This window comes from Benincasa hispida, chromosome 2, assembly GCF_027475165.1.
Source record: "Benincasa hispida cultivar pf3 chromosome 2, pf3_genome.v1.1, whole genome shotgun sequence".
Classification (NCBI taxonomy): domain Eukaryota; kingdom Viridiplantae; phylum Streptophyta; class Magnoliopsida; order Cucurbitales; family Cucurbitaceae; genus Benincasa; species Benincasa hispida.
This window is the reverse complement of record NC_143479.1, coordinates 57,994,596-58,066,684: the sequence shown is the minus strand read 5'-3', so window position 1 is coordinate 58,066,684 and position 72,089 is coordinate 57,994,596. Positions and strand designations below refer to the sequence as shown.

General features: G+C 34.7%; 3 protein-coding genes across 3 annotated transcripts; 2 read left to right on the top strand and 1 right to left on the bottom strand.

The window, feature by feature from the left end:
* Positions 1–44,830: 44,830 nt before the first annotated feature.
* Positions 44,831–46,736, top strand: LOC120071435 (hydroxyproline-rich glycoprotein family protein). Its single transcript, XM_039023719.2, has 2 exons — positions 44,831–44,969; positions 45,090–46,736. The coding sequence occupies exons 1-2, from the start codon at positions 44,917–44,919 to the stop codon at positions 46,564–46,566; spliced, it is 1,530 nt and encodes a 509-aa protein (XP_038879647.2). The 5' UTR covers positions 44,831–44,916; the 3' UTR covers positions 46,567–46,736.
* Positions 46,737–51,537: 4,801 nt separating this feature from the next.
* Positions 51,538–55,881, top strand: VIP3 (Transducin/WD40 repeat-like superfamily protein). Its single transcript, XM_039023041.2, has 2 exons — positions 51,538–52,080; positions 53,248–55,881. The coding sequence occupies exons 1-2, from the start codon at positions 51,742–51,744 to the stop codon at positions 53,872–53,874; spliced, it is 966 nt and encodes a 321-aa protein (XP_038878969.1). The 5' UTR covers positions 51,538–51,741; the 3' UTR covers positions 53,875–55,881.
* Positions 54,057–55,763, bottom strand: LOC120071043 (threonine synthase, chloroplastic-like). Its single transcript, XM_039023040.2, has one exon. It carries the CDS (start codon positions 55,761–55,763, stop codon positions 54,159–54,161), a length of 1,605 nt encoding a protein of 534 aa, XP_038878968.2. The 3' UTR covers positions 54,057–54,158.
* Positions 55,882–72,089: the final 16,208 nt, after the last annotated feature.

Sequence of the window (72,089 nt, the reverse complement as noted above, 5' to 3'; positions counted from 1 at the left end):
CTAAAAGTGGGTAAAAGTGAATTCCATCTTGTACTCTATGTCCCCAGCTATCTACCCAGTCTTACCCCTGAAATGGGAGGTTTATTGAGTTAGCGTTGTTGAGCCAACCCTCATCTATGCAAATCTAAGGATAATCCTGAATAAACAAGAGTTCATAATTAGTTCAGGATTAAGGTCAAGTTACCTAGGTCATCACTTTTATTTAGTCAGTCTTAAATAGTAAACAACGTTATAAAGTAAGAGTGACTTATTTCGTGATCCGATCTTGCGCAAGCTCATTGCACAAGACACCCCCACTCCTCATGTCATGACATGTACGAATTAGGATCACTTCATTTGTAGCACTTTATAACTACTTGTAACAACTACAGAGTAGGTTGCATCCAATAGTGTTACCAGAATAAGGCACTCAACATTATTCATATACTATAGATCATTTTGACTATTTACTCAAACCTAATCCACTTTTATGTCTCCACATAAAGTTCAAGTACTCATGTAATAGTCATGGATCTTTTAGTTTATTAGATTTATTTCTAAAACAAAATAAGCAATTCATATATTTAATAACAACTTTATTGAATTTACATAATAAGTTTTATTGTTTACAAACCACGAGTTTTAGGACATAAAACCCAAAAATATATAAATTAAAATTAATTTTAATTTTAAAATTAAAGGGAGGGAAATAACTTCCTTCCCCTTAAATCTCTCTTGATTTATTGTGGTGAGTGGAGTGGTTAAGGAGACTTTGATCTTCTTCCCAATTGAGAATGCATAAAAGATCTCACGATAATTTCTCTCTGAGACACCTTTCCCTCTCAAAATCTCTCCCTTTCTTCCAAAAATCTCAGAGCCTACACCTCTTGAGAAATTCTCATCTCAAGAGAATACAGAGGTAATTCTTATGGTGGTGCCCCTTGGTTTTACCGTTCGTGGTTTATTGTTCATGTTCTTTTGGAGAGGGGAGTTCGTGAAGGTTTTGGTATCTACAAGGGTAAGTTTCTTGAAACCCTAATCCTAATTCCTTTTTCCCTCTCTTGCATGTTGTATAATTTTCTATGATAGTGCATAAGGGTTCTTTAAAACTTGTATTCTATAAAAATAATTTTTGGGACCGATCACTGCTTCTGTAGTGGACCTTAGGGTTCCTATAATTGGTATCAAAGCCAGGTTTTGGTCCCAAATTTTATTATTCCAGAATTGATTTTACAGAAATGGTGGCTAACATTTTTTATTTCTTTCATAGATGAATGGATGTTGAATGTGTGCAATTTTTGGATGTTTCGAGATCCGATTTTAGTTTTACTACTTTATTTTTACAAATTTTGATTTGTAAGGGCCTGGTGTTTTGAGCATAATTAAAGTTATAGAGTCTATAATTTGAATGTCTTGAGTCGTTCTTGTTTGTTTCAGTGTTTTTCTAGAGAAAACGAAACCAAAATTGGAGGAAATCGAAGGAATTCTAGGAAAACCAACTCTTGAAGTGGAACCGGCCTACTGAATGAACTACCATCAACAACTCTTATTGATGTAGCAGGCTCTTCAATAACTCTTGTTGAAGTTTCAATAGTTTCACTGGAAAGCTCACGTAACACGACTTTGCTTCGTGGATTGTGCTCCCTTATACGATCCTCCTCCAGGAAAGTAGCATTTGTTGAAATAAACACCCTATTTTTCGTCGGATCATAAAAATAACCCCCCTCATGTACCTTTGAGGTAGCCTACAAAAAGGCATAACCTCGACCGTGGTTCCAACTTCTTGGGATTAGCCTCAAGCACATGTGCAGGGCAACCTCAAATGCGGAAATGACGTAAACTAGCTTTATGCCCATTCCACAACTTCAAAGGTGTTCTTGTAACACTCTAGGAGGGAACACAGTTGAGTATGTACACCGTAATCTCTACTACGAAATCCCAAAACGAGTCCGGTAAGGAAGCGTAACTCATCATCGAATGAACCATGTCTAACAAAGTCCTATCTCTCCTCTCCGCTACACCATTCTACTGAGGTGTACCCGGTGCTGAGAGTTGGGAAACGATTCCATATTCTATCAAATAGTCCTAGAATGCGGAGTCCAAAAACTCTCCACCTCGATCTGATCGAAGTGTTTTAATCCATCTATCCAATGCGTTTTCAACTTCAGCCTTGAACTCTTTGAACTTTTCAAAGGATTTAGACTTCTGTTGTAAAAGATAAACATACCCGTACCTGGAGTAATCATCAGTAAAACTGATAAAATACTCATAGTCACCTCGGGCTTGTACATTCATAGGACCACAAAGGTCAGAATATACTAACTCAAGAGGCTCTTTAGCTCTAAAACCTTTTCCAGTAAAAGGTCGTTTAGTCATCTTACCCTTAAAGCAAGATTCGCACACAGGTAAAGAATTTTCTTCTAACTCACTTAGAAGTCCATTCTTCACCAATCTCTCAATTCTATTGAGATTGATGTGCCCTAAACGTAGATGCCAAAGTTGAGCATTTTCTTTTGGAGAAATTCGTTGACGTTTTGATTGAGTTACAATAATTCTGAACATTTCAGTATTATGAAGGGAATTAATGGCTAACGGCCTTAGCACATATAAATTTGATTCCAAATTTGCTGTGCAAATAAAGACACCATCTTTATGAATAAACGCTTTACTCAAATTAAAAGAAATAGTGTATTTACATTGCAATAAGCACTTTACAGAAATAAGGTTCCTTTTTAGTTCAGGAACAATATATACATCATTTAAATTTAGAAACCTATTTTGTAAAGTTAACTGGATCCCTCCCACTGTCACAGCTGAGACGACGTGCCCGGTGCCTACTCACATTGTCATCTCACCAGCATCTAGCTGTCGCCAAGATCTAATCCCCTAAAAAGAAGAACAAACATGGTTAGTGGTGCCTGAATCAATTATCCAGGCCAAATCATCATTCTCCACTAAATAAGTTTCGAGCACAAGTAAATCATATTTACCTTTATCCGCCTTGGCTTCTTTCTTCTCCTTCAGATACCGAGGACAGTTCCTCTTCCAATGTCCATCTTGATTGCAATGGAAACACTTTCTTTTAGCAACTGGTGGATGCCTCCTCAGGGCGACAGGTGGTGGGTTAGTAGATGCCTTCCCTTTTCCCTTACCACCCTTCTTCTTCTTCCCCTTTGCAGAGTTAGAAGTAGAAGGTGCAGACTTTGTTCCTGAGGTCGAACCTCTATGGAACGTCCTTGAGGATGAAGCAACATTTGCCTCACCCTTCTGCCTCTTCTTGCTTTTCGGTAAAGATTGGTATGTTTGCAACTCGTTGAGAAAAGTTGTAAAGTTATACTTCACTTTGTTAAGAATCACATTACTAACAAAGTGCAGGAAGCTCTCCGACAAAGAATGTAAGATTATGCTAACCTGGCTGCCTTCATCGATGGTAGACCCATTCAACTTTGCCATATTGAAGTGGACCATCATGTTTAGCACATGTTCACGATTAGAGGTGCCTTCTTGCATTTTGGAGTTGGATATATATTTAAGAGCCTCATGCATAAGCTGTTCAGATGGTTGTCCAAACATCCCTTGCAGGGACTCCATGATCTCACGAGATGAGACCATAGGCTCATGCTTCTTGGCCAAGACGTTAGAAAGACTTGCCAAGATATAGGCTTGAGCCTTCTCATTCGCCTTGTCCATCGCTTATATGCCTTCCGAACATTTCGAGCGGCATTTGGAGCTAGAATAGGAGGACAAGCCTCCGTGAGAGCGAACATGAGATCCTCGATGATTAGGATCGTCGTGATCATATGTTTTCATGTTGAAAAATTGTCGCCAGTCAATTTTTTGACGCTTAACAAAGATAAGGTGGTTGTAGCCATTTGAAAAATTTGCTAAAAATACGAACAAATCTTGATTAGTTTTTGCTAAACAACTTTTTAACCAATTATTGCAAAACAGTTTCAAGTACCCTAAGTTATAGACTTCTATTTTGCAATGATGCCCCAGTGAGTCAGGAAAAATGCCACCAGTGGGTGATCAATTTCCCCTTCACTGGGATGAGACATTCTCAACCATTAGGTAGAACCAACTCTTGGAACTGAACCTAACAGCCACAATTTTTATGTCCAGAATCGTTAACATTTAACTATTCCGTGTAAGTGTAACCCCTCATTTTCGGTGCCAGAGTCCCACCCTAATGCGCTTCCCATAGGGAAAAGACAGATTAGAACAAGAGACTAAGTTACCTTATCCTTTTACAGGAGATCAAATAAAGAAACGCGCAAAACTGCAATCCTTTAGGGGGATACTCCCAGGGTGCCTCGAGGCGATGCACAGTAACTTTATTCAACCTAACGAGGGAGACCGAGGGATATGTTGTCGCACTTCCCACTCCCACTTACTATGAACATTCTCTCCATCCACCTTGATATTGACCTACCTAAACACCATCCGTTGGGGGGACATGCCAAAGGTGCCGCGAGGCCGAGGATATATCTCATGGTGTTGACTTTAGGAGAAAAGTGAAAAGTTTAAGTGAAGCATCTTATGCCCCAAGTACCTCCCACTGAATGTTCTACCTAGGGATTCATTAACCTAGACAATTTGGTTACTGATTTTAGTCTAAGTGATCTTTTTAAAGTCTGCTCATAAACAACATTTGTTTATGAAATATAAACAAATTCAAGTAGTCACATTTAAACACTTTAATGGACTATCCTTAACTTGCATGCATGCATCAAATCTATCTAATTCACCTTTCCAGGTAAGTTCCCAGATAGGGGTGTTACATTTCCGTCAACTTAAATACCCCAGCCTAGACAGAACCCGCCTTGATAAAAGGTCCCTTATAGATAGATTTGCTACACCATAACCTTTTATTACCAATTTAATCCTATTAAACTGATTAAAAGATTAAAGTCTTAGGGTTGCTAATCATATTAGAACCGTGATCTTAGGTCTATGTGATCCAAGTTTTAAATATTTTAAAACATGAATTAAACCTAAGTGAGCATGCATGTCTTACTTATTTCTTTTAGTTCTAATTTCTCTTTAACTCTTAAAAAGAAACAACTAAAAAATATTGCGCATAACGAGGCATTTATAACAATTATAAAGTAACCTATGTATCATCCTTCATGCAATGTCTGGTCATTACTATATAACTTTTATATAACGCGTAATAACTAAGCAAACATGCTATCATTCACCCTTATACTATAACAATTATAATATAAAGATGATGCATGTCAATGCTTTTTATACATGCATAAATATAACTCTTATATTAATGATGCATGAGCATGCTCTTACATAATAAAATCATGCTTCTCTAAATTATAACAATTACAATAAAGAGATGATGCATGACCAATGCATAACCTAAGGTGGAATTTACTATATATGCATACCATATGACATATAAGACATATATCACATGTATTAAACAAATAGATTAATGGACCGAGATGAGCCTTTAAATAAAAAAAAAAATCGATATGAAAAACCCTATCTATTACATTTGTTATCGAGCAAATCGATTCACAGGCGAACTGGGTCTTGAACCACTAGGAGGTCTCCATCGTGTGGCAATCTTTAGCAGGTAGACGACCGTTCAGTGCACACTAGAAGATAGGAACTTTAGCAAACGATCGCGTAGACGTCAACGAGGTTGCGAAGCCTGATCGTCCATACGATCGTGTAGCGTGATGCTAGATAAATAATTTACCTTGAGTTACTAAGTGATCGTTTAGTTAGTTATTAAGTGATGAAGCTTGCTGACCTAAACGATCGTCTAGCGCGCTTTAAACAATACGCGAGCATCTAATTTGGAAGACATGAGAAAATAGGATATAAAAACAAAAAAAAAATATAATAAAATTATGAGGAATTTAGATGCGGGAAAACCAAGATAAATGAATTAAGTATGGAATAACACAATGGTTTAAGTATTGTCTATGTGTTGCGAAGGGCATGCGGTGATGGAAACGTTGTACCAAACTATTGTCCTACGCGTGATGCCAAGCGAGAGTGAAGAGAAAATGGGAGAAAGCGACACCAGCGAGATTGGAGAGAGCGACACCAGCGAGAGTAGAGGCAGCGAGAGAATGGGAGAGAGTAAGATTGATTTGAGCGAGAGAATGGGAGAGAGCGATATTGGTTTGAGCGAGAAAATGGGAGAGAGCGAGATTGGTTTGAGCGAGAAAGTAGGAGAGAGCGAAAGTGGAGAGAGCAATATCTGCTAGCGAGAAAGTGGGAGAGAGCGAGAGCCACGAGAGCAGAACCAGCGAAAAAGACAGAGAGAGCGAGAGCCAAGAGAGTGGAGAGAGCGAGATTGAACAGATGGATGCATTTTAAAGGGGCTAGACGCGTTCATTATTAATTTGGATAATTAATTCGAAAATTAAGCGATTGATGTGGCAAAGGGAGATTTCATGCAGGAAGACTTAAGAAAGTAGTGTACGGCTAAGATTACATGCAAATTAAGGTAATTTTGTTTGGTAAACTCAAAATTAGACAACTCAAAGCTCGGTTAGCCCAAGTTAACGTAGGTAGCTTAAGGAGAAGCCATTTGGATGGTGAGTTGTCACACAGAAAGGAGCTGAGAATAGCTATAAATAGGAGGCCCCGGCTGAAAGTTAAACTCATTCCAAAACAAATTCCAGTAGTAAAAATCCTATAGAGAGAGTGAGATTTTAGTGAATAGGCTGTCGTTGGTCTGGAAGGAAGGAAATTCGAAGGAGGTGCTGCTCAAATTCCAATTTGGTCTAAGTAGGGAAGATATTTACGAGTAAGTTGCATTAGGAGGATTTGTTGACGGTGAGTGGTTACTATGTGTTGTTTTGATTTATGTATGTATATGTATATATGAGCCTTGTACGTAGAAGGTAATGTCCAATGTGCATGAGTAGGGATGCATGATTTCTATTGTGATTGTCGTGATATTGCATGTTTTATTGTGATGGAAACTAGAATTATACCCGGGATATGGTTAGTATGCTTGAAAATGGTACTTGGCGAAAAAATATGGTCGACTTCGGTCGACGGGAAATGATAGTCGGTGATGACCGTTGTAGCTCTAAACTTATCCCCTTTGTTATATTTTTGTCTTATTTTTCTTAGATCCCATTTATGCCTAGGCTAGACTCAACTTTCATTTTCAATCCTCTCCCCCAGGTTTTACATAAACCTTTACTCTGATACCAAGCTGTCACACCCCCTCCCAAGCCTTAAACCCCAAGACCGAGAAGGGAGCATGAAGGTAACTAATAGCATCCTAAGACAATATTCATGTTCAATATTTCCCCCCATATTTATTACAAATTTTAATAAGTTTACAACATTCCCCTTATTTATCTATACATATAATTAAATTTTCTTTCTATTCATGGTCTGAGCCGTGCCCCAAGAGTTTACCAAATCCTGAGCTGGTGGTGGTGGGTGGTGGACTCCTCTTTGAACGCTCCACTTTGCTACCTGGGGAAGGGCATCTAAGAAAACGTTTGGAAAATATGAGCTAATAAGCCCAGTGAGTGGTATATTTTCTTATAAACAAAATCTTGGCTTATCAAAAATAAACTTTTGGGGAAAACAGCATGCAATCAACCATTTCAAATTCATTTCCTCAGCCAAGCTGCTGAATCATTTCCTGTTAACGGTCAACTACAACAACACAATAATAATTTTATGGAAACTTTCCCTATGCCCCATTTTCCCACCAATGTGCACATCGACATTTCTTTCCCGCTAGTTATGCTTAGGTAACTTGGCCATATTTTCCCGTCAGTTGTCACTGACTATCATTTTCCGTCGATCGAAGCCGACCATATTTTCCCGCGAAGTACCCTTTTCAAGCATACTAACCATATCCCGGGTATAATTCTAGTTTCCATCACAATATAACATGCAATATCACGACAATCACAACAGAAATCATGCATTCCTACTCATGCACATTTAACATTACCTTCTACATACAAGGCTCATATATACATATACATACATAAATCAAAACAACACATAGTAACCACTCACCATCAACAAATCCTCCTAATGCAACTTACTCGTAAATATCTTCCCTACTCAGACCAAATTGGAATTTGAGTAGCACCTCCTTCGAATTTCCTTCCTTCCAGACCAACGGCAACCTATTCACTAAAATCTCACTCTCTCTATAGGATTTTTACTACTGGAATTTGTTTTGGAATGAGTTTAACTTTCAGCCGGGGCCTCCTATTTATAGCTATTCCCAGCTCATTTCTGTGTGACAACTCACCATCCAAATGGCTTCTCCTTAAGCTACCCACGTTAACTTGGGCTAACCAAGCTTTGAGTTGTCTAATTCTGAGTTTGCCACACAAAATTACCTTAATTTGCATGTAATCTTAGCCGTACACTACTTTCTTAAGTCTTCCTGCATGAAATCTCTCTTTGCCACATCAATCGCTTAATTTTCGAATTAATTATCCAAATTATTAATGAACGCGTCTAGCCCCTTTAAAATGCGTCCGTCTGTTCAATCTCGCTCTTTCCACTCTCGTGCCTCTCGCTCTCCCCGACTTTTTCGCTAGTTCTGTTCTTGTGGCTCTCGCTCTCTCCCACTTTCTCGCTGGCAGATCTCGCTTTCTCCTACTTTCTCGCTCAAACTCTCGCTCTCTCTCATTCTCTCACTCTTCTCCAATCTCGCTCTCTCCCATTCTTTCACTGCCTCCACTCTCGCTGGTGTTGCTCTTTTCAATCTCACTGTTGTCGCTCTCTCCAATCTTGTTGGTGTCACTTTCTCCCGTTTTCTCTTCACTCTTGCTAGGAATCACACGTAGGACAGTTGTTTGGTCCAACGCTTCCATCACTGCATGCCCTTTGCAACACGTAGACAATACTTAAACCATTGCGTTATTCCATACTTAATTCATTTATCTTGGTTTTCCCACGTCTAACTTCTTCATAATTTTATTATATTTTTTTATTTTTATATCCTATTTCCTCATGCCTTCCAAATTAGGGTTAGAGTATTACAAGCAACTTCGTAAACGATTTACCTTACAATGCTAAGCGATGAAGCTTTCTGACCTAAACAATCGTCTAACTCGTGCGCACCTTAAACGATACTCAACGATTGCGTGCCCGATCATCTTCCTGATACGACCAATGCTTGATCGCATACCCCATCGTTCAACCGATGCTTTTGACCACGATCGCTTAGTTCTTCATCTTCACGATGCGATGGACAGCGATCGCATAGAACTTTTCCTGAATTCGAACAACCCTAGATCATCTCCTTCCTCGAAGAGCCGTAAACTTTGCCCAAAACTTCGACGAACGACTCAAGACTTCAAACACTTTAAATACAGGACTCGATTACGATTGTATATGCCCAAAACCGCAGGGGTGTTTACATACAGCCGCAAATGTAAAAGGAATTTAAACAGACCGAGGCAATTCATCCCGTAAACATCCATTAATCCGGCACATCCACAATAGTATTAACACTTAAAAACAGCGTAGAAATGCACCCATCATGAATGTAAACGTTATTTCGTTGCAACAAATGAAATCAAAATATCATAACCTGGCTCTGATACTAATTGAAGGATCTCAAACCGTGAGTTCCATGAGCGGGCTTAGATCGCTCCAATTTCACAGTGACCAAAATATAAACGATATACATTCTTTACTAAGAGTTATGCATATTAAACTCATAAACAGCATGCTCAGAATACGATAAAACGTAGATAAAGAGGTTCATACCAGAGGAAGACGTTCTTCGTTTGTGTGAACCCACAGCAGCGGAAAACTCCACCGATCTACCAGCACTCGACGAGTCTCTCGACAGTTACTGCACGATTCGAACATACACGAACAAGGCTTCAGGGACAACACCACCACCAGGGAAACCCAGATATCCTCGGCGTCAAAAACTCAAAGTGTGGGCTCTGGTGAGTTTGGTAAAGGATGGAGGAAAGGGTATCGTGTAGACGACAAGCGCGCACAAGAAGAACTCTGCTATCGTATAACAGGGACGTTTATCGTTTAGTAAAACTACATGATCGTTTAGGAAAAACTAGACGATTTTTTAGGAAAGTGGTATACGATCGTTTAGAGAACGCGTGTGCTAGACGATCATTTAAACGAAAGAGAATCTATCGTATAGGCTCTCGGCGATCGATCTTTCACGGTTTCTTTTAGGGCGTGGGGTCTCAAAGCACGACTGAATGATTTCTTCAAAAATGAAATTGATTTTCAATCTTTAACCTGTCGATTACCTTAACCTTCGCGGCCCCCACATTCCCATGTTCGTACGTGAAATAATTAGTTAATTATTAAATAATTAATCAATTAATTTATTTAATAAATATAATCATATTATATTTATATCCTATAGTTTGATATCATATATCTACTATAGTATTTTTTTCTCTACTTGATATAAATCATATTTATATCTAATTTCCTCAAAAATAATGTATCTCATACATTTAGCCAATTATATCATATATAATTAACCATTCCAATTATATCATATATAATTGTACTTCCTCTTGTCAATTTGAACATTTCAAATTAACCCAAACACTGGTTCTCGACTTTATCCAAGCTACCCAGGTGACCTAATGGACCTGTGGCTCGAAGCTCCAACGATACGTGAATAGCTGACTAAACTGTTTAGCCACGAGATTCACCATCCATTAACTGTTAGTGATTCCACTAAAGACCAACAATTGAACTCTTCTTACCACAGATATATTTTTGTGTCCATTAGATATAACCAATCATGAGTACGATGACCCTTTACAGATGCACATAAGTACAGCTGGGCCAATTTACCATTTTGACCTTGTAGTTACATCTCACTTCTTAAGTACCATTGATTCCTCTAATGAACAATACAACATAGTCCAACTATCTGTGAACACCTCTCGGGCCAAAAGAAGGTGTGTGGCGCCACATCGTTCAAGCTCCGGAATCAACCCTAAGGGAGCCATCTATATACTTACCCCTACCTCAGGGAAGAAGTGAATTCCATCTTATGTAGTTGAGTTCCCAGCTCCCAAATCAGACGTATCCCTAAAATGGTAGGTTTGAATTGGCGACTTGGCCACTCGCACCCATACAAATCAAAGGACCGCTCTCAATGGCAAGAGTTCCCAACTCACTCAAGATTGAGGTCATGTTACTTATGGTCATCCTAGTAAAGTAAAGTCTCTGTCCTGAATGGTGTTATATAACGAGACATTAGCACTTCGTGGTCAGGTCTTATACAAACTCTTTGTATAGGATGCCCTCGCTCGCATGTCCTCAACACGAATGATCAGAATCAGATCATCTGTGGCAAGTCACAACACTTATGACCATTCCACAAAGCAGGCCGCGTCCGTAGCATTACCAGGATAAGAATTTCCTCCTATATCCATACACTACAGACCATTTTGGTTATCACTCAAGACATGATCCACTTGTATGTCACCACATACATACTTGAGTCACATACAGATAACTAGAGATTTTATGTTTACTGGTTTATGGTAAAGCAAATAAAATTCGTAAATGAACAGAACAACAAGATGTGAAGTAAATATCATATATTAATAATCATAGGTGTTCATATATATACTGTTTACAAACTACAGGACACGAGACTTTAGAGCATCAACCCCAACAACCTTATCCTGATGACATTAAGAATATGACCCACTTTGTAGATGTTACAATTATTCTAAAGTGCTATAAATGATCTGATCTTGGTCATTCATGTAGAGACATGTGAGCAGGGTGTTCTATACAAAGGAGTTTGTATAAGACTAGACCACGAAATGACTAGTCTCATTATATAACACTGTTAATAGTAGAAACTTACATTTCACCAGGATGACCATAGATGACATGACTTAATTCCTGAGTGAGTTGTGAACTCCTGCCTATGAAGGCGGTCCTTTCATATGTACAGGTGATGGTGGCCAAATCGTCAACTCAATAAGCCTACCATTTTGGGGATTCGTCTGATTGGGAAGTTGGGAACACAGCTACACAAGATGGAATTCACTTCTTTCCTAATATCGGGGTAAGTAGATAAATTGCTCTCTTAAGGGCTGATTTCAAGGCTTGAACAATGTGGCGCCACACCGTCTCTTAGCCCAAGAGGGGTTTGGTCATAGTTGGACTATGATTTATTTTCATTAGAGGGATCAGTGGTACTTAAGGAGTTAGATGTAACTATAGGGGTAAAACAATAATTTTTGTCTAGCTGTACTAACGAGTAATTTGTGAAAGGTCATTGCACTATTGATTGGTTATATCCAATGGACACAGAAATATATTTGTAGTGAAAAAAGTGCAGTTGTCAGTCTTTAGTGGAGTGATCGGTAGTTAATGAATTTTGAATAATTTAATTAAAGAAGTTTAATTAATTAGTCAAGTACCATTAGAGCTTTAATTTACATGTCCATAAGGTCACCTTTGTAGCTCAACAGGGATTAATGTGAATTAATTTTGGATTAATTTGAATTGCCCGAATTAATTTTGGACTAATTTGATTTGCCCAAATTAATTGAGATAATTAATTATATATGATATAATTAATTTAAATTAACTATATGTCATATATTAATATAATGTATTTGATTTAATATATATATATATATATATATATATATATATATATATATGTTGGGATTGGTGTCCTAAATCTCTTGTAATCTTGTAGTTTGTAAAGTTTGTATAAACATATTGTTATTAATAAAATAAGTGTTATTTTATCAGCATATACTCAATCCAATAAACTAAGATTTGAGGTTATTTCATGTAATTTAAACAAGTATGTAGAGACGTACAAGTGGATCTTGTTTAAATAATAACCTAAACGGTCTATAGTAGATGGATAAGGCTAGGTACCTTATCCTGGTGACACTACGGTACAACTCGCTTTATAAGTGTTACAAGTGTTGTAAAGTGCTACAAATGATCTGATCCTGATCATTCATGTGAAGACATGTGAGTAGGGGTATCCTATACAAAGAGTTTGTATAAGACCAGACAACAAAGTGATTAGTCTCTTTATATAACGTCGTTAACAATTGAGACTTTTCACTAGGATGACCATAGGTGACATAACCCGAATCCTAAGTGAGTTGTGAACTCCTGCTCATGAATGCAGTCCTTTGATTTGTATGGGTGAGAGTGACCAGATTGTCAACTCAACAAGCCTACCATTTTGGGGATTCATCTGATTGGAGAGTTGGAAACACAGTTACACAAGACGGAATTCACTCCTTTCCCGATGCAGGAGCAAGTAAATAAATTTCTCCCTTAAGAACTGATTCTAGGTCTTGAACATAGTGGGCACACCCTCTCCTGGCTCGAGAGGGATTTTTTCATAGTTGGACTTGACTTATTGTTCATTAGAGGGATCAGTGGTACTTAAGGAGTTAGATGTAACTACATGGGCAAAACGGTATCTTTGGCTCAACTATATTTACGAGCAATTTGTAAAGGGTCATCGCACTATTGATTGGTTTTATCCAATGGACACATAAATTTATCTGTAGTGCGAAGATTGCAGTTGTTGGTCTTTAATGGAATGACCAACAGTTAATAGATGTTGGGTAATTTAAAGAGTTTAATTAATTATATGAATACTGTTGGAGCTTCAATCTACAGGTCCATAAGGTCCTCTCTGTAGCTCAACAGGGATTTAATTGAGAATTAATTTTAGATTAATTTGAAGTATTCAAATTAATTGAGGAAATTAATTATATATGATATAATTAATTAAATTAATTATATATGTGATATAATTAATTAAATTAATTATATATGTGATATAATTAATATAATGTATTTGATACATTATAGTATAAGATATTATGAGAGGAATTTGAATATGATTCAAATACTAATTATATGAATGAGATTCATGTAATTAATTTAATATAAACATGATTTATATTAAATACCATAATAAGTTGAGAGGAATTAAGTATTTGAATATGATTCAAATATCAATTATACGAATGAGATTCATATAAGTAAATTTAATATAAATGTGATTTGTAATAAATGTCATGTATTGTTGAGAGAAAATAAAATCTATAGGTTATATTGTATTTGATGCAATATAAAACTATAGGTTATATGTTATATTTGATATAACATATAGTGTGTGTGTGTGTATATATATATATATATAGTAGTTGTTATATATATATTTTTTATTATTATCAATTTAATTGAAATTAATTAAAGGGATGGAGTTATAACTCCCTCCCCCCATTTTCTCTCATTTAATTATGTGGGTTGAAAAAGAATGTGGTGGAGATTCATCTTTTTCCTTAATGCTCTATGAGAGAAGGGTTCTCTCTGAAAAGAATCACATAGAAGAGAAAAGTTCTCGGAAGAATTCTCTCTCCTCCTCTCCATTTCTCTTCCCTCTTCCAAGGATTCAAGAGAAAAGTCCACAACTCTTGCTTGAATCTTTTGTCCCAAGAGAATACAGAGGGTTCTCAAGTGGTGGTGTCCCGTTTGGAGAAGGTGATTCGTTTGTGTTTTGTTCGAGGGATTCTTGCAGAAAGTGTTCTTCAAAGGTAAGGATTTTTGAAACCCTAAATTTTCCTTTATTTAAAGCAAGTTGTAATTAAAATGTATATCTTGTTCTTATTTACTATAAAACTTATATTAAATGAAAAATGAAAATTGGGTCGGTCTTGCTTCTGCTCAAGGATCTCTCCCTTAGTTATAGTTTCTTTATATATATATGTATAATATATTTATTTAAATTAAAATTAATTTTAATTTTAAAATTAAAGGGAGGGAAATAACTTCACTCTCTTTAATTCTCTCTTGATTCATCGTGGTGAGTGGGTTGGTTAAGGAGACTTTGATCTTCTACCCAATTGAGAATACATAAAAGATCTCACAGTAATTTCTCTATGAGACACGTTTCCCTCTCTTCCAAAAATCTCAAAGCCCACACCTCTTGAGAAATTCTCATCCCAAAAGAATATAGAGGTAATTCTTATGGTGGTGCCCCTTGATTTTACCGTCCGTGGTTTATTGTCCGTGATCCTTTTGGAGAGGGGAGTTCGTGAAGGTTTCCATATCTACAAGGATAAGTTTCTTGAAACCCTAATTCTAATTCATTTTTTCCTCTCTTGCATGCTATATAATTTTTATAATGCATAAGGGTTCTGTAAAATTTTTATTATGTAAAAATAATATCTATCCTCACTTCCATAGTGGACCTTAGGATACCTTCACTTACACCGTTAATTAGTTAGGTTCCTATTTCAATAGGATGACCTAGGAAACTTAGTTTTAATCCTGAGTATATTATGAACTCCTGTTCACGAGGGATTATCTTTTTATTTGTATAGGTAAGAGTGCCCAGTTTGCCGACTCAATATGCCTACCATTTTGGGGACAAGACCGAGTCGAGAACTGAAAACATAATAATATAAGATGAAACTCTCTCATTTCCGTTTTCAGGTAAATAGATGAGTGTTCCCTTAAGTGGTGTCTCCGAACTTGAATAAAGGGCACTACCCTTTCATTGGTTTGATAGGGGTTTCTGTTTATTGGTTGGACCATAAACAGGTTGTTCAATAGAGGAGCACTAGTACTTAAGGGATGATTTAAATTGCTGTTGTTGGACTTACGAACACTCGTGAAGGATTAACTTACTGTTGTTGGTCTATATTCGTGGACACAGAAATATATCTGTAGTGAGAAGAGTGCAGTTATGGGAATGTAGTGGAGAATACTCATAGTTAACAAATATTGATCATCTTGGTCAAAGGGTTTAGCTAATTAATCTCATATCGTTGGAGTTTTTGATCTACAGGTCCTTACAGGTTCACCAGGTCTCCTTGTTAGCTTACTAAAGGATATTAAAGAGGGATGATTTGAATTGTTCAAATCAAATTGTATATCAATATAATTAATATGTAATTGATATGGATGTGATCTATAATTCAAATTAAATTGGAAAGAAACATTTGAATGAGATTCAAATAATTAATTCAGATGAGTTAGATTTACAAAGAATTAATTAATTAATAGAGAGATGTTACAATTATACCTATGATGTTTATGATAATTATATATATATATATATGTGTGTGGGAAAATAAAAAAGTTGTCCAACGCTCTTGGTTTAGAATGAGACCTGGGGGATCCACCTTATAGGGCCTATATCGTTCTTCTTCATGCATTGATTCAACTTTTTTCCATGTTGTCACCTCCTTCCTTAGAAACTATAAATTTAATCCACGCACCAAAGATTCATGTGCTCAACACGTACGGTTCAGATTTCTTGAATAGAGCATGACGTTTAGTTGTTAATGATATAAGATAATATTCAGATTGTGTTGGCCGCTATCCTTCAAAATATATCTTTTTATGCAAAACAATGATTAATTTTCTTTTGGTGTGAACTTGAGAGCACCAGGACAAAATAGATATCAATAATATATAATATTAAAATTAATATGATATAATATAAGAATTAAATAAATTAAACATAATATAAATAAACAAAATAAAATAAATTAGCAAAATATTTATAATACTTTTGTTCATTTTTTCTTTTTTCTTTTTTCTTTTTTTATAAATAGTATATGAGAATGGCCCAAATTCCTTCTACTATTGGACGAATTTGTTTTGGCTTTTTCAAAATATTTTAACTATGCCATTTATATAAGTCATTATTATTTGCTTTACACTCTTTTCTAAATTGCTTAACAGAAATTTTGGGGTTTTTTTCTTATCCACATTTACAAAATTGTGTAGCACCCATGGCGTTCAAATATAAGGATTGGGTTTGGTTAATTTGATTCTTGGATAAAGTTGAGAAAATTTTCTATTTTTGTCGAGTCGAATTGAGTCGGAGGTTGGCTAAACTTCTCTTTATTTAAAGTTTGATTACTTTTTGATTGATTATTTATAACTTTTAAATATTTTATTTTAGAACTGTTGTGATATTTGTCTTTGTTTAAAATTTATAATAAATATCATAAATATTTATTATTTAACATTTGATTTATGATATTTTATTTATTACTCATGTATTATAGATAAATTTACATATTTTTAATTAAAAAGAAAAAATAGGTTATAACCCGACAACCTAACCCTAGGTTGGGTTAGGATTGGAGACTTTTATTTGGATCTTTTGGGTTGCCAACCCAACCAACACAAAGTCTCAGCTTAGCCCAAAAAACGTCCTCAACCCAATCCAACACAACCCATCTATACCCCTAGTAGCACCCTATGAAACTAAGAAAAGAAAATTAGCATAGAAACGGTTATGAGGGATTTTGGACCAAAGGAATAAATCTAATAGAAAAAGAAAATCAAACCGAGAAAAGAACAAGATCATGACGGGCCAAGGGGAAGTTGGACCTTTGGTTGACTCCACCTATGAGGCCGAGGAGTTTAGTTGGCCCAATGGATGTATGTCCTTCAGCCTCGGGCTGCGGAGCCCAACTTTCGCATTGGTGTGCTCAACACACTCTTGCACCCAAGAATTCCACACAAGATTCAATTAGGTTATCGTATAACCAAATACTAAAAGGGGACAGGAAAATATACCTAAATTAACCTCTTTTGTTAATACATCATTATAGTTTCATATGAGATAACTAGAATTCTGCTTTCAAACTTCCTAATTTTTACATTCTTTCAACTTAAGCATCAGAGTGTGTGTAGCAACAATCATAACGGTGTGCAGATTTAAATAATAATAAAAATACAGTGCCTATGGGTGCGATTTAAATGGATTAAGGAAGTCCATTGTTACTTGTAATTGGTTTGAACATTAGTGGTAATAGTATTAAGTTTATTCATGTGATGATTTTAGAAAAATAAATTTTGGCATCATTGATTTTTATATAATCATATACACGTTTGATTTCAAAGTTTAATATATATATATATATATATTTAAAAGTGACTTTGGATGAGTATGTTTAATTTTGAAAGTAATTCTAGATCGATTAAATTACTAAATAATAGTATTTTTTTATTTAAGAAATCATTTAACTAAAGACTTTTATTTTACTTTTTAGTTGTTTTATTGCTAAACTTTATATGTATGGATACGTTGAGTAATACAAATATGTATAAAAATATGGAAAGAAATTTCAAGACGTATATTTCTTTCAATATAGTTATTTGTATCATTACAAATACTTAAAACTATATATTACTGAGCATTTTATGACAGACAATGGTTGCCATTCATTTGATAAATGATAATTTTTTTTAAAAAAAATCAATAATAGCTAACCAACAATGTTTTGACAAAATTGAATTACATGGTCTTTTTTTCTTTACTGACTCTTGGTCATTCATCTCAACAAAAATTACCTACCAACTAATTCTTCCAAAATTAATTTTAGCCATGCCAAATATCATCTTTTTTTAAAAAAAGATAATTTTGACAAAATAAAAAGTAATATTGACTATCCCAAAATAAATAGATTTGCAACTTAATTTGAGGCTTAGTTGATTTCCGTTAACAATATTGTTTCCTATAGGATGAAAGAGGCTTAACATCCTAGTGTTTGAATTGGAATATTGAATAAATTATTCTTTGGAAACAAAATAAATTGCACTTCTACTTATTATAAGGATCAAAGTTGTGTCTTAATGAATTTGAAATAATTTTAAAAGATACTATTTTGATCAACACCTCAAAATGATTAAATTACATAATATATTTTCAAGGTTGTTATACAAATCAATGATAAATGACCCTTCTATTTATTTATAGAAAAAAATTGCCACTCTAGAAAGCTTGTTTTGGCTGGCAAGCATGAGTTTTTAAATAATCAATAATGATTCTTTTTTAAATAGTAATAATAATAATAAATAAATAAACAAATTGTGGTGATATAAAGTTGCTTTTTTCACTTCAAAAATAATTTGAAGACAAAAAGCATTCAATTAGATGTTAACCAATTGTCTACACCATTATAAATTAAGAAAAGTTGCCTTTGCACTTAGAGGGAAAATGCTACCATACATCTTTTCCACTCATCTTCCCTAACACCTCAAACTATTGTATCAATTAATACTAATATAAATTTTACTATCTTTTAAAAAGTAATATATAGATCTTGACAAACATGTGTTTTTTTCTTTATAATTGAATAATTATTAACCATTTAGCATTTTCTCTTTTTTCTAATTTGTAAAGTGTCACATGTTTAAAGATATGTAACTTAACTAATCGTGTTTGCACAAATTTAGTAATTAGTCACAATACCACGATATATATCAAATCGAACTGCAAATATTTGATTCATTTCAGTTTTGAAATTATATATTATAAACGGTTCAATTTGATCTTGAATTTTCTATTCGGTTTTGTCGATGTTAATGAACACACTTTATATATTTTTAAAATACAACATTACAAATGTGGAAGTGTAAATTTTAACAATTCAATTATGAGACCAACAAAATCTCAACTAGTTAAGCAACTATTAATGCGATACGACAATATTTCAGTTAAGTCAATTTGGCCCATTACAATTATTTATTTTAACACTCTCTACAAAATTACACACACATATATATGGTTAATTTACAAGTTATGTTCCTAAACCTTAGATTTGTATTTAATAAATTCACAAACTTATACTTTTTAGTCCAATAAATCTCTAAATTTTTCATTTTGTGGCTAACAAGTCGTAGACCTATTTGATTATTTTTTTTATATATATAAAAAAAAATTCATGATCTTGCTAGACACAATATTGATAATTAGAACCCCATTAGACACCAATTAATTTTTAAAAATTATGAATTAAATATGTTAGACTTGTTAGATACAAAATTAAAAATTTGTAAACTTATTAGATGTTAATTTAAGAAATAACTTTTAGAGACATGTTAGATATAAAATTAAAAATTCTTATACATATTATATTCTTTAGAAAGTTTAAGTAGTGAATGTGTAATATAACCACAAGTATTTGTGTTACAATCTTATATATGAATGGAAAAAGAAGTCTTCCATCACCTTTTCTTAAAAAATTCAATACGTGAGGTCGAAGAATCAAACCTCTAATGGATAGTATAAGTTTTATATCAGTTGAGCTATACTCATATTAGCATCGTCGAATATTACTTTTAGTTGAGGGTTGTCCAATGTAAGGTCTAAAACTCATAGGTAATGCCGAACCCACAGAGTACTAGAAGGAGCCTGCATTCCAAAAGGAAAAAGTAGATGTCTTGAGGTTTGAGCCAACCAAGTCATAAATATATACTAATTGGAAAATAATCAAATCACGTTCGATTTGACACCATGCAACCTTAAGTGTTGAAAGAAACCCTAATATCGCCAGTGTTACAGTAATAGAGTTGAGTCTAATAAAAAAGATTTATAAATAGTCTCATTTGACGATCTCAAAGGAAGTAATCTTCAAATGAGAGTTCTGACTTTATTTATTGTGTGCTTACCTAAAATATGTACTCTTTATACTAGCTTAGACATCCAAGTGCAATAGATTCATCACCACTACGATGTGAAAATCTAGCTCAGAACAACTAAAGGGCAAACCAAGAAGAAAGAGCTAAATGTCAAGCTCACGAGGGATCACAATGACAATAAATATATACGAGATTTAAGTGCTAATAATAATAATAATAAATTCTTTTAGTGTTACCGTTGTATACTTATTCTATTGGACAATATCCACTCCACTCTAAGCCCACTTCACGTAAAACATATTAATACACTCATCTTTAAGTCAGTATTAAACATTTGCTAATCAAAGGACACAAAATAAATGACTATGTCAAAATACTTTTGTTTTTAACTTTTAAGGAATCTAAATAGTAGTTGAGAGTAAACTAAAATAAAACATATCTTTTACTTAAAAAGAAAAAAAATAAAACAAACTCAAGTTAGAAATTTTAATTAGATCTAATTCATTAGAATTAAATCCAACTGTTAAAAAAAATCCAACCGACAAGATTTTGAATCCTAATCATCCAAAATTTCTAACACTTTTAATTAAAAAAATGTCAAAATACTCATTTGGTCCATATTTTAAAGTTGATTGAATTTTAGATTTTACATTATCAACAAATCTTAAATTTTGTCATTCAAAATTAATGTTCATTAAAATTGATTAAATAATAATAATAATTTAGTAGGTAAAATATATAGTGAAAATGTTAATAAATAATAGAAAGATGTAAATTTAAGATTTATTTTGTATATGAATTTGAGTTAATATTTAAAAAAAGAAAAGTGATGAAAATATCTAAACTAAGGAAAATAGATAATTGGGTCAATTTCTTGAAAGATGGTTCATTTAATTTCGTAAAGGGAAAATAATAATAAATAAATAAATAAAAATGGAGAGCTAAAGCGATGTTTGGTGTCGTGGCAAAAGCGGGTGAATTTCAATCATTTCCTCCACGCTCCCCATCTTTTTTTCCTTTTGTTTGGATACAAGTATAGTGTATCCCTATTCCTATTCTTGGATTTTACACGTGGCCTCTTACGTGGGCCCCTTTTTTTTTCAAATTCCTTCATTGCCCTTTCGTCTTGTTTTTTGCCCTTCGCTTTCTTTCTTTCTTTCTTTCCCACGTTTGGTTTTTCTTTGTGCCGTTGTAAAACTTTTAACTTTTAATCCGTTAACTTTAATCAATCAAAACCACCCCCTTTACTTTATAATTAGGCTTCTTTAGAGTTTAGATTAAATTACCATTTTAATCCTTTTTACTTTGGTGTTTGTTATGATGCTTTAGTATAATTTCCTTTTGATTTAGGAAAAATATCTTATTGAAGAATTTTTGGACCAATACAAAAATTTAAGTTGATTGAGTTGGTTATATTTCAAGGTCTCTAACGTAATCATTAAAATTTGGATGGACTACCTGAAATATCCGAACATGGTCTTCAACAATTTGAGTTGGGTTGAGCTGTTATCAGATTATTTTTTCCTTATTAATTTGAATTACTTAAATTTAACTACCATATATGACTAATAACTAAAATCTCATAAAACTCAAATATTTAATACAAATTTTCTATGATATTATAAACTTTAAATAAAGACAAACATCGTAACAATCATATAAAAAAATATTAAGAATTTTACTTAAAGTTGAACCCTAAAAATCGAAACTTATAATACACACATATATAATTTGGATTGGTTTTTTTTTTTTTTTTAATTCAAACTGAGATCCAATCCAGCTCGACAAAATAGAAAAAAATTAATACAACTCAACCTAACCCTTCAAGATTGAGTTGTTCGAGTTGCCGAGTCATTTGAACATCCCTAAAATATACTATGACATTCTCTTGGCTTACTGTGCAAGATAGGTTACAAATATGATATTGTACTAGTCGCTAGTTTTCATATATCCCTAGTATTTGTGTTATTTGTGATGGTATAAGTTGAGTTTCGAGACAATTCATTTATCCTTTTAGTCGAAGTATTTGAGAGACATCTCACGTGAAGTAGATGTCTTTATAGGATCTCTCAGTAGATAAAAAGTTAGATTGAATTTGTCATTTACTGTAGGCAATTGTTTGCGTTTAAATGTCTTCTGAATAGTTTGGTTATGGTCAACTACTATATTTAGATGGAGTGTAACGGTGTCCTGTGTTTGACACTCGTAGTTGTCTTTTATTTATGTCTTAACCTCATATTGTAAAGTTTCCTCCCTCACTCTCCCTCCTTTTTGCAATCTAATACCTTAGCGCATATATATGTGTGTGTGTTTTATAATATTCTAAATTAAAAATATCTAATCAATATAAACTTTCAATTTCAAGTCTAATAAGTTATTAATATATTCATATTTTTTTATATAAAAAAATAACAATTTTCACTCTTTTTTATTTTTTTTTAGGATATTAAACCTTCAATTTTAAGATTAGTGAATTTTTTGAATATATCGTCCACTACACCAAAAATTGAAAATTTGGAAAATTAGTGTACTTTTTAAAATTGATTGACCTATAGTACAATATTGAAACTTTAAAGACATATCACATATTTTTAAAATTCATGTACTAAATTGGTTAGTTAACCATTGTTTTATAATCTGAATCAAATAGTTTTCAACAAACTTATTTTTGTACATATCATATTTTAATAAAACAATAATGTTTGAATAAAATAAGCTATTAACTTTATTTCAAATCTTTTTTTTATATTGGTAATTTATTTCCCTCACTCTAGCATATAGATCACAACAATTTGGTTTGGTATTAAAATGTCTAACTATTAAATTGTGTTTATACTATTCTTTTCTTCCCATTAATGTTAAATGGTTTATAGTTTAAATGATTAATTTTAAGAAAATAATAGTTTGAGTGATCACTTTTAATCTCATCACAAACTAATCCATTTATGTTATTAAAAATGCAATGTATCTTCAATCGTGTAATTTGAATTATAAATTTAAACAAATTAAAAGAAATAAGGTTAATTAGTCTAACGGGTCTTTTCAAATTTAATAAAAATGTCCAAACTATTTACAGTGGATAGAAAAAATTTAAAAAGAATCCAAAACTGGTGGAAGAAAGTCCAACCTAAAGAGTGAATATCGAAACCATCTCTACCCACACAAAAAATCACGACCCAATAACGATTAAATCAGACTATCCAAATTCGCCCGATACCCACGTCCATTTTCCACGTCTTCTTCTTGCAGCAACAAAAGATCTCTGTCTATCGCCCTTTATCTCACCAGCTTCTACCTCCGTTCCTTATTTTTTCTCTCATCGTTGCTACTTTAGATTTTTTGGTCTCTCCTTCATCAATAATCATCAACCGATCTCTGTTGCTTATTTTGCCGCCTCATCCTCTTGAACTAAAATTTACTTCATTTTCATCTTTTTCTCTGTTGCTGCTTTCAATTTTTTAAGGTTACAATCTATCATCATATCCTTTAAGGTAATAATCACTATCTGTTCTTTTCATTTCATCAATTCTTCTATTCAAACATACTTATTAAACATTATTGAACTTTATTTTGTTTAGCTAGATGGTGACCCAAAAAATAGTCAAAGTTGATGGAAGCAAAGGCAAAGGAAAGAAAATAATGAAAGCTGAATCATCAATAATTAGAGCAAAAACAAACAAATCTAAAGAGAAGAAGAAGGTAAACTATCAATAGAACTTTAACATCAATACATACTTGTTGTGCATTATGTCAACTATCTATCTTAGGAACTTTAGCAAAACCTTTAGCACCAATCCATCTATTATTGATAAATTTGAATTAAGATAGATAGAGATAGAAAACTATCTCTGTCTATCTAAGATAGATATCACTGTTTATCTGAAATAAATATAGATAAATTATAGATAGACAGAGATAAAATACTATCTCTGTCTATCTCTCTGCCTATCTTCTATCACTGTCTATCTGAGATAGACAAAAATAGATTACAGATAGACTGTGATAGAATACTATCTTTGTCTATCTCAGATAGACAATGATAGACATTGAACATTAATATTTGTTTCTATAGTTTTCATATGGTTTGCACTCTATATTAGTTTAGTTGAGTGGATCTATTCATAACTTTAAATTGAGATAGATCGAGATGAGATAGACAGTGATTGAGCGTTATCTCTGTCTATTTGAGATAGACAGTGACATATTTATCACTATCTAACTCAGATAGACAGATATAGAGTTCTATCTCTATCTATCTCAGATAGACGGTGATAGACATCAATGGTAAACAATAATATATGTTTCTATCGTTTCTATATGATTGGCAATCTATATTTGTTTAGTTGTGTGGATCTATTATTGATACATTTGAATTGATATAGACAGAGATAGAGCCTATCTCTATCTGTCTGAGATAGATAGTTATAGAATTTTATCTTTATCTATCTCAGATAAACAGCGATAAAGTCTATCTCTGTCTATTTCAGATAAACAATGATAGACTTCAATGGTAAACATTAATATCTAGTTCAATATGGTTTGCACTATATATTTGTTTAGATATGAGATAGACAGTGATAATGCACTATATCCGTCTATCTGAGTTAGACAACGATAGAGCACTATTTCTATCTATCTCAAATAGACAGTGAGATAGACAATGATAGACTTCAATGGTAAACACTAATATTTGTTTCTATGGTTTTTATATGGTTTGCGCTCCATATTTGTTTAGTTGAGTGTTATTATTGATAACTTTGAATTGAGTTAGACAAAGATAGAGCATATCTTTGTCTATCTAAGATAGAAAGAGATGGAGCACTATCTCTATCTATCTCAGATAGACAATGATGTTGGATTGTATCAGCAAGCAACAGAAGTAACAAGGATCAATAAGCATTCTAATTCATATTGGCAAAAACTAAAGCATGCTCTTGCAGAAACAAATAGGTTTCAAGTCATACCTTTGTAGAACTTCTTCAAAGCTCGGTTTCAGTTGCAGATTTCTCCAAATCTCGTTGTAGACCACCTCAAGATTTTCTCCACTATTCTCTTGGTATTTTAGATTGAGTTGTGGGACTCAAAATAAGCTTGAATGAAGGAAACTTGGAGAAAAGTTCACAACAACAACCCCACTTGAAGAACACCTTTCTTCACACGAATTTTTCAGTAAAAAATCTACCGATTGCATGCCTCAATTTCACTTCAATCTTCTCAATATATTGCAGATTATCATGCAAAGAAGATGGCTGCATGAGATGCAGCTCAGGCTTGGAGTTATTGAAGCCAAAGAAAATGGGTTTTGTGTGAGCTATGTTGAAGGTGTTATTGGAAATATTCACAATTCCATGTTTTGTTGATTATATCTTTTTCAATTTTTCAATTAATTTCATAAATCAATTTTTTTTTATATAAAATTGAAAATATTATTAATTTTACAAAAATAATTTTTATAATGAATTAATAAATAATTATTTAAACAATTTAAGTAATTCTAATTAATTTAATATCAAATATTAAATTAATTTTACATAAATCCACCTTCATATATTTAAATCATATTTAAATATTAATTCTCCAATTCCGTTTAATTCTTAAAATTAAACATGTAATTATATCTTATATAATTACTAATTCCTTTAATTCTAATTTGAACATTTCAAATTATCTTATCACGCTACTCTAAAGCTAATCCATTAATGAGCTAGTAGAGGGATCTCGCATACTACAGATCATGGGCACCAATGATCCGAGATTAATTTGGTTAAACTCATTAGACCAAATTAACCCCCATTCGTTAACTAATAGACCACTCTACTAAAGCCCATAGTTGAACTTCCCCCACTATAGATATATTATGTCCACTCAATATAACCATGATTAGTAACTTAACCCTTTATAGGTTATTCGTAATAACGGCTGGGTCAAGTGTCTGTTTTACCTCCGAGATTACCTCTTGTTCCTTAAGTCCCACTGATCCTCTAACGAACAATTGATTTGTGATCCAATCAATAAACTGAGTCCCTCTTGAGCCAATGAGAGGGTGGGGCCCCTTGTTCAAGATCCAGAATCAACACTTAAGGGAACAAACTCTCTACTATCCCTAACAACGGGTAGGAGTGAATTCCTTCTTGCACCCTATGTTCCCAACTATTTATCCGGTCTTACCCCTGAAATGGGAGTTTATTGAGCTGACGCTATTGAGTCAACCCTCACCCATGCAAATCTAAGAATAATCCCGAATAAATAGGAGTTCATAGTTAGCTCAAGATTAAGGTCAAGTTATCTAGGTCATCGTTTTGAAATAGTCAGTCTTAAACAATAAACAGCGTTATAAAGTAAGAGTGACTGATTTCGTGGTCCGATCTTGTACAAATCCTTCTGCACAGGGATACTCCACTCTTCATGTCATAACATGTACGAATTAGGATCACGTCGTTTGTAGCACTTTACAACTCTTTGTAACAACTACAGAGTAGATCGCATCCAATAGTGTTATCGGAATAAGTCACCCAACCTTATTCATATACTATAGATCATTTTGACTATTTACTCGAACCTGATCCACTTTTATGTCTCCACATAAAGTTCAAGTACTCATGTAATAGTCAAGGGACTTTTAGGTTTATTGGATTTCTAATAAGTAAAACATCTATTCAATAACATCTTATTGAATTTTAAGAATTAGTTCTATTGTTTACAAACCACGAGTTTTAGGACATAAAACCCAAAAAACTCCCACTTAGACTAAAACTCCAGTGGTAACTTATATATCCAATATATAAGACTAAGTTTCTGAGTTTTATAGAGAAATACAATAAACTAAGGCATCTCATACCCATGGTTTACCATTCGGTATACCCGATATTTCTCCCACTTGCCTTAGGTTATTAATCTGGTATTCCTAATCTTACTAGGTGATTCTCAAACAGTCGAGAGAATCATTATAAACATATTAGTGTAAAATAGGCTTTTAATTAAACTATATAGGGAGTGCATCTTATTCTCAATCATGACCAGGAAGTTATATTTTCCTCCCACTACATTGAGGTATTCTCAACTCTTTGAGTAAGATGCATCTGACCTGTCTTAACAACTCTTGTTAACAGTCAGATCTAGAAATCTTTAAACTTTCTATACTTTGATCTAAGTGATTTCTAGCCGTTTTAAATATCTGAATATTTGCAAATGGCTTTTAACAGTTTGATTCTTAACAGAAGTTGCTATGAGATAAAACAAACATAATTTTAAAAAATGAACATTTTATTTACAACAAAAATATATAAATTTTGTTCTTTGCAAGATAACAAAAGCAAGTAAAGTTATCATTAGACAGCAACATCTCCCACTGGTTAAGCTAAGCAAGCGGTCCTCAGGAACTAGTTTGCATGTTTAGCTTTCTCTGCTCTCTTCTCAGCAAGGTACTCAGGGTAGTTTCTTTTCCAGTGCTCTTTTACGTTGCAATGGAAACACTTTCCTTTATTTGCAGCATTGTTCTTGCCTTTCTTTCCAACGAGTTTCTTCTTCCCTTTCTCTTTGCCCTTCTTAGCAGGAATGCTCTTACTCTTTGAAGAGGAAGCAACATCATGTTTGAAGAATGTTCCTCCTTTCTCAAAGGTAGTAACGTTTACTTTTGATTCCAGACCTTTAGTTCTCAACATAATCTGGTAAGCCTGTAGCTCATTCAGCAAAGTAGTCAAGCTATATTCAATTTTATTCATGAGTGCATTCGTGCAGAACTGCAGAAAACTCTTTGGAAGAGATTCTAGAATAAAACCGACTTGACTTCTCTTGTCAACAACAGCGTGTTTACTTTAGCCACATTAAAGTGGCCATTATGTCCAGAACATGTTCACAAATAGAGACCCCCTCTTTCATGTGGCTGTTGTAAACATACTTTATGGCATCATGTCTTAGGGTGAAGAACGATTGTCCAAAAATCCCTTGTAGAAATTCTATAATCTCTTTGGTAGTACCCATATCCTCATATTTCTTCGCCAAAACATCAGATATGATGGCGAGAATATAAGCACGAGCTTTATCATTTGCCCCGATCCATCTATCATATGCATCCCAAACAGTTCGGCTTGTATTAGAGCTTGGAACGGAAGGACAATCTTCTGTTAGGATGAACTGAAAATCATCCATCACTAGTATAGTATTCAAATTTGATTTCTAGGTTACATAATTATCCCCAATTAGTTTATCAGACGCCAACAATTGTATTATTGAACTCGTCATTCTGAAATAATAAACAAATTCTATAACTGAATTGCTATTAAATCCAATCAAGTTTTAGCAAAATAATAATAATGTACCCATAACCATTATTTTATTTGCAACGATACTACAACAAGACATTCTTGACTAAATACTATCTCCAGAATAACTCATATTTCGATAGTTATTTAGATACCGCTTTTGGTCAGAAATTACCAACACTTAATAATTCTGTAAGTGTAACCCTCTGTTTTCAGACGTCAGAGGTCGGCCCCAACTATGCTACCAAAGTGGAGAGTCAAGGTTGGGAATGAACCTAAGTAATCCTATCTATTTCTGGAGCTTGAGTTGTTCCGAATCCTATGTTACAACCCTCCGTGAGGATAACCGTCATTAAACGACTAGCAAAAGGCCACTTAAAGCTAACCAACAGGCCCAACATAGGAATCTCACGATCCAAACTAATGGAAGAGACTGCAGGATATGTTGACACATTTCTTTCACTCAATTACTATGAACTACTTCCCCAATTTACTTTTTATTGACTCATACATCCACTTTCCGTATGTAGGTCACTCCCAGGGTGCCACGAAGCGTCATATGAATATCATGGTGTATACTATGTGGAGATGTGGCAGTTGAAATCTATATATTGTATATTTGATTTCTGTTCGAACAACTTCCCCTTATTCACTGAAATCTAGATTTAAGCTAAAAAATACTTTCCATGTGAAGGTCACTCCTAAGGTGACACGAAGTACCATTTAAATCTAGATTGTAAACTCTTAGGGACGTAAGAGCTAAAAATAACGTACCATAGATATTATTAATCTCCCACTGAAGTTTTCTAATAACTTTATCAAATAGAAGCTATTGAACTCCGACTGAAGTTTTATAATAACTTTATCAAATAGAAGTTATTGAACTCCCACTGAAATTTTCTTTAATTGGAAAAATTTATACTTAGGTTCTTTTCGGCTAATAAAAACAACCCTAAGTCTAAGTGGTTTATCCAAGTATAATACTTATAAATGGATTTAAAACTATGATGTCTAGGTGATAAACCGTTTTATTATCTCACGTCGCTCACGTATGCTCATAAAATCGGTTACCAACGCTCAATAATTCGGCCATAATCCCCAGGTAGGAGGTGTTCCGTAGACCATCAACTTAAGCACCCCCAACCTTCGACATGATTATATACCAGCTGAGTTTGTAACTCAAGTTTTACAAGTTCAACGACCTATTTTAAATATTAAAACGAATGGTTAACCTACGTGAGCATGCAACTATTCTTTGTTATGGATTTTAAATGTCTATCCCAATTTTATAAAATCTTACAAAATTTTAGACATGCTAAATATCCACAACATACATCAAAGGCATTCAATATTTAATATAACAATTATATTAAATACAAGAAATCCTAACATGCATACTATATATTATAACATATTTTCAATGCATGTAACATGCTTTCTATGGTGGGATTTTAAATCTACATGGCATATTGTATGCACATACAAGATTTATTTAATTATAACATACATCAAATACATAAATAATTAAACACATACTAATATGGTTTTAGTTTTGGCATAAACAAGCAAACAAAAGCCTAATTATTATAAAACAGCTTCAAACCTACTTCTAGACAGCTCGAACCACTCGAACCGAACCCAAACAGCTTGAACCGAATCAGAAAAGCCTGAACCGGACCAGCCAAAACCTTTTGAGGCTGAACCGGACCGAACCTCAAGAGAATCGGTCGAACCAGCTACTCTCGCTTCATGCTCGAAATCTCACTGAGGCTCATCGTGTAGCATTAACGACTATCATCTAGCATCTGCCGGATCATCTAGTGTTTGCTTGATCATTTAGCGTCATCGTATAACGCCTGACCAAGCTACACAATCGTGTAGTGTTTTCCATCTATCGTATAGTGCCATCGTCTAGTGTAGACAATGCTACACGATCGTTTAGTGTCTAACACTATCATGTAGCGCTATCGTCTAGCGTTGGACAATGCTACACGATCGCTTAGCGCCATCGTACAATGCCTTTTCTTGATCGTTTAGCGTGCGCACAAAGGAAAACGATCATGTAGTGCTATCGCATAGCACTTTAACGCATCGTTTAGTTGCCGCTCAAAGCTATACGATCATGTAGTGCCATCGTATAACACTTCAACGCATCGTTTAGCACCCGTAGATACACGATCATCTAGCACACAACACTTCAACGATCAACGCCCATAGCTACACGATCATCTAGCTTTTCTTCACATCGTTTAGCTTCTGTAACTAAACGATCGTCTAGCATTGAACCTCAACAACGATATTTGAACGGAGGCTGGAAAAACTAGAATTTGCAACTCGGCCTTCTTCACTTGTTTCTTCAATTACAACTTAATTTCAACTCTAATGACTCCAAATAAATTACAGACTCTTGAGAACAACAAAATTAAACCGAATTGAATACTTAAATGATGCTCTGATACCAATTGTTGAACTGTATCAGCAAGCAGCAGAAGCAACAAGTATCAATAAGCATTCTAATTCATTAATTTTGGTAAAAACTAAAGCATGCTCTTGTAGAAATAAATAGGTTTCAAGTCATACCTTTGTATAACTTCTTCAAAGCTCGGTTTCAGTTGCAGATTTCTCCAAATCTTGTTGTAGACCACCTCAAGATCTTCCCCACTATTCTCTTGGTGCTCTAGATTGAGTTGTGGGACTTAAAATAAGCTTGAACGAAGGGAACTTGGAGAAAAGTTCACAACAACAACCCATTTGAAGAACACCTTTCTTCACACGAATTTTTCAGTAAAAATTCTATCGATTGCATGCCTCAATTTCACTCCAATCTTCTCAATATATTGCAGACTATCATGCAAATAAGATGGCTGCACGAGATGCAACTCATGCTTGGAGTTATTGAAGCCAAAGAAAATGAGTTTTGTGTGAGCTACTTTGAAGGTGTTATTGGAAATATTCACAATTCCATTTTGTGTTAATTTTATCTTTTTCAATTTTTCAATTGATTTCATAAATCAATTTGTTTTATAAAATTGAAAATATTATTAATTTTACAAAATTAATTTTTGTAATAAAATTAATAAATAATTATTTAAATAATTTAAATAGTTATAATTAATTTAATATCAAATATTAAATTATTTTTACACAAATCCACATTCATATATTTAAATCATATTTAAATAAATTCTCCAATTCTTTTTAATTCTTAAAATTAAACGTGTAATTATATCTCATATAATTACTAATTCCTTTAATTCTAATTTGAATGTTTCAAATTAACTTATCACGCTATTCTAAAGCTAATCCATTTACGAGCTAGCAGGGGACCTTGTGGACCTACAGATCATGGGCTCCAACGATCTGAGATTAATTTGGCTAAACTCATTAGACCAAATTAACCCCGATTCGTTAACTAATGGGTCACTTTACTAAAGCCCATAGTTGAACTTTTCTCATTGTAGATATATTATGTCCACTCGATATAACCATGCTTAATAAGTTAACCCTTCACAGGTTGTTCGTAATAATGGCTGGGTCAAATTTCTATTTTACCCCCGAGATTACCTCTTGTTCCTTAAGTCTCACTGGTCCTCTAATAAACAATTTATTTGTGATCCAATCAACAAACCGAGTCCCTCTCGGGCCAATGAGAGGATGGGACCCCTTGTTCAAGACCCAAAATCAGCACTTAAGGGAACAACCTCTATATTATCCCTAACAACGAGTAGGAGTGAATTCCTTCTTGCATCCTATATCCCTAGCTATTTATCCGGTCTTACCCCTGAAATGGGAGTTTATTGTGCCAGCACTGTTGAGTCAACCTTCACCTATGCAAATCTAAGGATAATCCTGAATAAATAGGAATTCACAGTTAGCTTAGGATTAAGGTCAAGTTACTTAGGTCATTGCTTTGAAATAGTCAGTCTTAAACAGTAAACAGTGTTATAAAGTAAGAGTGACTGATTTCGTGGTCTGATCTTGTACAAATACTTTTGCACAGGGACACCCCCACTCTTCATGTCATAACATGTTCGAATTAGGATCACTTCGTTTGTAGCACTTTACAATTCTTTGTAACAACTACAGAGTAGGTTGCATCCAATAGTGTTACCAGGATAAGGCACCCAACCTTATTCATATACTATAGATCATTTTGACTATTTACTCGAACCTGATCCACTTTTATGTCTCCACATAAAGTTCAAGTACTCATGTAATAGTCAAGGGACTTTTAGGTTTATTGGATTTCTAATAAGCAAAACATCTATTCAATAACATCTTATTGAATTTTAAGAATGAGTTCTATTGTTTACAAACCACGAGTTTTAGGACGTAAAACCCAACAAGTGATAGATATTGTTAAATATTATTGATAGTTATCTTATTAGTTGTTGGTGTTATTCAAATTTTACCTTCTAACATATTGTTAAATATATCTTTTCAACAGGTAGAACATGAATTGATCATGGAAAATGAGAACAGTCACTTAAGAGTTACAATCTCCTTTAGTGTAGAAGTCTTAAGTTTGATAAGAACAAAGTTAGATTAAACAATTTTTCCAAAAGTTTTAAATGGCCCATTTGGATACTTTCTTAATATTAAAATGGTCAAAATACCCAACCAATTCCTCAACTACTTGATAAGAAAGCAATGTCTATACAAAGAAGGCAAATGTCTTTGCATTTAACTTCAATGGCTATATAGCAGAATTTGGGTTGAAAGAATTTTTTTTTAGTAACTGGATTGAAAGACCATAAATTCCCTCAATTAGATTTAAGTCAAAGAAAAGTATCTGAACTTAGGAATACCTTTTTTTCTTCATGACGATCATATAACTAGGAGAGATATAGAGAGAATTTCAAAGCATTGGGCAATGAGGAGGAAGAGTCGTTGAAAGTTAAATTAGTCAACCACTACATCCTAGAAACTCTTTTAATCCCCAAGCAACAACACAACCATGTCAATTTCAAATATCTAGACATTTTGCATGATGAACAAGGTTTCAAAGACTATCTTGGGGAAGATTGTCTTATAACCTAACCTATCAGTTTTTTAAGAGAGCATCATATACTGAGAAGGATGTTGTCTACTTCAAGGATTCCCATTAGCATTAGTTTATTGGGATTTTGAGATAATCCCAAAACTTTCTGATTTAGTTGTTGAATTTGGAAAGAAACTTGGAATCAAAGGTCCAAGAATCATCACATGCGAGTGCTTGGAGTTGGACGAATGGAGGACTCTAAATGAGAACATTTTTGAAATCGAAGATGTAAATAATTTCTTCAATGAGAACATTTTCATTGTCATTTTAAAGATAGACAGTGATAGTGTTCTATCTTTGTCTATCACTGTCTATAGTTAATAGTGCTAGTTTTTTTCTATAATAATTTAACTTTTGTTCACTTGTAGTTTTGCATAACACCAATGCATCTGACAAAAGAAGAATGTCAATCAATTTTCAAATATTTCATAGAAGTTGAGGCAAAGGAGTAGAAAGAGAGGGAAAATAGAAGGAGAAAGAGAGACAAACAAACGAAGAAAAGAATGAACAAATTCAAGAAGAATGAATAAATAGAATAATTAAATAAATTAGTGAATTAAGAAAAGGCCAATGGAAAATAGTAAATGAACAAAAAAATTTGAAATAAGGACAAGAAGAAATCAAAATAATATTGAGGTCAATTATGGAATCCTTAAATTGTAGGTTTCCATTAGAAAATCTTCCATAACAACAAGAGCATGAAGAAGGTGTAGAAAAAAAATAAGGTGTCTTCTCTTAGCCTTCGAATATTGGAAGAAAGTCATGATCTTGATACAATGGTTGACTATGCAACAACATATTTATCTGGGGTAAGTATTTGTCATTTACTTTTTTTTTTTTGCATATTTATTAACTAAAATTATTTTTCCTTGTAGATCCAAGTTGAAAACGAGAGTCAAAGAAAAGGGAAAGAGAGGTTTGTATGTATGATAGACCTATCTTAATATTATATTTTTTAAGTTTCTAACTTTCTTAGATATAAAACAATAAAAAATTGTTTTCTTGTAGGAAACTACGACACAAATACAACAACTTGAAACAAAAGATGATTTGGATCCAATTCCAACTACAGATTTGGAAACACTCAAAACAAAATTGTTGTCTGAAGTTTGATTCTTTCCCTAATCTACTTTTTGTTCAAACCAAGAGAAAGGACAATAATAGTCCTCTATAACTTTGTATCTCAGATAAACAATCTCACATAGACTCTAATAGAGGTCTATCATTGTCTATCTAGTATAGATAGTGATAGTCCTATATAACTGTCTATCTGAGATAGATAGAGATAAAGCACTATTAGTGTTCTTATACCGATATGCATCCACAATGCACTGTTTTTATACCGAGATGCCCTAACATACCAATTGCAACCTTCTTGCAAACATTTAAACTCAACAGATTTTGAATTTGATCTTGTAGTGCTAAATTGAAAATTATTCTTCACTGCATTTATGTAAAAACACTTTGAAAGTACTTCTTTATTTTCAAATACATTTTTTACCTTCATATCATTATTAAAAAGAATCTCTTATAACTTCATTATTTGAACAAGAAGAAGAACCTAAATATAACATTTTATCACCATTGTCACCTATACTACTAATAGCACCCACACTACTAATAACAGTAGAAGACCCTTCCAAAGAACAAACACTTCATGAGCAACTAATGGATGTCTACTGATTGCATCTTTAGCCAAAGTCAGATACCCAAAAATATCTTTGCCATTTTTTATTGGAACCACAGTTTGAATACTATATTTACTAAAATCCAATAAATTGACAAATCTACCAACTCATTCAATTGAATCTCTTCATATATTAAATCAACTTAACCATTAAAGTTTATACAATCATATACCAAAATTCCACCAACCTCATAATTCTCATAGCAGTGATAATCATTGTCCTCCATAAAAAGCAACTATAGGAACAATCATGGTATTCTACAAAATGAAAAAAAAAAAAAAAAAAAAAAAAAAGATTATATGAGAAAACTCATAATGAAACTCTATCATTAAGATTTTGTAAGAAACTCATAATTAAAATATCCAATAGTGATAGATAGAAATAGAGTCATATCATTGTCGATGATAGAGTTCTATCTCTGTCTATCACTGTAGATATGCATAGTGATAAACACTATCTATGTCTATCTCTGTTTATTCGATGTTCCAACCATATAAGCTACTATAAATCGAGTGAAGATTAATCAAAGATAGAGTTCTATCTTTCTCTATCCCTAATAGACAAAGTTAGGCGTCTATATCTGTCTATCTAAGATAGACAGAGGTAGAGTACTATCTCTATCTATCTGAGATAGACAAGTAATGATACAATATATCATCAAGCATTTATGCACTTTCAATTGAATAAGATGTTGATCATGTTCAAAATTTTAAAAATTCGATGTTTCAACCATATAAGTTGTGAACCCCGAATCCAAATTTCTCTACTTGAGTATATTCCCTATTGAAATCAGTGTGATGAGTAGGTTGATGTGGAAACTAGTGTAAATGGTAGAGAAAAGAGTGGAAAATTAGAAGAAAAGAGGAAATTTGGAAAATTTGACTTTTGGGGAAAATTTAGAAATTTGGCTAAGTATAGAATTTTGTGTGTTAAAGTGGTGTTGAAGAGTTGTTGGTGAAGGCATACGACTGAAGAAGGAAAAAGGAGATGATGCATTGGAAGGCACACGGGTGGGCGAGGCATGCATGGAAAGACAACCATGCATCGAGCAGCCTCGGCCAGCGCCCAGGCCATGCGTCGAGCAGCCCCGGCCGGACGCATGCGTCGAGTGGATACGCCCATGCGTTGATCGCACTGCCGAGCAGCCATGATCGTGCGTTGAGTGCACTGCCGAGCGGCCACGCCCATACAGTGAGCACCCTGCCGAGCAGCCATGCGATTCGTCGAGGTGCCCTGCCATGCGCCCATGCAAGTGAGCGAGCGAGCGATGGCTAACACACGCCGCATGCCCATGCATCAAAGTAGCACGCCCATGCGCCTAAGCACCCGGCCAAGCGTCAAGGCGTCACGCGCAACCCATGTGGCCAAGCACACCCATGCGTCGAGCGGCCAGCCTATGCAGTGCGCCTATGCATTGGTGGCCAGCACCATGCGCCCATGCCAAGCAAGTCGTGCGAGTGAGCCATGCATTCAAGAATGGATGGTCACCCTATGCGTTGGTGATGGTTAGCTCCTTGTGATGGCTAAGTTGAATTGTAATGAGAGTGAATTGGCTTGCTACGTGTTGGTGATGGCTATGCGCTGGGTATGGATTATGTGCTGAACATCCAAGAGTTGGACGCATACAAGGATGAAATCATCAGGATAACATCATCAAAACCATGTGTCTTCTTGGGAGGAAAGCCTTAAACCTTAAGAATTTGAGGTGGTGGCATTAGATTGGAGGCCCATGCATTGGCAACATGAGAAGAAGACACTTAGCTTGCGATGACCACAACATTGCGTTGATGGGATGAGAAGGAGACACTTGGCCATGCAGCCAAGTAGGTGGTGTCAACTCCGGAGAAGGTTTGGACGCCTATAAATAGAGCCAAGAGAATTCATTTTTAAGATCACAACTCAAAAATACCGTAAAAGAGTGGGAGAGTGGAGCAAACCTTGCGTTGGAACCAAATTCATGCGTTAGACATAGAGGATGCATTGGACAGTGAAGTCTAAGGAGGACGTATCAAATTGGGACGATGAGTTCTCTCAATTTACTCATAGCCACCTGAAAGCTTTGAAAGTCTAGTTTTCAGGTTAGGGCTGTCGGAAGAAAATCTTAAAGGGATCGGGCTGGAAACTGAGAAGAAGACAGAAGGGTCAGGCTATCGGATCAGTCTGAGCCAGTCTTGAAGATTTTGTGATTTCGGCCAAACCACGAGAATTTTTGAGCTCATATTTTAGGGTAAGCTTCATGAGACATTTTAGAACATGTTTGTAGAATGAAGCATCTCAAAATAAGGTTTAAAACTATAAGTAATCTAAGCTGTAAATTGAATTTGGATTATAGGGGTGAAAATGGAGCCCAAGTTAGAAAAGGGAGCTACTAGAGTGAAAAGCTCCTAAGCAATCGAGCTGAGTGGCTAAAACGTTTTGACTAAAAAATTTGCTTAAAATTTTCATTACAATGTGTTATAGAAAGTATGTTTTAAAGAAGAATATTCTCATGCCAACTAGTTTTACAAAGTGATTTCCAAGCAAGCTATGAATTATGTTTTAAACGCATGTATGTGTGAGAAGTTTGTTAAAAAGCTATTTATATGCGTGGCATGCGGTAGTACCTTTAAAGCCATGTTTTATATGTGTTATACTTTACATGCTTTAAAGAGAAAGTCATTTATGACTAATTTTACTTAAAACGCAGTACCGGAGGACATTTGAGAAGGTATCCGCCCAACTAGATACTGAAGGACATTTAAGAAGGTATCTATTGGTACTGAAGGACATTTAAGAAGGTATCTTCTTGAGAGGAAAGCCTTAAACCTTAAGAATTTGAGGTGGTGGCATTAGATTGGAGGCCCATGCATTGGCAACATGAGAAGAAGACACTTAGCTTGCGATGACCACAACATTGCGTTGATGGGATGAGAAGGAGACACTTGGCCATGCAGCCAAGTAGGTGGTGTCAACTCCGGAGAAGGTTTGGACGCCTATAAATAGAGCCAAGAGACTTAATTTTTAATATCACAACTCAGAAATATCGTAAAAGAGTGGGAGAGTGGAGCAAACCTTGCGTTGGAACCAAATTCATGCGTTAGACATAGAGGATGCATTGGACAGTGAAGTCTGAGGAGGACGTATCAAATTGGGACAAAGAGTTCTCTCAATTTGCTCATGCGTTTGGAGTAATTACAAAGCCATCTGAAAGCTTTGAAAGTCTAGTTTTCAGGTTAGGGCTGCTGGAAGAAAATCTTGAAGTGATCAGGCTGAAAACTGAGAAGAAGACAGAAGGGTCAGGCTGTCGGATCAGTCTGGGCCAGTCTTGAAGATTTTGTGATTTCGGCCAAACCACGAAGAGTTTTGAGCTCATATTTTAGGGTAAGCTTCCTGAGACATTTTAGAACATGTTTGTAGAATAAAGAATCTCAAAATAAGGTTTAGAACTATAAGTAATCTAAGCTATAGATTGAATTTGGATTCTAGGGGTGAAAAGGGAGCCCAAGTTAGAAAAGGGAGCTACTAGAGTGAAAAGCTCCTAAGCAATCAAGGTGAGTGGCTAAAACGTTTTGACTAAAAAATTTGCTTAAATTTTTTATTACAATGTGTTATAGAAAGTATGTTTTAAAGAAGAATATTCTCATGCCAACTAGTTTTGCAAAGTGATTTCCAAGCAAGCTATGAATTATGTTTTAAACGCATGTATGTGTGAAAAGTTTGTTAAAAAGCTATTTATATGCGCGGCATGCAGTAGTACCTTTAAAGCCATGTTTTATATGTGTTATACTTTACATGCTTTAAAGAGAAAGTCATTTATGACTAGTTTTACTTAAAACGCAATACCGAAGGACATTTGAGAAGGTATCCGCCCAACTAGATACTGAAGGACATTTAAGAAGGTATCTATTGGTACTGAAGGACGTTTGAGAAGGTATCTGAACAGAAGTACCTAAGGTATAACGGTACTTAGTGTGGCCATGTGCACGTAGGTAGTTAGAGTCAGAGATTGAGCAAAAGGCTTCTCTCTTGACTAGCAGTTGGTGTTGGGATTGTTTTATCCACAGTAAAGTTATTCTCAACTGAGAAACAGTTTTACTGTTTTATGACTAAAACAACTTTATATGGTTTATGCTTGGAAAATGTTTACACTGCAGTACAAGTACTGTAAAAGCTTATGTTTCAGTTTGAACTCTTTATTGAGATTTTACGTGAGAATCAATTATTGTTCTTAAGTCATTCACTGGGCGTAAGCTCACCCCATTTTCAAATGTTTTCTTTTTTTCCCCCCACAGGTAGTGGTCAAATCCTCTAAAGATAGCTCTACATCTACTCTGCCACTAAAGGATAAAGAGATTTGTAACCCGTTTGTTAGGTGGTTATTGTTAATATTGTACACATGTTATTGTTGTTCATATAGGGACCAGGGTTCGTGGGTTTTGGGACTTGTAAATCTAATGTTGTAATGACTCTAAATATGTTATGTTTCTAAATTAATAAATTGTGGGCCTAAAGACATTCCGCTGTACTTAAGTTATATTTTGGTATCAGAGTTATTCCGCAAGAGTTATTAGGCAGTAAGTGTTAGCCATAGGATTGATAATTGCTGCAGCCATGCCCTTTTCTAGGCTAAGAGGGTGGTCTGGGACGGGGTATGACATAAGCTATTATAAATCGAGTGAAGATCAATCAAAGATAGAGTTCTATCTCTGCCTATCTAAGATAGACAAATAATAATACAATACATCATCAATCATCCATGCACTTTTAATTGAATAAGATGTTGATCAAGAATCTGGTGTTCTAACCATATAACCTATTATAAATAGAGTGAAGATCAATCAAAGATAGAGTTCCCTGATAGACAAAGATAAGTGTTTATCTTTGTCTATCCCTAATAGACAAACATAGACGCCTATATTTGTCTATCTGAGATAGACAAAGATAGAGCACTATCTCTATCTATCTGAGATTAACAAATAATAATACAGTACATCATCAATCATTTATGCACTTTCTGTAATAAAATGTTGATCGTGTTCAAAATTTTAAGAATTAAATGTTTCAACCATATTAGTTATTATAAATGGAGTGAAGATCAATCAAAGATAGAGTTCTATCTTTATTTATCCCTGATAGACAAAGGTAGGCGTCTATTCTATCTATCTGAGATAGACAGAGTTAGAGCACTATCTCTGTCTATATTGACTTATTTTGATCCAATGTTGTACTAATTTAGAATTTTTTACTAACTGGCTTCCAAAATACTTTCATATTGTTGTATGCAACAACTTGTTGGAATTGTGGAGCAAAAGTTCAATAATTTGGTTTATGAATTGATTGAAGAACAGTTGTCGTCTTCTGAGTTTTTTTTTTTTTTTTAATGTTTTTTTCCAGAATAAAGCATTAGAGTGAAGAGAATACTGTGAAATTCGAAGAAGAAAAAATGTTCTTCACTCGGCAACGGAATGTGAGACATTACAAGGCAAGGAAAGAAGGAGAAGAAGAGGTACCTGTGTGATCAAACGAATCGACAAAGAAGAATAAAACCTTTGAGCTGTATGGTGACAATGAAATGATCAATTGAATTGAAATTAAAAAAGAAAATGAATTAAAATCAGCGATCAATGGAATTGAATGAAAATGAAGCTAAGAAGAAAGAGAAGAAAAAAAAAAAGAAAAAGAAGAACAGAAACCGTCGTAGGAAATCGATGGTAGTTTTGGAATCTTTTTAAAAATATCCATTGATATGTTTTTTTGCCATAATATGTAAATATTTGGTATGTTTTTTTTTTTTCTATTTTTGACAATTTTCCTAGTCTAATCTTACATTAAGGATGGTTATATAAATGCCAAACTCAATAACGTGATAAAATAAAATTATTTAAAATTTCCCTTTAAAAATTATTTAAATTTGCATAAACAAATATTAAAAAAAGAAAAAAAAATCTAAAAAATCAGGGAAGAAGTATCACATCACATTCGCATGTAATTCTTATAGAGAACTTTATGGGTCACATTTAGTATATCGAATTTATGAATCAATTAATATCATATGTGGTAACTTGAGGATAATAATTGATAAAGGTCACGTCCTAAAAAAAAAAGTCAGGATATTGATATTATTTTAAATTTTAAATTAAGTTACAAATTTAAGGTATGTTTGGTAGGAGATTTGAAAACAAAAATTTGAAAATAAGAAAATCGATGAAAATAGAGTTGTATTTCATATATTCATATATGTGTTTAATGACAAATTAAGAAATTTGATTATGATTTAAATAATTGTTTAAAATATGTTTATAGTATATTTATTAGGATTATTTTTAAATATAGAAAAATAACTAAAATATAGCAAAATTTTATTATCTATCTACGATAGACCATGATAGACCACTATCTATCTCTATTTGTGTCATGATAGACACATATATATTGCTATAGTGATTTATTGCAAATAGACTGTTATGTTTTGTTATTTTTAAAAATATTTTCAACAATTTTATCGTTTAAAATAATTCTTCTATTTATCAATCATCAATAATTTTAGCTGACAATAAATAATTGTCAATTTCTTTATGAACTTGTTTATGTTAGAAAATTTGTATAATTATTATTTTTGTAATATTATATAATTTATAATACGTTAGATAATACATATACTTTCAGCAGATTTGACATTTAAAATAATTTCCATATTTATAAATTATCCATAATTTTAGCTGACAATAAAGTATTGTTAATTTATTTATAAACAGGTTTTATGTTCGAAAATTTGTATAATTATTATGTTTGTAATATTATATAATTTATAATACATTAGATAATACACATTTAAATTTCAAAAACTGAAACGAGTTTATAACATGGTATATTATATTTTTAAATATTTTTATCTTTATTTAATACGAATTTAAATTTAAAATTTGGATACAGTAATAACATTAAAAATATTATTTTCAAAAATTCTATTTAAATCACAAAAACTTGAAAAATGAATTTTAAAAACAAAATTCAAGTTGTCTACCAAACATGTATTTGTTGAACTTTCAGATTGCTAACCAACAGGCAATTAATTCTCGAATTTCAAAGTTTGTGTATACTTGGTTGTCTATAAACTTTCGAACTTATAAATTCAGTCTATGAACGTTTACATTTTTTAAATTTTACTAATCTACAAAATAACAAAATTTAGAGTTCCATTAGACATAATATTAACTTTAAATTAAAATTTTAAAAAATATTAGATACAAAAGGAAGGTTTACAAATTTATTAGATACATAATTAAAAGGTTTAGATAAAAACAAAAAACAAAAAAAACGAAACTTAAAGTTTAATTTTAAAATCACAGTTTAACCTAAGGATGGCAATGGAGCAGGGCGGAACCGGGGATACACTCCTTATCTCCCTCCTCGTGGGGACTTTTAATCCTCATCCCTGCCCTATTTTCTATTTTAGGAAGTTGGGGTCAGAAAATCCTCATTCGAGGATTTGGGTCCCTGCAAAAAAATTTGCTTATTATTTTAAATTAATTAAATTTTAATATTTTTATTTAAATTTTAAATTATATGTAAGAAGTTAGTATTATTATTAAATATCTATTTAAATGAATAATTAAAAATATTTTAGCCTTTTTTTATTATAAATTTAATTAAATTTATATTATATTAAAAAATTAAAATTAAAAAGATAACTAAAACAGTAGCTAAAAGCTATTGTTTTAGTATGTATTTATATATATATAAACAATTTAAAAAATTTGGGGCGGGGACGTGACCCGCGGATAATTTTGTCATTCATAGTTTAACCTAAAATTTATCTTTTAAAGAGGAATTTTTTATAATTATTAAGAAAAATATCAATTTACACCCTAAATTATCTTATTGTATCAATTTAAGTCTTAAACTAATATTTATATCAATTTTAAAATCTAAACCTTCGTATATATATCTATTTACACACTCATTACGTTTGATTTGAATAAACATCATATGAGATTTATAATATTATCAATTATTATCAATTTAAACTTCAAACTAATAATTATATATATATATTGTATTAGCCTATTAATTTTCAAAATTTACCAATAAACTATTAGGTACAAAATTGAAAGTTTAACTGTTGATTTGGACACATAATTGAAACTTCATACAACGAATAGAAAAAATCTCAAAGTTTAGGATTAAACTCGCAATTTAACCTAAATTTTATTTTGTTCGAGGACTTTTTTATTATTAAAAAATAACAATTTTAAAATAATAGCAAAAGATACCATCATAACAAATTCACACGGAACCTTGGATAATTTAACATTTGTTTGAATGGACTTAATTGACTTGAGAAAAAAGTGTTGTTCAAAAAATACATTTTTATTTAAACATTTTTTTTATTAAAATTGTCGAAAATAAACTTCAAAAACTATTTTAAATTATTGTCAAATATTTCATTTTTTTAAATGACTTATTTTTTAAATTAAAGACTTGAAAGTGCATTCCATTCCAAACACACCTTTAATCATAGATATTTTATCAAGAGACATGAAATTTCTGTCACATATTCTAAGCATGCATCTTAATTTATTATTATTGTTATTATTATTATTCTATAGGATAGAGAGAGAAAAAAGAAGAAGAAAGAAAATCATTTACGTAAAATACTCCCAAATTAATTAATCTCATTAATATATTAAATTAGAAACCTTCCGATGAATTATTGCCCGAAACAGTGGGATTACATATTCTACATCTCCCTACACTCTTACCTAACCGATTTATATACATAAATATAAAAATATATAATATATAAATATATAAATATTTTATTTGTATTTCTATTTTGAACCTTTTTTTCTTTTTTCTTTTAAAAAAATATCAATTTAGACCTTTTAATATTGTATCAATTTAAAATAAAAGTTGATAATTATATCAATTTAAACCATAAATTTTAGTAAGTATATCAATTCATAGAATTTATTATGTTTCACTTGAAAAAAAAAAAAAAACTTGTGAAACTTATCTTATCAACTAAATCTCTAACCTCTCATGAATAAACCAATTCACAACCTTAATTATTTTTTTAAAGAATTATTTATGTATTTATTTTAATTGTCCACTTTATTAAATCGACATTTGAAGAAATCTATATGAATTTAAGAATTAATGCATACTATGATCGTAAAAAGTTATCGTAATAAAAAGTTTAAATTGATTGACTTATAAAAATTTAGAAGTTTAATTAACTTAAATTATAAATTTCACACGGTATAACGAAATTGGGGGAGGATGTAAATTGAAATATTTACGAAAGTTTAGGTTTAAATTGATATAATTGTTAGACGTAGTTTACTCGAAACAATTTCAAAAGTAGAGAGGTATAAATTGATATTTGACCTAATTTATTTTTAATTCAATTTTGAACAGTTTTTTTTTTAAAAAAAATAATAAAGAAATAAATAAATGAGTAGAGTGGAAGTCCCAATTTTATGCAACATATAATTTGCTCTTTCGCTTTACCTTCTTCTTCAAAATCACAGCTCAACTACGCTGTTTCATGGAGCCAATCAGCGACCCACCACCATTTTGGTCGCCGATGCACCGCCGCAGGTCTTCGTCTCCGCCTTTCATTTCTTTGCCGGTTTTGATTATTCTCTTGCCGACGTTAGCTTTGATTCTCTTGTTCTTCGCAATCCGTCCGCTTCTTTCGCTCACTGATAAAGTTTTCAGGCCTAGTTCGGTGAAGAAAAGCTGGGATTCCATCAATGTTTTCCTTGTTCTGTTTGCGATTATCTGCCACATTTTTGCTAGACGAAACGACGACGTACCGACCGCCGCCGACGGAGATAACCATGGTTTTGATCGGAGAACGGTTGATACCGGTGGAGTTAAGGTGAACGGGGACTCGGAGTTATCGCAGCAGTGGTATGGATTTGCGGAGAGGAGATTTTCCGATCCGGCGGGGAGAACGCCGGTGACGACGAGGTTGAGGAGGAATAGCTCTTATCCAGATCTGAGGCAGGAATCGCTATGGGAAAATGGAAATGATGGGTACCAGTTCCGATTTTTTGATGATTTTGAAATAAACAAGTTTCGTTCGCGATCCTTCGCGCATCAAACTCGAGGAAGTGAAAGAGAAGAATCACCGGCGGAGATTAAGGTTATTCCGGTTGATTCGTTTGTGGCTAATTCCTCGTCGGCGCCTCAGAGAATGAAGTCTCCTAATCCTCCGCCTCCACCGCCGCCGCCGCTGCCGGTTACTCAGAGGAAATCGAGGCGGACGTATCAGACTATCCAGAAAAAGGAGGAAGTTCGAGAGGTCCATACGGAGAATAACGCTGAATTCGTGAAGTCGCAATCGCCGCCGCCTCCGCCGCCACTTCCGCCGCGAACAGTTATTCCTCCGTCGCCGGTTCGTGTTCGATTAGAGGAGAAATTTGGAAATAGTGTGTGGAAGAAGACAAATGTTAAGAAAGAGATAGGAATGGCGTTGGCTTCACTGTATAGGAAGAGAAAGAAAAAACAGAAAGCTAAAGATGTCTACGACGCCGACCGACGATCTCCAACCGAACAACGACCGCCGCCGCCACCTCCACCTCCACCTCCTTCCGTCTTCCGCATATTCAAAAAATCAAGCAAGAACAAGAGAGTTCACTCCGAATCTACACCGCCACCGCCGCCGCCTCCGCCTGTCTCATCGTCATCACGTTCAACAAAGAAGAAAATCCAGATCCCGCTTCCACCTTCACCGCCACCGCCACCATCATCACGCCGACCGCCTCTACCGACGAGCGTCCATAATTCCTACATCGAAAACCAAAGAATAAACAGCCGGGCACAGAGTCCCACGGCAACAATTCCACCACCGCCGCCGCCGTTCAAAACGACGACGGACGTAAAATCCACAGTTCGAAGCGACACTGTGGAGTCACGGAGCTCCGAAACCTCTCGTTGCGGATCTTCGGATCCAGAAAACGTCAATCCATCATCGATTAAGGAGACGCCGGAGCCGTTCAGCGAAGAGAACGGCGGGGCCGGAGTGGGGCCGGTGTTCTGTCCCAGCCCGGACGTTAACGTAAAAGCTGCAAATTTCATTGCAAGGCTGCGAGATGAGTGGAGGCTGGAGAAGATGAATTCGGTTAGAGAGAGAGAAAGATTGGGCCAAGGCCCAAATTACGAGATAAAGACGGGCCTTGGCCCAAATTAGGACTCTGATTGTGGTTTTTTTTTTCATCTCTCAGAGCCTTCCTTTTTCCTCTTTTTTTTTTTTTTTTTTTTTTTTTTTTTTTTTTTTTTTTCCAGTTTGCTTTAAACTGTGTGTATATTTTGGGTGTTATATTACAAATTATTATAAGGTAATATGGGGATTTCATACTACTAATTGGATTTATTTAAAAAGAATATATATATATATATATATAGGGGGTTCTAAATACTAATTAGGTTTATTGATTGTGTTTCAAAGGTAGAAATGGGTTCTTGGGAGGGTGAGAAAAGTATAGGGTTATTAAACTTTGGGTCTTGTTATATATATCAATATACATGGTTTTGTTATTTAATTCTTGATTATTGTGTATTGTATGCATTTTGTTGTTTACTAGCTGAGAATATTGGATTAAAAAGATATGAATAAGTTCATTGAATAGAACCAACTCAAGCATGTTTGAATTGATTGAGGCATATATGTGACTATCCAGAAAAAAAGTTTCGTTCAATAGAGAACATATTGATGGTGTAGCTTTAGTTCGAAAAAAAAAATTGATGATGATTTTTAAAACTGATATTTGAAAGTATGTCATCTAACAAAAGGTTGGAATGTTTTATTGTTTACCTAATGAATTGAATTGCTTAAATTAAATTAAAGGATTATAACTTGACCAAAAGATGAGAGGTTCAAATCTCAATCCCTAGATATTGTTGCTAAACAAAGAAAGAAAATTAGTTGTTTAAATAAAAATTTAGGGAGAAGAAAACCTTGTTTAAAGTTTATGTTGTAGTTTCAAGATAAATCAAATGTGAATAGAATGCGAGAGAGCTTTGGGGAGAGAAGTCCCAAAACAACCAAGGTCCAAGCAAGTTGGGCCTCGGCTGACTAGAGCCAAGATCGAGCACTAGGGATAAGCTCTAGCATATTCTGCAATGCTTGCCTAACGAAGACTAGCTTGGCTTCACTAAGTGAAGGGATCGAGGTTGGCTAGGCATAAATAATTTTAGGCCTAGGGATGAGCCCTCAATAAATCGAGCAAGTTAGTCCAAATAAATTAAGGGTTTACTCAAAACCCAATAGTCTCTAAATCTCATGCCAATAGAAAGTTGAAAGACCAAAAACCTCTAGTATAAAATCAACAGTGTTAATAGAAGGAAAGATTCACACACGATGTATGTAAAAAATCCTTAATTCTTGTTATTTAATACAAACGTAGTCTAACTTAGCATCAAAGTGCATTTGGCAATTACACCAATATGTATATTAATATATATTTGCAACCATAAGTAATGTTTTTCCATTATTCTTTAGAATTTTTTGGATTAAGTTGATTCTCCTACATCGAATTCGAATGTCAACCATTTATATCATAACAATTAACATTATTCTCTATAACCTAAAAAAAGTACCTATTTGATTTCTAAACTTGTAATTTTATATGTAGTAGCTACAAAAAATTTTAATGATGTGTATATAAAGTTATTGACTTATTACTATTAAACATTATTAAAATTCATAGAAGTACATAAAATTGAACCTCTAAGAATGATTGGACATTGATCTTAAAACTTTTTTTTTTCAAATATAAAAAAATAATAATAATAATAAAAATCTTAAAAACCCTAAACCTAAAACTTTTTAAAAGTAAAGAAAAAAAAGTGAAAATAGTAATCATTGAAAAGCACAAGCAAAAAACACTAACAATGTCCGTTTCGAGAATTTTACTCACAATTTCAAAAACGTTTTCAAAAAATTAAAAAAAAAAAAACATATAAATAATTATTCATTTATACCCCTAAAATTTAGAGATCTATCAATCAAAACTCTCAACAAAAAATTACATCAATTTAAACACCAAACTCTTGTAAATCAATTTACACCATCTTTTAGGTTTTGTTCAAAAATACTTACATTTTTATTAATAATACTCATAAACGGTCATAAGTTAATCAATTTAGATCATTTTGTATGTTACTTCTGGAAATCGTCCATGCATCAATGTTTACACTTATATAAATTTCTTCCAATGTTGAATTAACAAAGTGGACGATTAGAATTAATCCATAAATTATTTTGTACGACTACTTCTTGAAATCGTCCATACATCAATGTTCACACTTATATAGATTTTTTCAAATGTTGAATTAACAAAGTGGGGGATTAGAATTAATCCATGAACCATTTTTAAAGGAAATTGTGACTATGAAGGAATTAAATTCCTCAACAGAAGTGCGTGAACGCGTGTGCTTTTGAAATTTGTTTTGAAAATACTTGAAAAACATAGAAAAAAAAAAAAAAAAGGCAAACATATAATGAATATGCTTTCTATAGGGAATAAAAGACTTGCTCTTGAAGATCGTCTTCTTTGTAACATTTCGAACAAACTCCACATATTGCCAGCTCCTCCCTTGAACTCAAACGACGCGAACTCTTCCACGAACAAGAACAATCTATGAACACTACTCTATAAGAAAATCTTGCTATTCTCTGACAAGGAATAGATCGTGGGATCCATCCTTCTTTGTTTTGGAAGAGAAAGGGGAAAGAATAGAGCAATTGTAAGATTGAAGTTAAGAAAGTCTTTTTTTTTTCCTTTCTTTCTATAACACTTGCAAAATGAGTCCTTAGACAAAAGGATACGTGAGATGGAGTTAAGTCCCCTCACTGCAATAACTACCCTTGCAACTGTACTGGATATTATTTGATTACTTTATTGATTTAATTAAAAAATCAAAATCAAAATTTAATTTTAATTAAATAATCATAATAATTAATTACTCTCATTAGTTAATTATAAAATTAAAATAATAAATATAATAATTAATTAATCTCATTAATTAATTATAAACTTAATTAAATAACACATATTTACTTAAGCATGCATTTAAATTATATTAAAATGCATAACTCTCTCGTAACCTATAATTTTAATATAAATCTTATTCATATTGATTTTAACCTATAATATTTATATGAATGCATTCATTATAACTAATATTTGAATTTTATTCAAATATATTACTTACATACATTATGTATTTTTAATTATAAATCATATTTATAATCAACTATATACTATAATGTATCAATATACGTTATATTTTATATTAATCACATCAATATAATTAATACCTATATCTTCCTTATATAATTTGAACAATTCAAATTATCCAAAACTATTTTATTCCTTATTTTATCTTTAGTGAACTAGCGAAGAAACCTATTAAACGTACAGATTAAAAGCTTCAATGATACAATATTAATTAATTAAACTCTTTAATTAAATTGATCGACATTCAATAATTGTAGGTCACTCCACTAAGAAACCACAGTTGCATTCTCTTCGCACTGTAGATATATTTCTATGTCCACGAATATAATCAATCAATAGTAAGTCGATCCTTCACGAATTGCTCGTAATTATAGCTGAGTCAAATTATCATTTTGCCCCTGTAATCACTTCTAACTCCTTAAGTACCATCAATCTCTCTAATGAACAATCAATTTATAGTCCAACTATAAACTAAATCTCTCTCGGGCCAGTGAGAGGGTGAGACTTCTTTGTTCAATACCCGAATTTAGCCCTTAAGGGAGAAATTCATTTACTTACCCTAAAGACCATATAGAGTTAATTTCATCTTGTGTAGTTATATTCCCAGCTCCCTACTTGGATAAATCCCCAAAATGGTAGGCATATTGAGTCGGCAATACTAGTCATTCTCACTCGTACAAATCAAAGGATTGCCCTTATAGATAGGAGTTCATAACTCATTCATTATTGAGGTCAAGTCACCTATGGTCATCATATGAAATGTTAACCTATTCAATTAATGGTGTTATAAAGGGAGATTAATCATTTCGCGGTCCGATAAACTTTTTGTATAAAATACCTCACTCACATGTTTCCACATGAGCGATTAGGATCACATCGTTTATAGCACTTTACCACTCTTGTAACAAGTACAAAGTGGACCGTATAGACCATTTAGGTTATAACTTAAATATGACCAACTTATATGTCAACCACATACATGTTCAAATTACACAAAATAATCTTGGATTTTAGTTTATTAAGTTGAGTTAATGCAATCTAAATGTCAAATAAAATAACACCTTATTTTATTAAATAAATAATTTGTATATGGTTTACAAACTACGAGAAGCACGAGATTTAAGGCACCAACTCCAACATAATTGTTTCAAAGTTTACATTAATGCAACTCTAAAGTTTTGGGGTATAAATTGATATTTTTATCCAATATAATTGTCTATCAAATGGAAAAAATAAGAAAATTGTCAGAAAAGAGCACGTTTAAGTTTTTATCTTATAAAATTAGCCTCGTTTTTTAGAACTAGTAAGAATAGTTTTTCTCGGTCCATCTCAGGTGAGATCGCCCACGAGATTTTAGTTCAAAAATCAACTTTTTCCAACTTATCAATGGTTTAGGACTTTTTCAGTAGATCTTGCCAAATTATACACTAAGTGTGCATCTCGATGTTAATCTCTGGCAAAATGACATCGAGATTCTATATATATTTGAGTTTTCTTGATGAAATCTTGAGTATAATTAACACCAAAATTCATATATTTGAGCTTTCTCGGTGGAATTATCATACATGATTAACACCGATATTCTATATATATCCCAAATCTTACTCAATTTTTCACAAAATTTGATTTTTCTAAAATTTAAAAATATTGAATCAATTTGGAAATTATATTTTGATAATTAAAAAACTCATTTGGAATTTTGGAAATTCATATAATTGTGAAAACATAATGGAATTTGAAGAAAATTTAAAAATATATAAGATTTGATATAAGATTTGGAAAGATTACGTAAAAAAATCAAAAAATGAATAAATCTCGTTGTGTAATCGATGTATGAAGGCCCAAACCAATTGGTACGTCAGAAAAAGTTGATTTTTTAACTAATTTTCGATGGTCAATCTCGTTTAAAATGGAATGAGAAAAATTATTTTTAAGAGTTTACAAAAAGCGTATTAGTTTTGTGAGGTTAAAACCTAACATATTATTTCGGACAATTTTCTAAAAAAGAAGGAAGGAATCCATAACAGCGACGTCGTTTCGTTGCCCTCTTCTTTTCCACACTTGAGAATTGAGATGTAATGATCCGACGTGCTAGGGCTCTTCATTGAGACGACACTGACCAAATGAAACTCGCCGGTCTCAAATCCGTTGAAAACGCTCACGAAGAGTCCGTATGGGCGGCGACTTGGGTTCCGGCCACCGATAATCGCCCTTCTCTCCTCCTCACCGGTTCCCTCGACGAGACTGTTAAGCTGTGGAAGTCCGATGAGCTCGACTTGGAGCGCACCAACACTGGCCACTGCCTCGGCGTCGTCTCTGTTGCTGCTCACCCTTCCGGTTTCATTGCTGCCTCCGCTTCCCTCGATAGCTTTGTTCGCGTCTTTGAGGTCGATTCCAACTCCACTATCGCCACTCTTGAGGCGCCTCCTTCTGAGGTCTGGCAAATGCGCTTCAATCCCGAGGTACTTCTTGCGAATTTTTTTCTTTCACTTCTTGGTGTTTTGATTTTTGTTCTTTTCTGATTTTTTTTTTCTTTTGTTTCTCTCTGATTTGATGATTTAGCTAAGATTTTGAGATGTTTTTGCCGTTCACGGAATAGTACTCAACTTCTTTGACTTTCTATTAGAGGATTTTGCCTTCACGTAACCTGATTACTGAGATGAAAGTCTTTGATTGCAATATTCTTCCAATTGATTTTACATTTGCTTGTGTCATCAAGTATTCTAAACATTCTGTAGTTACTAAGATCTTTTAATTTTTACCTTTGCAAGCAAATGTGTAGCAATAGCAACCAAATGAATCACTCTGTCCTAGTCTAGGGTGCTCACGGATGTCTGGTAAAAGAAAAATCATTATCCATAGCCTCAGATCTCTTTCTGATTGAAATACGAATCTACATAGTAGTTTTTTCTTCTGTTATGGTTCTTCCTTGGTATAAGGTGCACGATTCAGTAGATTACTGAATATCAGTTTGTTCATTAACTTTCTTATAAAAAAAGTTTGTTCATTAACTTGAATGAAGGAAATGTTTGTCGATGACTGTGTTTTGGTGAAGTATAGCCGTTTATTATTCATTTTCTTCCCACCAGTATAAGTTTATTAATTTCACTTGGATCCGACGGTTCACTTTAATTGAAATTTTACTTTAAAGTTAGTCTATGGAATTTGATGAGTTCAACTGCATGTTGGTATGCAAATTAATGGACTGTATTGACTCCCGACATATGAATCATAACATGTAGTTATCAGTTCTTTTATATACAAATTCGCCCTTTAAATAGAAAAAAATGTCATTTGTGATAGTGACATTTGTTAGAGGTCTGTTTTCAATAAATATTTTTTATGTTGAATAAAGCAATGAATAAGTATAATGTCTGTAGTATTGTGTTCTTCAATAATGTTGGCACTTCTAAGTTGTGTCCGTGTATGAAAGCTTGCACTGTTTTAACTTAATGCAAACCTGTTGTTTCTTCTAACATAACAACTTGGTCCTGTATGATACATGAATTCAACAACCTAAAATTAAGGAAAGCAATGTTTCATTTTTAATAAATCAAAAGAAAATTCACGAAACTCATTTAATCTGTGGCTCATGTCATGTCTAAACTTAACAGTAACCTCTGCATCAGGGTACCATGTTAGCAGTTGCTGGTGGAGGTAGCGCATCAATTAAGCTCTGGGACACAAACACATGGAAACTAGCTGCAACTCTATCAATTCCTCGTCCAGAAGGACCTAAGCCTACTGATAAAACTGCTAGCAAGAAGTTCGTGCTTTCAGTAGCATGGAGCATTGATGGGAGAAGACTTGCTTGCGGTTCAATGGATGGAACCATTTCAGTCTTCGATGTAGCTCGGGCAAAGTTTCTACACCACTTGGAAGGCCACTTCATGCCAGTGAGATCCCTTGTGTATTCGCCTGTAGAGCCACGGCTACTCTTTTCTGCCTCTGATGATGCTCATGTGCACATGTATGATGCAGAGGGTAAAACTCTGATTGGAGCGATGTCTGGCCATTCAAGTTGGGTATTGAGTGTTGATGCAAGCCCTGATGGTGCTGCTGTTGCAACCGGTTCAAGCGACAGAACTGTTAGGCTTTGGGATCTCAACATGAGGACCGCTGTTCAGACAATGACTAACCATAGTGATCAGGTCTGGGGGGTTACATTTCGACCACCCGGTGGGGCTGGCATGCGTTCTGGTCGACTTGCCAGTGTGTCTGATGACAAGAGTATCTCCCTGTACGATTATTCTTGAACGCAGGACGGCAATGGCCCACTCGTAGTTTTTTGAAAAGATCTTTAGCTGTTGCCCAGACTATTTGTTTTACTTCTTCATTAAGCTGCTTATCTGTTTAGTTGTTATAGCATATTGTAGCCATGATTCAATGCAGTATTCTGTTGTGAATTTATATAACCAGCGTTCATTTGCTATGTAGATTTGGAATCAAGGGCAATAGACCCCAAAATTTTATTTCAGAGGAAAAAAGAGCAACAAAACCTAAAAGCCAAATGGAGATGAAAGCAATAATCTACAAGTTATTACACTTGAGACTTTGGAGCCTTATTTAGTAAATAATCTTTAAGTACATCCATGACACTTCCATAATCAGCCTTCACTTGCACAGGTGGATTAGCAAATTGGCAAGCCATATCTGGGATATCCTTGGAGTGATAATCAATTTTGGACTGTGTAAACTTCAAGCCATGAGCAGTACTCACCACCACAGTCCGATCAGTTGGTCGGATAATCCCTTTGTTTCTCAGCTTCACCAAAGCTGTTAATGCAACCCCTGTGTGAGGACAAATGAACATGCCAGTAGAATCAGCTTGTGCCATTGCATCCATCAGTTCCTCCTCGGTCGCTTCCTCGACAATGCCATTCGAATTCTGTAAAGCGTAAACAGCTCGATCAATGGAAACCGGATCTCCAATCTGAATGGCAGAAGCAAAAGTTGAACTTGCTTTCACAGCCTTGAAATCTTTCCACCCAGATTTGTAATGTAAATACAAAGGGTTTGCATTGGCTGCTTGAGCACAAACAAGCCTAGGAATTCTGTCAACAAGGCCAAGCTCTTGACACATCTTGAAACCTTTGTAAAATGCATAAATGTTGCCAAGATTTCCTCCTGGAACAATCACCCATTCAGGTACCCCCCAATCAAATTGCTGTAGAATTTCAATGGCAGCAGTCTTTTGCCCTTCAAGCCTCAAACTATTCAAGGAATTAGCCAAATAAATGGGCAATTCTGCAGTAACTTCCCTAATTAACTTCATACAACCATCAAAATCTGTGTCTATACTCAACACAAAAGCTCCATTTGCAATGGGTTGGACCAACTGTGCCATAGAAATCTTGTTTGCTGGGAGGAAGACAATTGAAGGAATCCCTGCAGATGCACAGTAAGCCGACAATGCAGCTGATGTGTCGCCAGTTGACGCACAACCGACTCCGACGACGGGGCGTTTTAATTTCCTTAGCCGGTTCACTTGGCTGACCAAAACAGTCATGCCCAAATCCTTGAAACTACCAGTGTGGCTAATCCCACAGTGTTTTACCCATAAATCATTCATGCCTAGAAACTGTTTGCCAAAACGCTCAGCCCAAAATAGGTTTGAGTTACCTTCGAAAGCGCTGACGATGTCGTCGGGGTCAATCTCCGGCAACACCCATTCCTTTTTACTCCACACGCCGGAGCCATAAGGCCATGTGGTTTTCCCCACGCGCGAATCGAAGAGGTTGCGCCAATACGCGCCGTCGAATTTCTTCAAAGCCTCCATGTCGTGTTGAACATCGAGCAATCCACCAGATCGGCTCCGGTAAATGATCTCGTCGAGAGAGTACCACTCAGGCGAATCGGCGCCAGCGTTGAAGGGGACATATTTGGCTGAGAAGTTGCTTCGATCTTCTCCGGAGGCTGCACGGTGGCGCCGGGCTTCATCTTTGATGTTCTCGTCGGCGGACCGGCGGTTCTTGAGAGTCGACAATGGCGGAGAGCCGTTGGTCGGAGGAGACGAAGACGAATCGGAGGTGGAGGATGCTTTAGGGATTCTGAGAATGGGATTGCGGAATTTTGGGTTGGGTTGGAGCTTGGGCTTGCGAGAAGGGAAAGAAATGGCGGGGTTTAACAGGGAAGAGGTAGCCATTTTTGTGAGTTTTGAAGTGAAGATTTTGGTGAAGATGGAGGCGGCGGCGGCGGCGGCGGCAATGTCTTGTATAAAGCTTTTCGAAGAGAAGTAGGGCTTTCTTTGGTTGGAACCCCCACTTTTACCCTCCTAATTCTAGGGGAAAAAGAAGTGCATATTCAATTCTTAATTAATATTTTTACATCATAAATAGCATTAAAATATAAAAAGGGTAATTTATAAGTTCTTTATTTTCTTTTAGAAAAATATCAATTTATACCTCGTATAAATTAAGGGGTTTTAGGTCCCAATTTACCTTAGTTGGAGTGGGCTGCACACTCAATATTCGGATATCCTATTATAAATACTAATTGAATATTTTATAGGAATAAAATAAATATTTGAATAATTTATACTTTATAAAAATAAAATAAATATTTGAATAATTTAAAAAAAATATGTAATAGAAGATATACTGATTAATTTCTTTTTCTTTTTCTTTGAATGATTTGATTATCTCTTGCTTTCAAATTTAAATTTAAATTCAAAAAAATATATTTTTTCAAAATTTCATGATAACTCTTGATAGCTCTCCAAAAGAGTTACTTTTATGCCTTGGGGTATTCATATGATCGGACGATCCAAACAATTCGGACTACCCAACCTAAATTATAAGGATATATATATAACTATTTTTGTTTTAGGGTTTTTAGTTGAACTCCAACCGTCAATCAAGCCCAAGTGTATCTCACTTCATCTCTCTCAACTCTTATGTTTTCATGTTGCGTTTTACATCATCTGTTCATCGTCATTCGTCATCGTCTTCACTGGCTAACTTCCGTTCATCTCGTTGTCGCCGTTCATTCTTTTTCATCTTTCATTTTTTAATTTAAATCCCTTAAGTTTAATTTCAAATCTAAAATTATTTTAGTAAAATACATGTTTTTTGCCTTTCTTTTCTTACAATTTTTTTTAAACTTCCGACCTCCACAAGTTTTTTTCAAACTTCGAGTTCCAATGGTCAATTTCAAAGTTAGTAAAAATACAAATTCATTTATGGTATTCTGTTTATTTTTCTATTGAACTTATGAATTTGATTGTAATTTTTGAAAAGGGGAATTGTGTTCTATGCTAATTTATGGTGTTCTGTTTGTTTTTCTATTGAATTTATGGAACTTATAGTATTCCAAGCTGTTTCTTTGCTTTAAATTGTAAATATAGTAAAGTGGATGTCTGTCTCAATGAGATGTACATGTTAACCGTTAAAAGAGAGTAAATTTTGTGCTCTCTTTAAAACATTTTGGTCTCTTATATTGTTGTTAAGTCTTAGAATTGTGAACGAAAGATTCTTATTGATCATATCTATATGAACTTTCTCAGGTGTGTGTAAAACGCTTCAAATCTTGTGATTTTTATGTTGATTTATTTTATTTAAATTACTTATTTGGAACTTTTTTTAATTTTCAGGACAAAGTTGAATACTCGGGATGCTTTGAATGCTTTTTAATTTTAGAAGTTTGGTCTATAGTTGACTCTCGTTATGTAATTCTAAATATTTAAGAACTTTGTAATTATGTATTGTATTAATGTTGTACCTTATGGATGTGTGGATTGTGGATTCATGGATATGGATATGTTATATTTTATGTTTTTGAAGTTTGATTCTTGTTTAAAAACTATTTTATGTGGTACTTTATGTTTTTGAAGTTTGATACATGTTTAAGAACTATTTTATGTTAGTAAATTATCTTGAATCAACGTTTTTATAATAGGTGTTATACTGATTTTAAATTTAACAAAAAAAAAAAAAAAACACGGGAAGGGAGAAAAAAAAGTGTACAACTCGACAACTCAACCCAACCCCAATTTTAAGGGTTGGCTTGGGTACCCTACTCGGGTCATTCGGGTTGGTCCAAATTTTACTCCCAATCCAATCCGTGTACACCCCTACTTTAATCTATCTTAGTTGTTGTGTTAAATGTGCTTAAATGATTATAATTGTAGATTCTTGAGCAAATCATGCATTATGTAGCGTTACGGGCTATTCGAGTTTAATTTGGAGCTATTAGAAGCCATCGGGGGTTTTTGAGGTTTCAAACGGAAGAGAAAATATCAAAATAGCCCACAGGTGAGAGCACAACGACGCCATACTTGGTACGATGCTTGACACTCTAAACAGAAGCTGAAAATAGGGCACAACACCGTGGCACTATCATGCGATTATAAAAACTGCTCTTTGGTATTTTGGTTGTAACTTTCAATCCAAGTGGCCAATTTGGGTGAGTAACCACTCACTTCATTTCTTTTTTATCCTGAATCTATCTACAATATTAGTGTTTAGGTTTTCTTTTGTTTTCTTTGCTGTAATCATGGATTGGGTGTTCTCTCTTCTTCGTCTTTATGAATTGTGGAGGTAAGTGAATTTTTCTAGTTCTTGGGAGCAAGGAACCTATGTAGCTTTGTGAGATCTCTTTTATTTGAACTTAGTACATTAAATTTATGATTCTTTAAATCTTGTTTGATTTTTATATGTATTTTTGTATAGATCGACACTCTTACCCATGAATGTATATCATAGCTATGATTTATGGTTTGCACATTCTTTCTTATTCGTTTAGCTTGAATTCCAAGTAGCAAAGGTTGATTGTATGCATGATAGGGAATATAGGATACCCATAGACCATAAAACATATGCTTAACTTAGATTCAATGATGTTTTGATTAATTAGTTGGGATACTCTAATTGTTTAATCACACAATGGAATCCTTAATCTTAATGCAAGTGTGTTAGTTCTAAATAGACGCCATCGAACCCAATAGGACTAAGGCATTTAGATTAATTATGACTTAGGCTTTATTTAATAATTAGGGTACTTGCTTGGTTTAACTCAACGAGTTTGGTTGTCTATAATACCAATGAGTTGATAAGGCCAAGTAGGTCGTTGTTCACACATAAATCAAATGTATGTTCAATTAAGAGAAGTTGATGATCGAAAACTAAATAGGAAACATTTCTTGCTCCTAGAACTAGAATTTCCAACCCTAGATTACTTTTGCCCACTTATTTTTTTTTCACACTTTATCTCTCTTCCACACACAACCCTCACTTATCTCTATAACTAGAGAATTAACTTAATGAAACAAACTTAGTGCTTCCCTACAGATCGATCCGGACTTATCACTGTATTTGTAGTGATAGGAATAGTTCGGTATTATAAATTTTCTTTGATTAGTTGAAGTTTGTAGGCGACCATAGATGTTTTAGATCAACTCACTTTTAGTCATTTTTTTTAATATTTTTTTTATTTTGATTTAGAACTCTCTCTCCATATATATATCCACCTAGTTTTAAACTTTATTTTTTTTAAAAAAAATATTCTTTTTTTAAATGTTGGGATAATCATCTCTTAGTTTAAAAAATATTTTTATTTATTTATTTTTATTTAGATGATTTTATTAATTTGTTAGTTTCAAATTTAAACTTAACCTAAGTATCATTATCTACTTTTTTTTTTTTTTTTTTTTTTCATATAATCCTCTCTAGACTAAAAGACGCAATTTTTTCACCCACAAAATCTTCTTTTTATTTACTTATTTGGATGATTTGATTTTTGGATTTTTTTTTTTAATTCTTCATTTGGATTTGGATGATGTGATCATCATCTAACTTCAAAGTTTTTTTTGTAAATTGAAATATTATTTATTTTTTGTATAGACATAAATTCTAAAAACTTATTTATGATGTTTTTTCTTAATTTTAAATTTTATTTCAAATAAATATTATTTTTTATTGGATGATTTGATCAACCCTTTAATTCCTTTGGTTTGGAAAATTCACAATTTGTTATTCGGTCTAGTCTAAATCTAAAATCAAAACTTAATATATATAGTCAAACTTAATTTCACATTCAATTATAAAAAGTATTCATAACCAGGAAAAGAAAAATAAACAGTGAGAGAGGAAGATAAACGTGCTTGAAGGATTGAGATTCATTTTAAATGACAAATCTCATAAACATTTAATACTCAATTGTTTTAACATATAAAAATAAATAGATTACAAAAGAAATAACATTTTACCAATTGTGGAAAAATAGTTGGAGTTGAGTTAAGACTTAGGCATAATACTGCAAAAAGATAACAAAACGTTATTAACGAAATAGAAAAAGAGAAAAAAAAATAATGAGAAAGAAATAGAAAAAAAAGAGAAAAAAAAATAATGAGAAAGAAAGAGAAAAAGATATAATCAAATGGAAATTTGGACGGTAAGGATTAAAATTATGGAGAAATTTTGATTTTCCACTAAAATGGACAAAAGAAAAAATCAAATGTTACTCCCTAGCTCTTATAATATGGAATTTTTTTCCCATGAAATTAAGTCTTTTAAAATTTCCTTATAATTTTCTCTTAGTTAAAAACAATTTTTTTATTAAATAATTTGATTACTCTTAATTTGAAATTTCATTTTAAGTAAAAAAAAGTAATTTTTTTTCTACAAAATTTCGTGATAACCCTTTTTTAGTTTTATATATATTACTTTGATTTAGAACTCAAATATATATATGTCATAATTTTAAACTTTAATTTAAATTATAATATTTTTTTCTATTTTTTAAAATTCGTGATAATAATCTCTTAGCTTAAAAACTTTTTATTTATTTATTTTGATTTCGATGGTTTTATTAATTTATTAGTTTCAAATGATAATTTTAACCATAATATCTTTATTTACTGTTTTTTTTAAAAAAAATTCATATGACCCTCTAAATGAAAAAAAAACATTTTTTTCACAATTTTTTTTAAATAATGCTATTTTAGTAATTATTGACAAAAATATGATTTGAGTGTAAGTATTGATAAAAATGGGGTAGAGAAGTTGTGGAACCGGGATTGCATATAAATCGTGTACCCAGTTCACGATTTAATCCAAATTGTGGACAGGGTCCACGACTTCCTTTCAGATCACGTGTAGCAAAGGGTCCACGACTTCCTTTCAGATCACGTGTAGCAAATGTTGACAGGCCATACGACTTTTGCATAACTAGCATGCAACATTGACCACATAGTCGTGGATCGGGTACAGGACTTCTAAACTCGTGTACTAAGTGCACAAGTTAGTGGTCCCAAAAGCCTCAACCATCCCTTCTTGATCAGTTCCTTCCTCTTTTCCAAACTTTTTTTTCCTTCCTCTCTGCCCTAGCCCACCGTTAGTTGTCGTCGACCGTCCTAAAGGATCTCATATCGAGAGTTCCATGAGCAGACTTAGATCGCTCCGATTTCACAGTGACCGAAACATAAACGATATACATTCCATACATACAGTTATGCATATTAAACTCATTATCGGCATTCTCAGAATACAATAAAACACAAGGAAAGGGTTCATACCAGATGAAGACTGTCTTCGTATGTGTGAACCCAAAGCAACGAAAAACCTCCCACTGATCTACCACTGGCGAGTCTGTTGATTGCAACAATACGATCCAACCGTACACGAACAATGCCGCAGGGACGACACCACCACAAGAGAAACCCGAGTATCCTCGACGTAAAAAACCCAAAGAGTGGGCTCTGGTGAGTTTGGTAGAGGACGGAGGAGAAGACGTCGTGTAGATGATAAGCAAGTGGGAGATGAACTCTGCTATCGTATAGCATAAATGCTTATCGTATAGTAGAGCTACACAATCGTTTAGGAAAAATTGAACGATCGTTTAGAAAAGATGTATACGATCGTTTAGAGAACGCATGAACTAAATGATTGTTTAGACGAACGAGCTTCTATCATATAGGCTCTCGAAATCGCTCTTTCACGGATTCTTTTTGGGCGCGGGCGATATAAATGCACGATTGAATAATAATATGAAAACTATTTTCATAGCTTTAACCTGCCGGTTACCATAATCTTTGCAGCCCCACTTCTAACGTCCGAACGTGGATTAATGGTTAATTATCAAATAGTTAATCAATTAATTTAATTAATAAATATAATCATATTATATTTATATCCTATAGTTTGATATCATATATTTACTATAGTATTTTCTCATCTACTCTATATAAATCATATTTATATTTAATTTCCTCCAAAATAATGTATCTCATACATTTAGCCAATTATATCATATATAATTAACCAGTCAAATTATATCATATGTAATTGAACTTCCTTTAGTCAATTTGAACATTTCAAATTAATCCAAACACTGGTTCTCGACTTTTTCCAAGCTACCCAGGTGACCTAATGGACTTGTGGTTCGAAGTTCCAACGGTACGTGAATAGCTGAGTAAACTCTTTAGCCACGAGATTCACCATCCGTTAACTATCAGTGATTCTACTAAAGACCAACAGGTGAACTCTTCTTACTACAGATATATTTCTGTGTCCATCGGATATAACCAATCATGAGTACGATGACTCTTCATAGATGCTCGTAAGTACAGCTGGGCCAATTTACCATTTTGCCTCTGTAGTTACATCTCACTCCTTAAGTACCACTGATTCTTCTAATGAACAATACAACATGGTCCAACTATGTGTGAACACCTCTCGGGTCAAGAGAAGGTGTGTGGCGCCACATCGTTCAAGCCTCGGAATCAGCGTTTAAGAGAGCCATCTATCTACTTACCCCTGCCTCGAGGAAGAAGTAAATTTCATCTTGTGCTGAGTTCCCAGCTCCCAAATCAGACGAATCCCTAAAATGGTAGGTTTGAATCAGCGACTTGGCCACTCAAACCCATAAAAATCAAAGGACCGCCCTCAATGGCAGGAGTTCCTAACTCACTCAGGATTGAGGTCATGTTACCTATGGTCGTCCTAGTGAAGTGAAGTCTCTATCATGAACAGTGTTATATAACGAGACATTAACACTTCGTGGTTAGGTCTTATACAAACTCTTTGTATAGGACGCCCTCGTTCGCATGTCCCCAACACGAATGATTAGGATCAGACCATCTGTGGCAAGTCACAAAACTTGTGACCATTCTACAAAGCGGGTCGCGTCCGTATCATTATCAGGATAAGGTTTCCCTCCTATATCCATATACTACAGACCATTTTGGTTATCACTCAAGACATGATCCACTTGTATGTCACCACATACATGCTTGAGTCATATACAGATATCCAGGGATTTTATGTTTATTGGTCTGTGGTAAAGCAAATAAAACAAATAACCGAGCAAAACAACAAAATGTGAAATAAATATCATATATTAACAATCACTGGTGTTTGTATATACTGTTTACAAACTACAGGACACGAGACTTTAGGGCATCAACCCCAACACGTCCGCCATCCACTCCGCCTTCTATCGTCCTCTGTGCTGCCACTACCATATCGCCGTCAACCATAGGTAATTTTTTTTCTTCAATATATGAGATTGTGACTTGAATATGAAGGAACTCTCAAACAAGAGTATCCATGAGCGGGTTCGGATCTTTCTTATTTCATTGTGACTGAATTATAACACACACATTATAACAAACATGTATACATTTTAACACTAATTATAGGCATGCTTTAAAAAATAAAATACAACAGCTTGAGTAAGCGTACCAGTTGAAGATTGTCTTCACTCACTCAATCTAGTGGAAGCGACTCCTCTACGATTCAAATCGCCTAGAAATTAGTCGTCTAACAACACGATCGTCTACACGAATGACAACACACGAACAAGTAGCAACCAGCGACGACATCACCACTTGAAGCCATTGGTATTCTCGGAGTGAGAATCCAAAGAGTGGACTTTGATTGTATTGGTAAAGGGAGGAGGAAATGACGATCGTGTAGAACGACAAGCAAGTGGGAGATAGTAGGTGACTATCATATAGTCGGGTGCTCGTCGTTTAGAGAAAGGTACACAATCGTGTAGGTTTTATTAAGCGATCATTCAGTAAAGAGTGAACGATCGTTTAGAAAAGCTCATCGCGCAAAGCGATCGTTTAGAGTAGGTGAACGATCGTTTAGAGAATGCGTACGATCGTTTAGTGCATGGGTGTGCGATCGTTTAGGCGATGGGTGCTATCGTATAGGCTCTCAACTAAGCGATTGTGAAGTTTCCACACCATGAACGATTTTTTCGAACTCTTTGCAAAGTGAAACCAATTCTCATTTTATTCTTCAGATACAATAACTGAAAATGATCTTCCCACTATCGCACGATTCAAGAGAAATTTTTGGTCAATTATCACATAACCGACTAATTAATTAATAAATGAATATAATCCTATTATATTCTTAACCTATAGTTTGATATCATATATCTACTATATTAATTTCTCCTATACTTGATACAAATCATATTTATATCTAATTTCCTCCAAAATAATGTATCTCATACATTCAGTCAATTATATCATATATAATTAACCAGTTCAATTATAACATATATAATCGAACTCCCTCTTGTCAATTTAAACATTTCAAACTAACCCAAAAATTGATTCTCGACTTTATCTAAGCTACTAAGGGGATCTTATGGACCTGTGGTTCGAAGCTCCAACAGTATGTGAATAGCTGACTAAACTCTTTAGCCACAAGACCCTTCCCAAATGCTCGTAAGTACAGTTGGGCCAATTTACCGTTTTACCTCTGTAGTTACATCTCACTCCTTAAGTACCACTGATTCCTCTAATGAATAATACAACATAGTCCAACTATGTGTGAATACCTCTCGGGCCAAGAGAAGGTGTGTGGCGCCACATCTTCAAGCTCTGAAATCAACCTTTAAGGGAGCTATCTATCTTGTCCTTACTTTGAGGAAAGAGTGAATTTCATCTTGTGTAGCTGAGTTCCCAGCTCCCAAATCAGACGAATCCTCAAAATGGTAGGTTTGAGTCGGCGACCTGGCCACTCGCACCCAAACAAATCAAAGGACCGCCCTCAATGGCAGGAGTTCCCAACTCACTCAGGATTGAGGTTATGTACCTATGATCATCCTAGTGAAATAAAGTCTCTGTCATGAACGGTGTTATACAACGAGACATTAACACTTCGTGGTCAGGTCTTATACAAACTCTTTGTATAGAACGCCCCCCTCGCATGTCCCCTACACGAATGATCAAGATCAGACCATATGTGACAAGTCACAACACTTGTGACCATTCCACAAAGCGGGCCGCATCTGTAGCGTTACCAGGATAAGGTTTCCCTCCTATATCCATATGCTACAGACCATTTTGGTTATCACTTAAGAGATGATCCACTTGTATGTCACCACATACATGCTTAAGTTATATACAGATAACTAGGGATTTTAGGTTTATCGGTTTGTGGTAAAGCAAATAAAACAAACAATTGAGCAAAAACAAGAAGTGAAGTAAAATATCATATATCATACATCACAAACATTCGTACAAACTGTTTACAAACTATAGGACATGAGACTTTAGGGCACAACCCCAACAATCTCCCACTTGTCCTAAAGCAAAGTGGGGTGTACAAAAAACTAGTACAAAACAATAAATTAGGGCATAAAAGCCCAGTACAAGAAAATCTCCCACTTGCACTAGTCCAGCCGCGGGCAATCCTGTAAACCCATGCTCGGAAGGTGACCCTTAAACATAGCCATGAGAGCCTTCATAAATGGGTCAGTAACATTGTGCTTCGAAGCGATCTTCGTGACGATCACGTCCCCTCGACCCCGTTGACACTAGAGGAACCAGAAGAACAGGAGACGATGGAACCAGAAGTTGCGTCTACTTCTTAGCCTATGGAATAGGGAACTGTGAAAATACTACTGCCACCATTTCCTCAGAGACTCAAGAAGAAGAAAAATGATGAAGTGCAGTATTATCGCTTCATGGACATGCTGAAACAATTACATATCAACATCCCTTTCACTAAAGTGATTGAACAAATGCCAAAGTATGCGAAGGTTCTGAAGGTCATGGTGACGAAGAAAAGAAGCACAAGTAAGTTCGCAACGGTGGCATTAACACAAAGGTCAAAAACCATTATTCCACCGAAAATGCATGACCCCGGAAGTTTCATGATACCCTACTCACTTGGTGGGATATACATAGGTCAAGTGTTTTGCGATCTCGGGGCCAGTATCAACCTAATGCCCCTTTCTATTTTTAAACAGTTGAATGTAGGGCAGATGGCGCCCACGATGGTGACTCTCCAGTTGGCGGATAGGTTTCTAGTTCATCCAGAGGGAAAGGTGAAGGATGTCCTAGTCTCGATTGATAAATTCATCTTACCGACAGACTTCATTCTCCGCGATTATGAAGCGGACAAAGATGTACCCATCATTTTGGGACGACCATTTTTATCCACTGGTTGCGCTCAGATTGATGTGTACAAGGGAGAGATCACGCTGAGTGGGAACAAAAGGAAGCTCAAGTTTGACATTATTAAAGCCATGAAGTATCCAGATGAAGAAGACCTAACATATTTCGACAATTAACCCAGCAGTTATGAAGAAGAAAAGTCTGAAGATAAAGATGAAAGAGAGGATGTGATTGCATCCGTAGTAATCTGCAATGTAATCGTGGAAACAACAACCAAAGAAGAAAAATGACGTTGAATGAAGAGAGAAAAGCACAACAACCTTCCTTGGAACAACCACCCCACGGCACCTGAAGTATGCTTTTCTGGGGCAAAATGAAACTCTACCAGTAATTATTTCCTCTGCACTTCAAGAAGAACAAGAGCATGCACTACTGAGCATCATGAAAAAGTACATAAAAGCAATTGGATGGATGCTAGCAGACATTAAAGGAATCAGCCTCACATATTGCATGCACAGGATACGTCTCGAGGAAAATAAAAAAGGATCGATTGAACATCAACGCAGACTAAACCCTGTGATGAAGGAGGTCGTGAAAAAGGAGATAATCAAATGGTTGGATGCAGGCATTATTTATCCAATCGTCGATACACGTAGGTTAGCCCCATGCAATGTGTGCCAAAGAAAAGAGGGATGATGGTAGTCCCAAATGCAAATAATGAATTAATACCAATGAGAACCGTCACTAGCTAGTCTATCTGCATGGACTACCGCAAACTGAATGCGGCGACGAAGAATGATCATTTTCCCTTGCCTTTTATTGACCAGATGCTAGACCGCCTAGCAGGAAATAATTACTTCTGCTTTTTGGATGGATATGCAGGCTACAACCAAACCATTATTGCTCCTAAAGACCAAGAGAAAACCACATTCATCTGCCCCTACGGAACATTTGCTTTTCGTCGCATGTCGTTCGAACTATGTAATGCGCCAAGCACGTTCTAGACGTGCATGGCCATCTTCTCTGAGTATCTTGAAGATTCAATGGAAATTTTTATGGACAACTTCTCAGTGTACAGGCAAACATATGAAGTCTATCTAAATAATTTGGAAAAGATACTGAGAAGATGTAAAGAGATGGACCTTGTGCTGAACTGGGAGAAGTGCCACTTCATGGTGAAGGAAGGTATTGTGCTCGGACACAAAGTCTCCAAGGATGGGTTGGAGGTAAATAAGGCAAAGGTTGAGGCCATTGAAAAGCTCCCACGTCCAGGAAATGTGAAGACTGTCAGGAGCTTTCTAGGGCATGCAAGATTTTATCGACGTTTTGTGAAGGACTTTTCGAAGATTGCTTGACCATTGAGTGCTCTACTGGAGGTCAATAGGAAGTTTGATTTTGATACACAATGCCTCAATGCATTCAAGATATTGAAGAATGCATTAATAACTGCACCTGTGTTAATCGCACCGGACTAGACAAAGCAGTTTGAGTTGATGTGCGACGCAAGCGGTTATGCGATGGGGGCGGTGCTAGCGCAAAAGAAGAAAACAATGTAACACCCCATCGCATATGCGAGTAGAACCTTGAACCCTGCCCAAAAAAATTACATTACCACTGAAAAAGAACTTCTTGCAGTGATCTTTGCACTGGAGAAATTCAGAGCTTATTTGCTGGGATCCAAAGTGATCGTTCACACCGACCATTCGACAATCAAATATTTAATGAAAAGAAAGATGCAAAGCTAAGGTGGTTCGATGGGTTCTCCTCCTTCAAGAATTCAACATGGAAATCATCGACCACAATGGGACGGAGAACCAGATTGCGGACCATCTATCAAGATTAGAAAATTCGAAAATCGATCGCAACCAGTCGGAGGTGAATGCAACCTTCCCAGATGAACAGCTGTTCAAAATTGAAGAGTTACCATGGTATGCAGATGTGGTCAATTATCTGGTTTGTGAATGGTTTCCTGAGAACTACACAACCCACCAGAAGAGGCGGCTTAGACATGAATGTAAATCATATTATTGGGACGAGCCAAATGTTTACAAGAGAGGGTCAGACCAGATTTTGCGCCTATGCGTACCAGAAGCTGCTCACCATCGCATATTATCCCAATGCCATGACTCACCGTATGGTGGACATTTTGGAGGCCAACACACAGCAGCAAAGCTGTTACAAAGTGGATATTTCTGGCCAACTTTATGCAAGGATGCAAGAGACTATTCAATGAAATGTGACATGTGCTAACGTACGGGAAATATTTCATGGAAGAATGCGATGCCAATGAACATTATCTTAGAATTGAAGCTATTCAACGTATGGGGCATAGACTTTATGGGGCCATTTCTACCATCAAATGGTCACAAATACATTCTGTTGGCTGTCAACTATGTTTCCAAATGGGTTGAAGCGATATCGTGTGTCGCAAGCGATGCGACGGTAGTCTCCAAGTTCTTGCGAAAAAATATCTTCACTCGTTTTGGCATCCCACGTGCCATAATAAGTGATGGAGGCTCCCACTTTGTTAATAGCATTGATAACGGGCAGAAATGCACGTTATTACAGCGCAAAGTTATAAAACAATGTAGGTTTGTGATGATAAAAATATACCATATTGCGTCCAAAAGCATTAAGTTCACAACATTGCGATCGCATGCGTCCATCGCATTAAAACAACTAACTTATATATTTTTGTGTAGAAAATGCGTTGACGCAAGGCGGAAATGCGATCCAAAGAAATTAACGTCCGAGCGCATTAAGAGATTGCATTAATGCAAGGCTATGCGATCATTTGCACTCGCGAATATCTGCTCAAAAAGGTTGCCACATAGAGTCGGCGTATCTGGGTGAAAAGCGTAATAAATCATGATGGGATAGAAAGCTGATGACGGTTAATTCTGAATTAAGTTGACAAGCCGTTAACGACCTACTGTAGCAAGTACACTCAACTTTTCGGTGACAAATATTCGGCGCATCAGACAGAGAATTAATGCCATCCCATCAGTGCAATCGTAAGAGAGAAGAAGCCTTTCACCCAGAAGCTCTATAAATACCGAAGACCACCTTCAGTGAAGGAATTAGCCAGTTTTGAGAGTTCACCATTTAGACGATACTTAACCTTGTTCTTAGTTCTTATACTTAGAAGGCGGAGTGAAAGAAGGGAAGAGACGCCGGATGATCGCCCTAGTCAGCTCGAGAGAGTGCCAGGGAGCGTCGAAAAACAGAGAGAGAGCCAACTCTTGCGAGAGCAAGAATATTTTTTTAGCAGAGTAGAAAAGAAGAGTGCAAAAGCCTTGGGAAGCAAGAAATTGCTACCAGGCTCTTTATTCTTATTCCTATTGTCATCTTGTCTTATATTGCACCCAACACCCCTTTATAGCTACTCGAGAGAGAGTCTAAAGAAAGAACCTAAGACAGAGATCTACGTTAGAATCTAGACTCGAGAGAGCAAGATTAGATCTGCATAAGCAAGAGATAGGGACTTAGAGATAAGCTCTGTTTGTCAACATGCATCGCATGCACCCTAAAGGTAGGTTATGGTATTATGCGGTCGCCTTGTATGTGTGTGTCAATCGTCATCGCATAGACAAGAATAGAGGCTTATGTGTAAGTCTTATAGACATCATCACATATATCACATGCGTTCTAAAACTAGAAGCCGTAGCATTTGCATTGAGAGATGATTTGCTGTTGTATGTGTGTAGCATGATCACATAACATGAATGCAATCCTAGGAAGTGTTAGCTAAACCCCTTTTCAACCCATTCCCCCTACATATTCATCACATTTTTCGTAATATTAACTCTTTTCCTAACTCCGCCGCATACATTTTATACTGTACATAACAAACCAACCAACTCTTTGATTGACTGTTACCGCAAAGTGATGTATAAATGACCACCGCATATTGTTTTCCTTAGTCCCTGAGTTCGACCCTAGGCTTACCAGAAAACTCAGTAGGATTTATACTTGGGTCCTACTGAGAAAACTTGTTTGCACAACGCATTTTCCATCAATGCAACCCTTAACATTATTTCATCGCATAAAATAACGCATCAAGTTTTTGGGGTCGTTGCCGAGGACTTCGGCAATACAGTGTGCTAACGGTAATTTTCTGATTTTCTTTGCAGCTTTCACACTCTAGCGCATTACGACCCAGAAATTGAAAGAACGTTCCGATGAAGACTGAGAGATAGCCACCAACAACAACAAAAGAAAGATAACATGGCGGAACAACAGGGAAATGGTGCATCAAATGAAAATAATGTCATGGCGAATCCCATCCTATTGGCGAACGACCGCAATAGGCCCATTCGGGACTATGCGTTGCCCAACCTTAATTATTTCTCCCCAGGAATCATGAGGCCCGCTCTTGATGGATCAAGATTCGAAATGAAATCGGTGGTGCTGCAGATGATCCAAACTGCCAGACAGTTTGGTGGAAGGCGTGGCGAGGACCCGCACGCCCACCTCCGGAGTTTCATAGAAATCTGCAACAGTTTTGTGTTCCTTAATATCTCCACCAAGGAGGTTCGACTAACTTTGGTTCCATTTTCGTTGTGTGACCAGGCACGAAAATGGGCTTATTCTCTCGAACCAGGGAAATTACATCATGGGAGCAAGTGGTAGAAAAGTTTATGAAGAAATACTTCCCTCCAACGGAGAATGCCAGAAGAAGGAAGTTGATAACCAATTTTGAACAAGATACCGACGAATCGCTCAATGACGCGTGGGCGAGGTTTAAGAGGCTGGTAAGAGATTACCCACATAATGGCTTACCAGACTTCTTACAGATGGAGATTTTTTTTATCACGGATTAAACCCTATTTCGCAAACTGCTGCCAATGCAGCAGCAGCTAGAGATCTGCTGGATAAAACTTATGATGAGGCCAAGAAAATCCTTGATCGCATTTCTAAAAATCATGAAGACTGGAGAGAAAGCGATCAAAGATTGAGAATCAAGGACAGTGACGAGAACAATGGTGCCATCGTATCCCTTTAGAGTCAAATGACTGCGATGATGAACTTGATACAGGGAATCGCAATCAACATCCCAACAACGCATAGTGGGCAAGTGAACGCAATCAACCAGATGACCGCAAGGTGTGTTACTTGCGGTGAAGGACACGCAATGGAGGAATGCCCACCAAACCCACAGTCAATTTATTTTGTGAAGAATAATCTGTTCTCTAACACGTACAACCCTAGGTGGAGAAACCACCCCAACTTTGCGTGGAAAAATCAGCAGCAAAATTTTCAATCAGTGGCGCAAAAAGAAGGGCCACCCAGATTTTTCTCGCGAACCAATGGTCAAACTAGTAATCAAGCCAGTAGTTCGCAGGCGCCGAAATCTTCCACTTTGGAGAGTTTGTTGAAGTAATCTATTGAAAAGAACGAAATTGTGCTTCAAAACCAAGCGACGTCTATCCGCAACCTAGAAATTCAGATAGGCCAGATTACGGGCAAACTCAAGAACAAACCGCAAGGGGCCCTGCCGAGTTCAATGGAACTCCTATGCAACCCAGGAGGTATGGGTAAAGAGCAATGTTAAGTCGTGACGTTGCGGAGGGGAGAAATTGTGGTAGGGGAGAAGAAGAAGCCTAGTCGGATTGCTTCAATTGCGCTGAAACCAGAGATTGCAGTGACTCGAGAAGAAACAGAGGCGATGGAACCAGAGATTGAGTCCACCTCAGAGCCAAAAAAACAGAAGACCATAAGAATACAGCTGCCACCATTCCCACAGAGACTTAAAAAGAAGAAAAATGATGAGGTACAGTATCAACGCTTCATGAATATGTTAAAACAGTTGCATATTAATATTCCGTTCACTGAAACAATTGAGGAGATGCCCGCATATGCAAAATTTCTAAAGGATATGGTGACAAAGAAGAGAGGCACTGGTAAGTTCGCCACGGTGGCTTTGACACAGAGTTCAAAATCTATAATCCCACAAAAAATGTGCGACCCTGGGAGTTTCACTATACCTTGCTCCATTGGAGGATTATATATCGAGCAAGCATTAAGCGATCTTGGGGCCAACATTAACTTAATGCCCCTGTCAATTTTCAGGCAGCTAAATGTGGGCAACTTGCGCCCACGACGGCGACTCTT

Excerpts from the sequence above, each read along its gene's own strand:
- LOC120071435 (XM_039023719.2), top strand. The coding sequence starts at position 44,917 with ATGGAGCCAATCAGCGACCCACCACCATTTTGGTCGCCGATGCACCGC. Across the intron at positions 44,970-45,089 it reads TCGCCGATGCACCGCCGCAG|GCCTAGTTCGGTGAAGAAAA; the intron begins GTCTTCGTCTCC and ends TAAAGTTTTCAG.
- VIP3 (XM_039023041.2), top strand. The coding sequence starts at position 51,742 with ATGAAACTCGCCGGTCTCAAATCCGTTGAAAACGCTCACGAAGAGTCC. Across the intron at positions 52,081-53,247 it reads AAATGCGCTTCAATCCCGAG|GGTACCATGTTAGCAGTTGC; the intron begins GTACTTCTTGCG and ends CCTCTGCATCAG.
- LOC120071043 (XM_039023040.2), bottom strand. The coding sequence starts at position 55,763 with ATGGCTACCTCTTCCCTGTTAAACCCCGCCATTTCTTTCCCTTCTCGC.